General features: G+C 35.2%; 1 long non-coding RNA gene across 1 annotated transcript; it reads left to right on the forward strand.

Annotated features, from left to right (window-relative positions):
• The first annotated feature begins 22,181 nt into the window (after positions 1-22,181).
• On the forward strand, positions 22,182-51,071 carry LOC117090996. The gene is made up of 4 exons (XR_004440199.1): positions 22,182-22,238; positions 32,879-33,005; positions 50,304-50,378; positions 50,713-51,071. It is a non-coding gene; the product is annotated as an uncharacterized LOC117090996 (long non-coding RNA).
• The last annotated feature ends 21,018 nt before the right edge of the window (positions 51,072-72,089 follow it).

Below are 72,089 nucleotides of genomic sequence, written 5' to 3' on the forward strand. Positions count from 1 at the left end.
AGTAAAATCACAGGTAATTAACTAAATTGTTAAAAATTGAAATACTGTGCTCATTATTGATTTGTCTCCAATATTTATCTCTGATAGTCAATAAATCAAAATATATCAAAGGTTAAATTGTCAGAATAAAACCCATGTTTATATAATCGCAGAAAAATTATTGAAAAGCAAAACTTGTCAGGGAATCCACATGCTATCATTGTACATCTCATATGTATCTGAAAAGTCACAGATAAATCTGCTACATGGAGTTCATTGGTTTTTTCTTTTTTTTTTGCTTTACTTTCATTTTTCTTTAACACATGTACCTTCTTTCTGGTTTTTGATTTATTATGGAAACAATACACTCTTTTTTCCCTAATATTTATGCTTCTGCATCCTTGTTTATGAGTTTCTTCTTAGATGAGTGCTATCGTCCCCCTTCCTCCCAGATTATCCCTGTCCCTTTTGTTTCCAGTTTAGCTCAAGTAAGAAATTTTTCTTGACCAGCTCAATGTAGACTGACCTATGTTTTGTCTGAATGTAAATAGCAGCACCAACTTGCCAAGTAGAAAATGTGTTTTTGGATGTGCTAGCTCTTCAACTAAATTTTAAGCCTTTGGGGATTAGGCAAGATTGATTCTCTTTCTTGTTTTATATACTGACCGACAAAAAAAAAAAATTCATTATTGTAATCAATTATCACTTACTGAACACTCACTACATGCCAGTTTTTAGATGCTTAGGTTGAAGGGGATAAGGTAATAATGGAAGAAATAATGTGGGCCTTCTCTCAGATATCTCATCATTTGTGGAAAGGGTGTATCAGTCAGAATATGCTAAGTTTTGCTTCCTGATATGGATTAGCTGTGTCCCCACCCAAATCTCATTTTGAATTGTAGCTCCCATAATCCCCACATGTCATGGGAGGGACTCAATGGGAAGCAATTGAATCATGAGTCTGCTTTTTTCCATGCTGTTCTAATGATAGCAAATAAGTCTGATGAGATCTGGTTTTAAAGAGGGCAGTTGCACAAGCTCTCTTGCCTGCCACCATGTAAGATGTGCCTTTGCTCCTCCTTCACCTTTCACCATGATTGTGAGGCCTTTACAGCCATGTGGAACTGTGAGTTCATTAAGTCTCTTTTTCTTCATAAATTACGCCGTCTAAGGTATGTCTTTATTAGCAGTGTGAGAACTAACTAATACACTGCCATAACAAATGACTATCAAATCCTAATCACTTATAAACAAAAAACGGTTTTATATATCTCACAGTCCATGTCCATTTATAGGGAGCTAGACTCTGTTCCATATGCACTCCAAAACCCAAGCTGACAAAACAGGCTGTCTGATCATATGGCAAGGGTAAAGGAAATAGCAAATCATGTGCTAACTCTCAAACTTCTCTCTCAGATTGTACACAGCACTCCCTTCCACAACTTTCAGCAAAAGCAAGTTGCATTTGTACTCTTCAGTTCTCTAAGGCTGAGCTATGATTCTGCAGAGGTGTGGTGTAACTTGAAGAGGCAATGTTTCATGAATTGTATTGCAATTTACCTCAGGGAGAAAGACATGTAATAAGTTAATAATAATTGCTCTCAGAGAGGTGTATACAGCATCCTCTGTGAAGCCACCCACAGTGAAGACTGTCAAATTATCTAAATTATCTACTATCAGTGTCAGAAAGAATATTAAAGGTCATCTAACGCAATAATGTATTCAATGCAATCAATAGATGCCTGTTGGTAGAGATTAAAAGAAGTGTTAAAGGCAAAAAGTGTGCAGTGATGTCATGGAATTACTTTCTCTAGATAAGACAATTTTTTTTTAACATGTCAAAGAATAATTTATTCCAGATTCTTTTTGTAATTCTATAAACATAATGTGTAAATTGTATACTATGGCATTTTTTTAACCCCAAAGCATCTTCTTGGACAAATGCTAACTTGTGAAATTACCTTTAGAAAGCACTAATGATAATTTTACAATTGTGCCAACAACTAAAATCTCATACAAATGAATATTTAAGGAATAATTAGTGCCTTACGCGTGCTACAGTTTTATATGTACACTCTTAAAGAACATAGTGAAATCTGAGAATGGATTTTCATTATTATTCTTTTGCATGCAAATATTACCTTCATTCTCTATATAATAAGACAAGGTATGCTCTTTGTACTCATTTTAATGAGTTACTCATTTTAATTGACTCATATTAATTTAGTGAGTATTTCTATTCAATTGCTTTTTGTTCATGTAATATCACAAATTTATGAGTGACGCTATTTCTTTTTTATAATATTGCTTTTTATATAGAAAAATTCAAGCAGAGCACAAGCTTGATATGGTAATAAGAGCCCTAGTGATATATATTTCAATTAAGTTTCCTTATGTAATTATTGCAATTAAGCTAAAAATTATGACCTTCCAGTGTTAAAAATTATGGAATATAAATAGAAAGTGCAATATGTTAGACAATAGCCTTTTTATGGACTCTTCCCTTAGAATGCTTTCCAGGGAATAAATTGGAATGTTTCTTAAAGCCCTGTGGTGGAAAATAGCTACTATTTTGTTGTTTATGCTTATTCCTTGTAATAACAGGTTTTATTTTGTTCATCTTTGAGATCTCATTAGAAGATTAATAATGATTGAATAATTCTACTTTTAATGATTACCTAGAAAAACTAATTCAAATTCTGAGATATGTATGATACATTTTCCCAAATTGTATACAATCTTACTTAAATTTTCAAACTGATTAATAAATTTGATGAAGGGAAAGTATGTGCATTTATCAGTCACCTAAATGGTGCCACTATGCTTTTTCATCTATTAATATATTGCATCTTCAAAATATACTATGTTAATATGTTGCTTTTTGCATGGAAAAAATTGGGTTGTAGTTTGGTACACAGTTTTAGGTCATATACTTAGCAAATGGTGAAGCTGGAATTAGAACCCATGTGTCTCTGACTTCAAACTCTTTACCTTTATACCATATCGTAATAACCATGTATTTGACCAAAGTCAAAACTCCACACTTATATAAGTGAATAATGTATAAAATGAGCACAGATTCCAATGATTATCTTAAATTAAATTTTAAGATATTTAAAGTTTTATGATATCTTAAAGTAATATCTTAACATTTAAAGAGCTAAAAAAGAAATTACTATAGTCATGAGAGCAATATAAGCTATTAATATTCAAGGATAAATATGTATTTTTTCCATCTTAAAATCAAAACATATTACACTGAAAAAAATGTATGTACTTCTTTGGGCTAATGTGCTTGCATTTTATACTTGAACTGTGAATTTATAATTTTATTAGAAGGCAAAAAAGAAAAATATATCAATTTGTATTTCTCATCAAGAATTCAAATGCAATACATTAAACTATAATCTCATTGCCAATTTTTTCTCACCCTTGCTTCACCTTTACCTCCTGATCATCTACACAGAACAAATATTTATTATATACTTGAACCATGATAGAGCCAAGAATGTTACCACTGCTTTTTTACACCATCTTCTTACTTAAGCCTGTCATTCACTGATGGCTTTCCATTGACTATAGGACAAAATCCAGCTGTAGCATACAAAATTGGCAATGACCTTACTTTTGATTATTTATCCAGCAGATTTTTGCCCTCTCCCATTGGCACTTTATACTCTAATAAGATTAAAATACCTGGATTTTTCTGAGCAGTTTATCTCTATTCCAGACTAAATGTAGAGCAGATGTCTAATATAATCCTAGGGTTGACTTCTTTCTTTTTCTATCTGTTAAATTCATAATTATCGAGTGAGTAGTAGCTCAATCACTACTTCCTTTTGAAGCATTCCTTGACTTTTAAAGCAGAATTAAAACTGTCCTTATCCTTAGCTCTTTTGATAGGTATTAATGCTACCTTTCAATATTCCCAGGTCTTCTCCTTCTGAGTCATAGTAAGTTTGCACTTTAATAACTACATTGCATTATGTATGACCATATTATTATTGTTAAGACAATGTGACCCTAGACTTATCTAAGCAGAAGATTTTAAGAGCCAGTTATATCCCATTTTTCCCTTTTTAGCGAGCCACTCACTCTGGCATACTAGTTTATACTTCCTTGTATTTGAGATTGACAGTTATTTATGTTTTCTTTTTTCTTAGCAGTTTAAAGATGTTATTCATTTATCTTTTGAGTTTTATTGTGTCCTAAAGGCTAAGTGCTCTAAGTAAAAAGTAAAATTATCCAGCATGTATTTAAAAATGAATAAGCAAATAAATAACTGTATGTTGTATACAAGAGACACATCTATAACATAAAGCAATTGGTAAGATAATATAAAAAATTCAAGTTTTAGCTTAAAAGAAAGCTGATGTGATTGTTTTATCAAATAAAGTAAATGTTTAAGTCCAAATCATTATAAAAGAATAAAATGAACACTTGAAAATTATGATCTTAATTCACCAAAAGAAAAATGTGATTCTAAATTTTGATATGCAATTTTATTTATCTATAAAATATTATACATTTTATATATTTAATTTATTTATACATAAATATTATATATGTAACAGAAATTGATAGAACTACTAGAAGAATAGACATATTCAAAGTTAAAGTTGAATGCTTTAACATGTTTCACAAGCACACTAAAACATGAAGAATATAAAATATTTGAGTGATAAATTTAACACACTGTACCTAATTAACATGTATAAAACACTGAACACAATATTTGCAGAATATGCACTTTTTAAGTATGTATTTAACATACACAAAAATGACTCTGATAGGTCATAGAGCAAGCCTCAAGAAATATAAAGAATTGAAATCATATATAATATTTTTTACCACCATAAAACAAGATGTGAATCTATGAGAAAAATGAACACTAGAGAATCTCTGTAAGTTTGAGAATTGTTTGTAAATGACCCATGAATCTAAAAAGATACAATAGTTGATACATCACTGCATCAATTCAATGAAAATGAATAGTAAAAGAAAAATTAATGCATGATACAATCAAATTATAGAGCAAAAAATTGATTTTACCAGGTAAATGCAATGAATACCCCTTGATAATACTTTTCAAGAAAGAAAAGAAAGAAGCAGTCAATCATTATCAAAAGTGAAAGAGAAAATAGCACCACTACAGATCCGAGTTAGACATTACAAAAATAAATTTATAATGAAAAATTTGTTAATACATTTCAGATTTTCAATGATAGGGATAAATTTCTAGAAAAATGAAAGTTACCAAAACTGACACAAGAAGAAATTTAAAAATATGAAAAATTGCATAATTATTAAATAAGAAGGATCTATAATAGGTAATTATAAACTTTTCCATAAAGAAAAGTTTTAGGCTCAAGTGGCTTGAGGAAAATTATCGCAAATGTTCAGGGAATAAAACTGATCTTCTATAAATATTTCCTCACAATAGAAAAAGAAAGATATTCTCTAATCAGTTACATAAAGCTAGCATAACCTTGAATAGCAAAACTTGACATAGATATTAAAATACAATTACAGGCTAATTTTACTTAAAAATATTGACATTTAAGGATTTACTTCTCCAAAAATGATTCTTTTCAGGCTGACCTCCCAGAAGAAGGAAGGAAACTACTACTGTCAAATGGTTCAGAGAGAAGTTCTAAGTTACAAAATTGGTGGTTCAGGACACAAATTGTGTGACTATATATAACTGCAACCACAGGACTTCAATCCCAGCACCCAAACAATTCCACATATGTGATAAGATAGGTGAGTGCTTCTCCAATCATGAAAAATAAGATGGCAGAAATGGACTCACAAACAAGGTTTTGATATACTATACGGGTATACACTTAAGGTTTGGACTCAGCTGTATTATTACCCATGAGAAAGGACTGATGTTCTCCCATTCAATGAGGACTAAATTAAGATAGTGAAGGAGTCCAAGATTCTTCTTGGCCAACACCTGTGACCAAAAAAAGAGAAAGAGAGAGAAAAAAAAAAAGAAAAGAAAACAAACAAACAAACAACAAAAAAAAAACGTGGCTACCAGCCATCATTGTGCAGCTTAACAGTGTCAGAATTAGGAAGACTGTTGCACTTGAGAAAAGCTGGTTACCCGGCTCTACTTGTGACCTGTAAACAGTCACAAATTTGACAGATACCGGGAATTACATAATTCCTTCTGATCTTCTTTCTTCAAATTTCTTAAAAATAAGTTATCTTTCTATTCACCATGGGTTGAGCCATAGTTCTATGGCTCAAAGACAACCAATTAACACCTAACATTGCATAATATTTTTAATATACATTATGTACACATGTAATTTATAATATTTGTAACCTTAGTATTTCATTTAACACTTTATCACCAATGTTTTACATATCATTTTAAGCAGAAAATATATCTCATCTTCAATTTTTCAAAATAATTTTATTTTAGGGGGGCCTAAAACATATGTGCTGAAAATAAAGTTTTCTCTAATTTGAACTGTTTAAGTGCAATTGCAGACTTAAAATAAGAAGTTATTGTGACATTTTATTTACTAAATGTTCAAGTGCTTTTGATTAAGAAATTAATCTGAAACTCTTTGAGTCTTGATTAGAAAATTGATGCTTCTTCTCCATAGGAAGATTATACGTTATGTAGGTTTTGTCAGTTGGATGTTTTGCCTATAATGTCAAATCTAAGGCAGGTATCACAAAAGCAAGGAAAGTGTAACACTTATTCTAATAGAGAAATCTAGTATATATGGTCAAGTAGTGATGGTGGCAGTGAAACTGAGAAGTCTGGACACAAAAACAAAAGCGTCCAATGGATGTGAGACTGGCACAGATATTCTTACTAGCACTGACATTCTTCTGGGGTGATAGGCCTGTGTTCTTGGCTGTCTGAGTTCATTCTTCCGCCCAATCCACTTTCTAAGTTCTATTATGCAGTTACGTTTTGTTGAATCTGTGAGATACCCAATAATATATCTTTCTTATCCCGAAGTTGATCAGTTTTAGTTTCTGTTTTCAAAACCAAGAATGCTGACTGGTAAAGAACTGAAACACTAAAGTTAGATCCATCACTGTCAAGTCAACCTCAGACTGACAGAATAAACGAACCATCTTTAACCTGAAATCATTATTCTTAGGCAACTCAATGTCTTATTTCCTTTCAAAAAAGAGAAGATCATCTCTAGAATCACTTTAATCTGTGTTTTTAAAAATGTTTAAATGATGCAATGGGAGTAGGAAAATAATTAGATTTGTTACACTGTAAAAGATGAGCTTTATTCTTCCTTCATACCTCCTGCTACTAATAACTACAATTATATTTGGAGTTTCCAAAACAACCATTTTAACTGTACTAATGATCAAACTGTATGTCTACTTATTAATTTTTATACATCTATAATTAACCATTTTTTCTGCAAGGTAAGAGTCCCATTTTTTTTTTTTTTTGAATTTTGGGATTATGTTTCTAGTTCCTTATTTGTAGACTATAGAGTTTTAAGGTCATTGCTAGTATTTTATTGGTTTTTGAGGTTGAGAATATTATTTCACTTCTCTGTGTTTATCACAGTAAAATTATGTGGACGTTTTCAATCTAATTCATTAGGAATTTGTCTGCTTAGATCTATAATAATCACCTCATATCCCATGAATCAAATATACCCACTCTTGAGACTTTAGTTGTTAAAATTCTTCTATATATCTCACAGAGTATCCCTATACATGTGATATACACATGCTATTTTACACAACTGGAATCACATAATTCCTTGTTTTTACTAATCTGTTCTTTTGGCTTAACGATGTCTCATGGATTTTTATAATGTCAGTACATATAAATCTGTTATCAAAACTTTAAGGACTGCATAGTTTTCAGTTGAAGCATGGATGATAATATTTTCACCCATCCTGTGCTTTGTTTTATGTCAAATTTATCAATATTTTATTAATATCAATATCAATATTTCCATTTATCAATACCAATACTGCAATGATAAAATCATAGTGTATATTTTTTATTTTTCTACATATTAACTCCTAAGTTTACTTAGCATTTGGAATCCTGTTATACAGAATCATATTTTGTTTTGTATTACCACTTACCTTTCAACAGGGGTTTTAAAACGTTTAAAATTTCATCACAAATGAATGAAAGTTTTTCTTTAATAGGAATTGATATGTGGAAGCTATGACCTGAGGACAGATTGTTGCTGCTATGTGGTGCAGGGTAACCAATGTTTTGAAGAAACGGTGTCATCTCTTTGGCTTGAGAAACCAGATAACAGGGTGCCTATAGAGGCTAACTGCTAAAACTCAAATATATGAAGAAAATGTATATAGGACTATATTATGATAACTACAGCAGAAAGGACAGAAGAAAGCATAAATAGCTAACATAGTTGCAAAATGCCTACTTTTTCATAATGCAGTCTAAAATTAGCTCTATGTTGATTATAAAAATTTTAAGATATATATATTGTAATCTCCAAAGCAGGCATTACAAGAATAATATGAAAAATATGTAAAAAGCCAGTAGATTAAATATAATAAAATACTAAAAGTGAGTTAACTAAACTGTGCTGCACAGTGGGGAAAGTATAATGAGTTAAATATATACAACAATAACAGTAAATAACAAATCTTATTTATATATATAGGAATAATGGGTGATAAAGTCATATAAAAATAATTCTAAATCCTGCCATTTTCATAAACCAATGAACACCGACACGTTTTTGTTTTTTGCTTTTTACGTAATTCCAGGTATACAAGCGCATGGATATATTGTTCAGTGGTGAAGTCTCGACTTTTAGTGTACTAGTCACCCAAATAGTGTACATTGTGCTAAATAGCTGGTAATTTATTCCTTATCCCTCTCCCATCCTTCCACCCTTTGGAGTCTCCAATGTCTATTATTTCATTTTGTATATCCATGTGTATTTACTGTTTAGCTCCCACTCATAAATGAGAACATGTGGCTTTTGAGTTTTTGTTTCTGAGCCATTAAGGTAGTGGACTCTAGTTCCATCCATGTTGCCACAAAATACATGATTTTATTTTATTTTTATGTCGAGTAGTATTTGATGGTATATTTATGCCACTTTTAAAAATCTAATCATTCATTGATGGGTCCCTAGGTTGATTTCATTTTTTTTTTTGGACAGAGTTTTCACTCTGTCACCCAGACTGGAGTGCAGTGGTGTGATCTCAGCTCTCTGCAACCGTCGCCTCCTGGATTCAAGTGATTTTCCTGCCTCAGCCTCCCCTGTAGTTGGGATTACAGGTGTGCACCATTCACAACTTTTTTTTTTTTTTTAAGAGAAGGAGTTTCACCATGTTGGCCAGGCTGGTCTCGAACTCCTGACCTCAGGTGATTCGTCTGCCCAGCCTCCCGAAGTGCTGGGATTACAGATGTGAGCCATTGCACCAGGCCTAATTCTGTGACTTTTTTATTGTGAATAATGCTGCAATATACATACAAATGCAGTTATCTTTTTGATATAATGGTTTTTGTTCCTTTGTAGAAAACCAGTAATAAAATTGCTGGACTGGAAGGCAGTTCTAATGTTACTTCTATGAGAAATTTCCATACTGTTCTCCACATCCTCACCAACATCTGCTGGTTTTTGACATTAATAATAGCCATTGTAATTGATGTGAGATGGTGTCTCATTGTGGTTTTGATTTGCATTTCTCTGATGATCAGTGATGTTGAGCATTTTTCATATTTGTTGGTTACTCGTATATCTTCTTTTGAGAAGTGTCTGTTCATGTATTTTGCTCACTTTTTATGAGGATTTGGGGGGACCTTTTCAGTTTTATTGAGTTGTGTGAGTTTCTTGTAGATTTTGGGTATTAGCTTTTTGTCAGATGTTTGTTTATAAATATTTTCTTCCATTCTGTAGGTTGTCTGATTACTCTGTTGATCATTTTGCTGTGCTAAGCTCTTTAGTTTAATTAAGTCCCATTTGTCTACTTTTGTTTTTTTTGCATTTTCTCTTGAGGATTTAGTCATACATTATTTGTCTAGGCCAATGTCAAGAAGAATTTTTCCTAGGTTTTCTTCTGGGATTTTTACAGTTTTAGGTCTTACATTTAAACATTTATCTTAACTTAAGGTTTGTATATGCTGAGAGACAGGGATCCAGTTTCTTTCTTCTATAGATGACCTTCCAATTTTTCTAGCACCATTTAATGAATAGGGTGTCCTTTCCCCAGAGTTTATTTTTGTTAGCTTTGCCAAAGATCAACTGGTTGTAGTTGTGTGGCTTTATTTCTGGTTCTCTTTTCTGTTCCAGTGGTCTATATGTCTATTTTTATACTAGCACTATGCTTTTTTGTTTACTATAGCCTTGTAGTATAGTTTAGTGTAGTATAATCTGGTAATGTAATTGTGAAACCTCATGTTTTATTCTTTTTGTATAGGATTGCTTTGGCTATGTTAGATTTATTCTGATTCTACATGAATTTTAGAAATTTTTTTCCTTATTCTGTGGGGAATGATATTGGTAATTTCACAGAAATTATGCTGAATCTGTAGATTGCTTCGAGCAGTAGATCATTACAATAATATTGATTCTTCCAATTATGCACATAGGGTGCTTTTTCCTTTGTTTGCATCATCTATAATTTATTTCATCAATGTTTTATAGTTCTCTTTGTGGAGACTTTTATACCTTTGTGACTATCTGTATTCCTAGGTATTTTATTTTTCATAGCTATTGTAAATAGGATTGGGTTCTTGATTGAGTTCTCAGCTTGTAAGTGGTATATTAAAATGCTGCTGATTTGTGTAAAACGATTTTATATTCTGAAATTTTATTGACATAATTTATCACATTTAGGAGCCTTTTGGAGAAGTATTTAGGGTTTTACAGATGTAAGATAATATCATCAGCAAACAGAAATTTTTTAACTTTCTCCTTTCCAATCTGGATGCATTTTATTTTTGTTCTTGCCTGACTGCTTTAGGTAGGACTTACAGCACTGTGTTAAGTAAGACTAGTGAAAGTGGGCATCTTTGTCTTGTTCCAGTATGTAGGGTGAATTATTTCAACTTTTCCTTGCTGAATATGATGTTGGCTATGGGTGTGACATATATAGCTTTTATTATGTGGGGGTATGTTTCTCATTTGTCTAATTTGTTAAGGGTTTTTATCATGAAGGGATGCTTGAATTTTTTCAAATGCTTTTTCTGACATATGTTGAGACAGCTCAGAGAAATAAGATTCAGAGAGTTAAAAAAATAAAACATATGTCACCATGATGTTAGGAGTGGTAAGGAAAATTACTTTTCACATTTTTTTCATTCTCTTTGCAGATACATATGTTTAAGTCTATAACAATATCCATCTCTATATATCCTCTCAAAAATTAAAATAGTGAATAAATGTAACACAAAATATCATAATTACACACTTAAATATTAAGTAACACTTAGAATGCTGACCAACTGCTGAGCATTTTGCTGAGTATGCATTCAAAAAATAGGAAAAATTATTGCTGAGTCATGCATTCAAAAATAGGAAGAATACTAGCAATCAACAGAAATATGAGCAAAGATTTAAAAAATATTTCATAAAAGAAAATATTCAAGTAGTCAATAAATGCGTGCAAACATTCACAATTTCCTTTTCTTCAAATATATTAAACTAAGATGACATTTTAATATCACATTATGCAGAGAATGAAGCAAGATGGCTGAATGGAAGACTCCACCAATTGTTCCCTCGACAAGGGCACCAATTTAACAACTATCCACACACACACACACACACACACACACACAAAATCTTCTTAAGGAAGAAAAAAAAATCAGGTGAGCACTTACAGTACCTGATTTTAACTTCCTACACTGAAAGAAGCATTGAAGAGGACAGGGAAGAGTCTTGAATCACCAATGACATCTCTTCTCCATCCCCCAGCAGCAGCCCTGTGGCACAGAAAGAGAATCTGAGCACTTCGGAGAGAGTAAGCACAGCAATTGTGAGACATTGCATTGAACTCAGTGCTGACCTGTCACAGTGGCAAACAAAACAAGGCTTAACTCACCTATCTCCCCACACCCCAATGAAGGGAGTGTTTAGATTAGCCCTAACTAGAGGGGAATCACCCATGTCAGCTGTTAGAACTTGAGTTCTGGCAAGCCTTTTCACCCACGGGCTAAAGTGTTCTGGTGCTCTAAATAAACTTGAAAGACAGTCTATGACACAAGGCTTGCAAATCCTAGGTGAGTGCTAGGGCTTTGCTGGGCTCAGAGCCAGTGGAATTGAGACCATGTGACCTTCTGAGATACCAGCTGGGGCAGCCAAGGGAGTGCTTGTACACCCTTCCCACAACCTCAGAGTGAACAGTTTGCAGCTCCAGAAGAGACTCCTGACTTCTGCTTGAAGACTGGAGAAGGAAGAATAAAGAAGACTTTGTCTTGCATCTTGGATATCAGCTCAGCCACAGTAAGATAAGGTGGTAGTCAGAGTCATAAGGTCCCTTTGGCAGGCCCTGGAAAATAATCCTAGACACACCTGGGATAGAAGGGAACCTGCTTCCTTGAAGGGAAGGACCCATTCCTGGCAGGACACATCACCTGCTGAGTAAACACCTTTTGGGAGCTAAATAACCAGCAGCAATACCTAGGTAGTATGCTGTGGGCCTTGGTTGAGACTCAGCACATTCCCAGATGTGGTGGCTATGGGGAGAAACTCTCTCTACTTGAGAAGAGTGAAGGAAAATTTAAAGTGGACTTTGTCCTATACCTTAGGTACCAGTAGCTCAGTCACAAGGGGTAGAGCACCAACCAGGTTCTTGGGGTCTCCAATTCCACGCATTGGCTCTTGGATAGCATTTCCAGACCTGACCTAGGCCAGAGGGAAGCCCACTCCCCTGAAGGGTGAGTCCCATGCCAGGCAGCACTCACCACAAGCTGACTGAAGAGCCCTTGGGCCTTAAGGTAACACTGGCAATAGTCCAGCAGTACTTCCTGTGGGTCTGTGGAAGTGGTGAAAACAAGGTGAGGTTCCTCTGTGCTGGAAAGGGGAGGGAAGACATTTTGATGGCCAGCACAACCACAGTACAACAGACCACCAGGTAGACTTCTAAGGTTTTTGACTACAATTCCTGGCCCCTGGACAGCACCTCTGGACCTACCAAAGATCCGGGGAAACTTGCTGCTCTGAAGGGAAAGGCACAAGACTGGATAGTTTCACCACCTGCTATGTAGAGCCCCAGGGCCTTGAGCAAACATAGGCAGCCAGGTAGTAGTTACAGTGAGCCTTAGGAAAGACTCAGTGCTGTGCTAGCTTCAGGTCTGATCCAGCACAATCCCAGTGGTAGTAGCCACAGGGGTACCTGTGTCATCATACTTCCAGCTCTAGGTGGCTCAGAATAGAGAGCGAGATTCCGTTTGTTAGGAATAAAGTAAGGGAAGAGAACAAGAGACTCTGCCTGATAATCCAGACAATTCTTCTGTAACTTATCCAGGACACCCAAGGTGGCATTTCTATGAGTCTGCACAAACCACAGTGTTACTGTGCTTGGTGTGGCCCCTAATGTAAATACAGCTTAGATCACAACACCTAAGTCTTTTTGAATACCTGGAAAGCCTTCCCAAGAAAGACAGGTACAAACAAGCCCAGACTACAAAGACTACATTAAAGAGTTAACTCTTCAATATGCAGACAGAGACAAACATCCAAAAGGATCGAGAACATACAGGAAAACATGACTTCATCAAATCAACTAAATGAGTTACCAGGGACCATTACTTGAGAAACAGAGATATGTACACTTTCAGACAGAGAATTCAAAATAGCTTTTTGGAGGAAACTAAAAAAAAGTCAGGATAACATAAAGGAATTCAGAATTCTTTCAGATAAATCTACAAGGAGATTGAAATAATTTTTAAAAGTTATGCAGAAATTATGAAGTTGAAAATGCAATTGGCAGAATTAATCAAGCAGAAGAAAGAATTAGTGAGCTTGAAGAAAGGCTATTTAAAAATGCATAGAGAAGACAAAAGAAGAAATGAATAAAAAAGAATGAAGTACACCTACAAGATCTAAAATGCTCTCAAAAAGGCAAATCTCAGTGTTATTGGCCTTAAAGAGGAGGTGGAGAAAGAGATAAGATTAGAAAATCTACTCAAAGAGATACTAACAGGGTACTTCCCAAACCAAGAGAAAGATATGAATATCTAAGTACAAAAAAGTTATACAACACCAAGCATGTTTAATCCAAAGAAGGCTACCTGAAGACATTTAGTAATCACATTCCCAAAGGTGTTAAGGATAAAGGATCCTAAAAGCAGCAAGAGAAAAGAAACAAATAACATACAATGGATATTGAGTATGTTTGGCAGCATGCTTTTCAGCGGAAACCTTACAAACCAGGAGAATGACATGACATATTTAAAGTGTTGAAAGAAAAAAATTACCCTAGAGCAGTGTATCTTGTTAAAATATCCTTCTAACATGAAGGAGAAATAAGGACGTACTGAGACAAACAAGAGCTGGGGAATTTCATCAACACCAGACCTGTCCTACAAGAAATGCTAAAGAAAGTACTTTAATCAGAAAGAAAAGGACATTAATAATAATAAAACATCTGAAAGTACAAAACTCACTCACTACTACTAGTAAATACATAGAAAAAAGCACAGTATTATAACACTGTTACCGTGGTGTGTAAGCAATTCTTAAGCAGAAAAACTAAACAATGTACCAATTAAACAAAATAACTACATTAACTTTTTAAGACATAGACAGTAAAATAGTAGAAATTTTAAAGGTAAAAAGTGGGGAATTAAGTTGTAGAATTTTTATTAGTTTTCCTTTTTCTTGTTCTCTTGTTTATGCAAACAGTGTTATGTTGTTATTGGCTTAAAATAATGGGTTATAAGGTAGTATTTGCAAACTTCATGGTAACCTCAAATAAAAAAAAATGATGGATACACAAAAAATGAAAAGGCATAGATTAAATCATACCATCAAAGAAAATCACCTTAACTAAAAGGAAGACAGGAAGGCTGGCAAGAAGGAGGATAAGACCACAAAACAATGAGAAAACAAATAATAAAATGGCAGGAGTAAGTCCTTACTTATCAATAATAATACTGAATATTCATGGACAAAACTCTCCTATCAAAAGTACAGCATGGCTGAATGAATAAATAAAAAACAAGATCAAATGATCTGTTGCCTATAACAAATACACTTCACCTATAAGGAGATGCATACACTGAAAATAAAGTGATGAAAAATGATATTCTATTCCAATGGAAACCAAAAACGAGCAGGAGAAGCTGCACTTATATCAAACAGAATAGATTTCAAGACAAAAACTATAAGAGGAAAAGAAGGTTAGTATATAATGAGAGAGGGAGGGGTCAATTCAGCAAGAGGATATAACAGTCATAAATATATATGTATTCAACACTGGAGCACTCAAGCACATAAAGCAAATATTGATAATAAAGAGAGAGATAGAAACCCCAATAGAATAATACCTAGAGAACAACACTGCACTTTCAGCACTGGGCAGATTTTCTCAGACAAAAAAACACTGAAGAAACAGGGTTTCTAATAGATATTTACAGAACATTTCATTCAGTGGCTACAGAACGTACATTCTTTTCCTCAGCACATGGACTATTCTCAAGGACAGACCATATGTTAGCTCACAAAATAAGTTTTAAAAAGGTTTTAAAATTGAAATATCAATCACCTTCTCTGACCACAACAAAATAAAGCTAGAAATCAACAACAAGACAAATTTTAGAATGTATAAAATACATAAAAATTAAACAATATGCTCCCGCATGACTAGTGGGTCTATAAAGAAATTAAGCAGTAAATTTAAAAATTTATTGGAACAAATGATAATGGAAACACAATATACCAGAACCTATGGGATACAGTGAAAGCAGTACTAAGAAGGAATTTTATGGCTATAAGTGCCTACATCAGAAAATAAGAAAAACTTCAAAAAAACAACTGAATGGTGCATCTTATGGGAATAAAAAAAGCAAGAGCAAACTAAGCACAGTATTATTTGAGGAAAAGGAATAATAAAAATCAGAGCAGAAATCAATGAAACTGAAATGACAAAAACAATACAAAAAACAAAAAGTTGATTTTTGAAAAAATTAAAAAATTAACAAACTTTTAGCCGGACTAGGAAAAAAGAAGGAAGACTCAAATAAATAAAATCAGATATAAAGTGGCATTACAACTGACAAAACAGGAACTGAAAGGACCATTAGTGGCTACTATGAGCAAATATATGCCAATGAATTGGAAAATCTAGAAGAGTTGAATAAATTCCTAAACACATCAACCCACCAAAATTGAAGCTTGAAAAAATCCAAAACGTAAACAGATAAATAATAAGTAAAGAGGTTGTAGCCATAAAAAATAAAAAGTGTCTCAGTAAATTAAAGCCCTTAATCCAGTGGTTTCACTGCTGAATTGTGTGAAACATTTAATGACAAACCAATCCCAATCCTACTCAAACTAATCCAAAAAATAGAGGAGGGGGAAATACTTCCGAACTCATTCTATAAGGCCAGTATTACCCTGACACCCAAACCAAAGACACATAAATAAAGAAAACTATAGGCCAATATAACGGATGAATATTGATGCAAAAATCCTCAACAAACTACTAGGAAACTGAATTCAACAATATATCAAAAAGATAATTCATCATGACCAAGTGGCATTTATCTCAGGGATACAAAGATGGTTCAACATATGCAAATCAATCAATGTGATTCATCATATCAACAGAAGGAAGGTCAAAAACCATGTGATTATTTCAATTGCTGCTGGAAAAGCATTTGGTAAAATTCAAAACCCCTTCATAATCAAAACCCTCAAAAAACTAGGAATAGAAAAAACATACTTCAACATAAAAAAGTCACATATGCCAGATTCATAGCTAATATCATACTGAATGAAAACAAAAATGGAAAGCCTTTCTTTCAAGGTTGGGAACACAACAAAGATGCCACTTTTACCACTGTTATTTAACATAGCACTGGAAGTCCTAGCTAGAGCAATGAAACAAAAGGAAAATGTAAAAGGTATCCAAATTGAAATGAAAGAAATCAAATTATAGTTGTTTCCAGATGATATAATTTTATATTTGAAAACACTTGAAGATTTCACCAATAAAAACTGTTAGAACTGATGAACAAATTCAGTGAAGTGTCAGGATACAAAATCAGCATAAAAATTGGTAGCATTTCTATACGCCAAAAGCAAACAATCTGAAAAATTAATCAGTAAGGTAATCCCATTTACAATAGCTGTAAATAAAATAAAATGCCTAGGAATTAACCAAAGAAGTGATTTATCTCTACAATAAAAGCTATAAAACATTGATTCAAAAAATTCAAGCAGGCACCAAAAATGGATTGATATTCCAGGTACATGGACTGGAAGAATCAATATAGTTAAAATGTCAATACTATCCAAAGAAATACACAAGTTTAATGCAATCTCTATCAAAATACCAATGGCATTAACCACAGAAATAGAAACAACTATCATAGAATTTCTATGAAACCACAAAATACTCAGAATAACCCAATATATCCTAAGCAAACTCACAAAACTGGAGGAATCACCATTACCTCATTTTAAATTATGCTACAGAGCTGTAGTAACCAAAACAACATGGTACTGGCATAAAAACAGACACATACATCCGTGGAACAGAATTTATAAATCTGAATACAAATCCATACATTAGCAGTAAACTCATTTTTTAAAAAAAATTGCCAAGAACATACATTGGGGAAAGGAGAGTTCTTTCAATAAATGGTAGTGGGAAAATTGAATACCCACATGCAGAGAACAAAACTAGGTCCCTATCTCTGGCTATATAAAAAAATCAAATAGAAAATGGATTAAAAGTCAAGTGCAGTGGCTTACGCCTGTAATCCCAGCACTTTGGGAGACTAAGGTGGGTGGATCATGAGATCAGGGGGTCAAGACTAGCCTGGTAAAGATGGTGAAACCAAGTCTCTACTAAAACTACAAAATACAAAAATTAGCCAGGCATGGTGATGGGTGCCTGTAATCCCAGCTACTTGGGAGGCTAAGGCAGGAGAACTGTTTAAACCTGGGAGGTGGAGGTTGCAGTGAGCTGAGATGCTGCCACTGCACTCCAGCCTGAGGCAACAGAGCAAGATTCCATCTAAAAAAATAAAAGCTTCTGCACAACAAAGGAAATAAAACAACAAAATGAGGAGACAACCCACAAAATGGGAGAAAATAATTGCAAACTACCCCTCTGACAAAGAATTAATAACTAGAATACACAAGGAGCTCAAACAACTCCATAGGAAAAAAATCTAATAATTCAATTTAAAAATGGGCAAAAGATTTGAATAGACATTTTTCAAAAGAAGATATACAAAAGGCAAACAAGCATATAAACATGTGCTCAACACCATTAATCATCAGAGAAATGCTAATTAAATCTATGATGAGATATCATCTCACCCCAGTTAAAATGGCTTTTATCCAAAAAACAGGCAATAACCAATACTGGCAGGGATGCGGAGAAAATGGAAGGAACCCTCATATACTGTTTGTGGGAATGTAAATTAGTACAACAACTATGGAGAACAGTGTGGAGGTTTCTCAAAAAATTGAAAACAGAGCTACCTTATAATCCAGCAATTTCCTTCCTAGGTACATACCCAAAATAAAAAGGAATAGTATATCAAAGAGATATCTGCACTCCCATGTTTATTCACAATAGCCAAAATTTGGGAGCAACCTAAGTGTTGGTCAACAGATGAATAGATAAAGAAAATGTGATACTTATACACAGCAGAATTCTATTCAGTCATAAGAATGAGATGACTGGGTGCAGTAGCTCACACCTGTAATACCAGCACATTGGGAGGCCAAGGTGAGCGGATCACATAAGCCCAAGAGTTTGAGACCAGCCTGGACAACATGGTGAAACCCGTTTGCTACAAAAAATACAAAAATTATCTGGGCATAGTGGTGTGTGTTTGTATTCCCAGCTACTCGAGAGGCTGAGGTGACGGGATCACTTAAGGCTGGGAGGCACAGAGAGATGTCCTTCACATGTCCTCACATATTTATATGAGCTAAAAACGAGAGCAATTAAATCATGGAGATAAGAGGGTAGAAGGATAGTAACCAGAGGCTGGGAAGGGTAGTTGGTAGGAGGATGTGTAGAAGGGAGTAGGAAGGGCTATGGGTATGAAAAAATAGTTATGAATGAACCAGACATAATATTTGCTAGCACAACTGGGTGACTATAGTCAAAAATAATTTCATCGTAAATTAAAAAAAAAAAGTATAATCCCATTGTTGGTAACACAAATGATAAATGCTTGAGGTGCCCCATCTATCCTGATGTAATTATTACACATTGCCTGCCTGTAAAAAATATTTCATGTAATCTGTAAATACATACACCTTCTATGTACCTAGAAAAATTAAAATTAAAAATTAAAAAAATTCTACTTTACACCCACAGAAGGATTAAAATGAAAAGTATTGTTAATGAATTAGAGAAATTGTACTCCTATAATTTCCACATTTAAAAACTGTTATTTTTTACTACAACCAGATATATGCATGATATGTACAATCTATGGCCCTATAATTTCACTCAGAGAAATATATACATATATATCATAAATTTATACATATATTCACTAATTAACATATACTCATATGTTCATACCAACACTATGAAGATTTAAAGCCATGAACAACCAAATGCCCTCAACAATAAAATGAATAAATAACATTTTCATTAAAAGATTCCTTTAAGTTAAAAACATATAAAATTCTTTTAAGTTGCCTTAAAATAGGAGAACATAAAAACAGAGGAAATAGTCAATAAATAAATTCTTTATAAATTAACAAAATCATTTGAGTAATACTAAAATCAAATTAAGGAAAAAATAACATGGAAAATAATTATATAGTCATCAGGTTAAATACCAGATATGAGTATGCTTTAAATGTTAAAAATGATGGGAAAATTATTATAATGGTTTTACTTTTAAATTAAACATAACTTTATTGAAGAAGGAACTCAGCAATATAGAATGTATAGAAAATATTGGCAATGGGATCATTGTATATAGAAATTAAAAGAAAGGGAATAAGGTCATATATTTGAAATTAAGGCCATAACTTTAAAATTTGTGACTATTTAACAAGAGTAAAGATAAATAAGCCAAGTGTGTCGTATATGAGAATTATCTATGGAGTTTAATCAAATAAAATGCAAAATCCACAAAAGTCCTAGTCCCTTACATTTGTATTGGGTCATAGGGATCTATCTCAAAAACTCTTCTGAATTTATAATGCAGGTAACCTTTGAATCACTCTTTGAGAAATAGAAACACAACACTCAACTCAAAACTCTGTTTACCAAATGTTAAGCAGAAGTTCTGGCTTCAGGCAGTACTTTCCAGTGAATTGGTACAAGAATTCCACACAATTAAACCTTGCTTGTATTACTAAAAGGTGAAGCAACAATAACAAACCTCTAGAAGAGGAAGAACAAATATTTTGCTTTACTTCTTATAAATCATTTGATCTTACACTCTTCCTTGGAATTCAATTCACAAACATGAAATCAAAAACAAACGTACATGTTACTGTCAATGTTTCTGTTGTTTTTTTTAAACTAAGACTCATAGAAGTCACATGCATCAGTAGGGTTGTGATATGGTTTGACTGTGTGTCCCAATCCAAATCTCACCTTGAACTGTAATAATCTGCACATTTCAAGGGCAGGACCAGATGGAGATAAATGGATCATGGGAGCAATTTCCCCATGCTGTTCTCATGATACTAAGCGAGTTCTAACAAGATCTGATGGGTTTTATAAGGGGCTTTCCCCTTCAATCAGCACTCATTCTCTCTCTTGCAACCCTGCCAACCTCCTTTCTAGTGGAGCTGCCTTCCCCATGACTGTAAGTTTCCTGAGGCCTCCTCAGCCATGTGGAACTATGTGTCAATTAAACTAATTTTCTTTATAAATTATCCAGTCTCAAGTATTTCTTCATAGTGGTATGAGAACATACTAATACAGTAAATTGGTACAAGGAGGAGGGTGCTGCTATAAAGATAAGCAAAAATGTGGAAGTGACTTTGAAACTGGGTAACAGGCAGAGGTTGGAACACTTTGGAGGGCTCAGAAGAAGACAGGAAGGTGTGGGAATGTTTGGGACTTCCTAGAGATTTATTGAATAGCTTTGACCAAAATGTTAATAGTGATATGAACAATGCAGTCCAGGCTGAGGTGGTCTCAGATAGAGATGAGAGACTTGTTGAAAATTGGAATAAAAGTTACACTTGCTATACTTCAGCAAAGAAACTGTTGGCATTTTTGCCCCTGCCCTAGAAATCTATGGAACTTTGAACTTTAGATGATTTAGGGTATGTGGCAGAAGAAATTTCTAAGAGGCAAAGTATTCAAGAGGAAGCAGAGCATAAAAGTTTGAAAAATTTGCAGTCTAAGGATTCAATGGAAAAGAAAAATCCATTTTTTGGAGAAACATTCGAGCCAGCTGCAGAAATTTGCATAAGTAATGAGGGGCCAAATGTTAATCCCCAAGACAATAGGGAAAATGTCACCAGGGCATGTCAGAGAGGTTCACAGCAGCCCCTCACATTACAGGCCCAGAGACCTAGGAGGAAAAAATGATTTAGTTGGCCAGGCCCAGATCCCTCCTCTGCCGTGCAGCATAGGGACATGGTGCTCTGTGTCCCAGCTGCTTCAACTTCTGTCATTGCTAAAAGGGGTCAAGGTACAGCTTGGGCCATTCCTTCACAGAGTGCAAGTCTCAAGCCTTGGTGGCTTACACATAGTATTGGGCCTGTGGTTACACAGAAGTCAAGAATTTAGGTTGGGAAACCTTCACCTACATTTCAAAGTATATATGAAAATGCCTGAATTTCTAGGGAGAAGTTTGCTGCAGGGGTGGAGCCTGCAGGAGTGTAAAAGAGAAATGTGGTGTCAGAGCTCCCACACAGAGTCCCCACAGGGGCACTGCCTACTAAAGCAGTAAGGAGATGGCCACCATCCACTAGACCCCAGAATGGTAGATCCACCAACAGCTTGCACTGTATGCCGGGAAAAGTCATAGACACTCAATGCCAACTCATAAAGTACTTATGAGGGGATCCCTACACTGCAAACCCACAGGAGTAGCACTGACCAAGGCCATGGGAGCCCATATTTTGCATCAGCATACCCTGGAGGTGAGACATGGAGTCAAAGGAGATCATTTTGAAACTTTAAGGTTTATTGACTGCCCTATTGTATTTTGAACTTACATGAGGCCTGTAGCCTCTTTGTTTTGGCCAATTTGTCCCATTTGGAAGGGGTGTATTTACCCAATTCCTGTATGCCTATTGTATCCAGGAAGTAACTAACTTGCTTTTGATTTTACAGGCTCATAGGTGGGAGGAACTGGACTTGTCTCAGTTGACACTTTGGACTTGGACTTTTGGGTTAACGCTGGAATGAGTTAAGACTTTGGGGATCTGTTGGAAGGGCATAATTTGTTTTGAAATGTGAGGGCAAGAGATTTGGGAGGGATGTGGGGTGAAATAAAATGGTCTGGCTCTGTATCCCCACCCAAATCTCACCATGAATTGTCATAATCCTCGTGTGTTAAGGGTGGTACCAGGTGGAGATAACTGAATTATGGGGGCACTTTCCCCCATGCTGTTCTTGTCATAGTGAGTGAGTTCTCATAAAATCTGATGGTTTTATAAGTGGCTTCTCCTTTCACTCAGCACTAATTCTCTCTCCTGCCATTCTGTAAGGGGGTGCCTTCTACTATGATTATAAGTTTCCTGAGGCTTCTCCAACTATGTAGAACTGAGTCAATTAAACCTCCTTTCTTTATAAGTTACCCAATCTCAGTATATCCTCGTAGCAGCATGAGAACAAACTAATACAGTCTGCAAAACAGAACCTCAGTAATGAGAAGGTTGATACTGGATTTTTCTATAGCAGAAATGCCCACAGGTAGCTAAGAAGATGAGCATCTTAAATTTAACTTCAAGTTATTTCACACTTCATAACTGTTATACGCCCCACAAATTGCCACTGGCAGGAGAGAGAAGAGCTTACTCTCATGGGTTTTTTGTTTTTTTTTTTTTCCACAAGAGAACCAGGAGATGGGAATAAATGAATTAAGCCAAGTTTGTTTTATTTGAGAGTTATGTTATCTGTGGAGTTTGTTGTATGTGAGAATTATCTGTGAAGAATTTTATGTCAATTATGTCACAACAAAGCTACTGAGTAAAAAAGAGAGAGAGAGGACCAAGGTAGCTGGAGCCCCACCCAGAACCCATCACAAGACAGTCTGAGACAAGTAAGGACTAAGGAGCAACACAAAGGTTAACCTACAAGAACATGCAAGTATTTCCTCAGGATCCATAGAAATACTGAGAAGGATGTCGGACTTCCTATAATTTGAAGTGGAAGATTTAAGAAGTTATTTTATATAAATAAAAAAGAAAGATGGTTTTAGAATGCTAGGAGACTTGAAGATATAGCAGTTATGCTTGGATGAGCATACCAAGCCAATCTGGGGAGAAATACTTAAATTTTATAATATCACTTAATTGATACACTTTATTTGTAATTTGACACATATTTTGGCTCATGGGTTTCTAGGGGGAAAACAGCTTATATAAAAAGGATAATTGTTTTACATTGCTATTGAGAAAATAAATATGCAAAAACTAATTAAATTCTTGCTTTAACTTTTGACATATTCAACTAAATATGTTAGTAGAATATAAACTGACCACAATTGTCCAGTGACTGATTTTTAGGTTTAAATCTTTCTTGAGTTTGAATAAAAACTACCGTAGGAATCAAGATATTTGTAAACATAGTGAAACAGTGGAGACAGACCAGCAGGCCTATGAATTAATAATGAAAGAAAAATATTAAATCTTAAATATGTATTTTTTTTCTTTTGTGAAATGTCTGTTCCACTTTATTAGTTGCAGTTTAGGATAGAACACATTCAGGATTTATGTATGACTGAAATCGGAGGAGATATTCAGAAGTCACTCTTTCAAAAGAGAAAAAAAGCCACGTAAGTTCTGTTTCCTAGAGTAAAAAATTGTGAGAATTTTGTTTGAGAAACAAATATCTTTAGTGGTCATACCATCATTTCAGTATCATTTTTCCTAGGCCTGTTTTTATCTTCTGCTAGAAAGAACAGGTTTTCTTCATATTATCCCTCTTTTATTTAATTGCTTCTGCTATCACCTCTTACTAAAGATGTTCATAGAAAAAATTGTCTTTAGCATATTTATTTTTTATCCAATAGTTTCAGCTTTATAAATTCTGTCTTTGAATAGAGATTACTAAAATAGGTCTAAAAAAATGACAGAATTAAAAGGGAAATGTATATGTAATGTTGAACTAAATTGACTGCATATTATATTTGTCCAAAAAAACTATTACTCTGAATTGTCTTAGATTAAGGCCTTGTTGTTAAATTAATCTTTTCTAAAATATAAGCAGATTTTGTGGTCCAAAGAGCATAACTGCACTTAAGACCTACTAAAATTTAAAGATTATAGTGGCAAGATTTAAATTAGGACCAATATTTTATATATATATATAATATATATATATATTTTTTTTTTTTTTTTTTTTTTTTTTTTTGAGACGGAGTCTTGCTCTGTCGCCCAGGCTGGAGTGCAGTGGCCGGATCTCAGCTCACTGCAAGCTCCGCCTCCGGGTTTACGCCATTCTCCTGCCTCAGCCTCCCGAGTAGCTGGGACTACAGGCGCCTGCCACCTCGCCCGGCTAGTTTTTTGTATTTTTAGTAGAGACGGAGTTTCACCATGTTAGCCAGGATGGTCTCAATCTCCTGACCTCGTGATCCGCCCGTCTCGGCCTCCCAAAGTGCTGGGATTACAGGCTTGAGCCACCGCACCCGGCCTTATTTTATATTTTTAAGATACCAAAAATACATGTCTGATTTTTGAAAACTGTTTTATCTTAAAGTAGAGCTTTTTCTATTTTTCACTAAATGATAATGAGATGCTGGCAAATACATACTATTTTTAACTTAATTAATGATAGATTTTTTTTGATCTTTCAAGCTATTTTGCAATGTGCCTTTTGTTTTTTAATCATCTTAAAATTTGACACAACAGAATACTTTAAAAATATAAATAAGAATAAACATTGTTAAATTTTTATTTATTTATGGAATGTGCTGAAATCCAATGCCTTAATAGTCCTAGTAAATTTTGTAGGTCATGAATATACCATAATAAAAATAAAGTTATTTGATTGAAAAACTTAACTAAGCCATCTGAAGGTAATGATTTTAATTGATTTAAGTTAGGGAGTATAAAAACAATCTAAAAATTATATCTGGATCAAACTATTAAATCACTAATTTAAAATCTTTGGCTTTAGAGGTCATTTAATCATGTAATTTAGTAAAGGATGGAAAGACCACTGAACCAGAGGTTGGAAGCCCTGGACTCTTGGTTTATTGTGACTTCAGTTTCCACATCTATAAAAAGAGGGAGGGTATTGGACAAAGTGACTTCAATGAGCCTTTTCTCCCAAATTCTATGACTCACTAGTATTCCAAATTATACATTTTCTCTAGTGATTTTCACTTACCGACATCGCTGAAATGATTTAGCTCTTGGATACTCATATTACTGGAATCACGGCATTTGTTCTGGCTTACTTTTCACTTCTAAACTTCTGGAGAATACTGGAAATGCATAGCAGTTGTCTTCCAATCCAAACTGATAAATGTTTATCAAATATTTGTACACTGAAAAGGGATTCCAATGGTACAAGTATGCAAAAGTAACATTTCTGGCCTATGCTGGGAGATAAATTATTACATGAATCAAGTATCATCCAAGTCAGTGTTGCCATATGTCGCATTGGCTACAAAAGAAATGAAAATGGGGAGCTTTTTTTTTTCTTCTTCTTTTTTTTTTTCCCCTTAGGGAGAGTTATAGGAAGGCACTGTAGTAGAAATGGCTTTGCAACAGGCTTTACATTGTTTGAATTTCAAAATGAAAGATTTTGAGAGGTATAAATTGGAATGGAGTGGAAGAAGCAATAGACTTACAAAGAAATACTTGTAAAATCACAGGATAAGTTCAGATTATGGAGAATTGTAAGTCATATTGATTATATTATAAACCATTTGCTAGTTTTCCAAATCTAAGAATCTCACTTTCAATAGAATGTATTCTCTTGTTTTCCTTTATGATCAGTGGTCACTGATCCACCCTCATTCTTCCCAGTCCCCATTGTAACCAACAAAATTTTTCCAAAGAGAAAAAAAGGATGGTTCGTTTTTCTCATGTGGCATTCTAGTAAAACTGCTTGGATTTCTCCAAGAGATCTAAACTATTTGCACCTTTGGTCTTTTGGGTCTTTTATGTGTTTATTCATTTGATAAATAGTCAGAGTACCAACTACATGTCTGACTTGTTTTAAGCAATAGACACGATGATCATAAAAAGACGGGCACTAGCTTATACTCCAGTTGAGTAAAAGGTGGGTAAACTAATAATAATAAGCTAGTTTCGGAGAAGTATAAGTGCTCTAAAATATTAATAAATAAGACAGGGTACTAAGTTGGAGAAAAAAGTAGAATGAGATTGAAAAGGACATATCTGGATAGAGTTGTCAGGAAACCCTCCCTGAAGGCTTAGACTTAAATGATGAGAAGGAATAAACCATAGGCATACTTGAAGCAAGGTCCTTCTAGCCCTGACCTCTACCTGCATGATGTGTCTCACTCCCTCTTTACTAGGCTAAAAGCTGCATTATTTAAGGATCAGTTCAGATGTCATTTCTCTGGGAACACTTTCCTGACAAACAAGAACAGATTAAGTGTTAAGCCTCTGTTTACCCCATGTTTAACACTTAATCCCTGTGAATTTCAATTCTCTATTTACTTGTTTATGACCCCATGGGATATTTGAAAGGTAGGTAGAGACTCTGTGTTGATCACAGTCATATTCGCTATACTTAGGAAGTAAATATTGATGAATGAATTACTAAGGCCAAAATAACAAACTATTGGCAGTCTATAAAGTTTGCATCTTCGCTCATCTTTTGAGACACTGGTAAATGTTTACTATTGTAGCTCAAATTCTTGTAGTAGTTATTGCTCTCAGTTTATTTACACCTATATTCGAATGAAATGGTAAGTATCTACAATTAATCTATGGATTTCTCAACCCTCATAACACTTGAAGTTAATATAGCCTCAATATCTACTTATTTCAAAGATCTATTTATTTATTTATTTAATTGTTTATTTATTTATTTATTTTTGAGACAGAGTCTCACCCTCTACCCAGGCTGGGGTGCAGTGGCACGATCTCAGCTTACTGCAACCTCCGCCTCCCGGGTTCAAGTGATTCTCCTGCCTTAGCCTCCTGAGTAGCTGGGACTGCAGGCACGTACCACCTTGCCAAGCTAATTTTTGTATTTTTAGCAGAGATGGAGTTTCACCATGTTGGCCAGGATGATCTCCATCTCTTGACCTCATGATCCGCCTGCCTTGGCCTCCTAAAGTGCTGGGATTACAGGCGAGAGCCACCGTGCTGGCCCTCAAAGACATATTTTATAAATTATTTGGGATTATCCATTCCAAACCTGAGATTCTTTAAATGCATTCTAATTGTTGTTAATAGGTGACTATATTATTACCTTCTAAATGACAATTTGTATACATTGTCAACTTCCCTGTTTGAAAGGGGTAGGAATTCTTGCTGCTCGCTAGCTCCTTAGCAAAGTCTTTCCTTGGATAAGAAAAAGAAATAGTTTAAACTTCACATATCTAAAATTCAGAACTTTGATTTTTCTTCAAAAATAATTTCTTCTTAGAGCCCCCATTTATTTTTCTAGTTGCTACTTTCAAAAATCCCTGGACTCACCCTTGCCTCTTTCTCTTGCCCATATTCCACATTCAATCCACTCATAAATGTTTATGGCTACAACTTTAAAATATGTCCAAAATCTTTACTATTCTAACTGTCTGACAAAGCTCTCACTATTGCAGTCTGCCTAGACTGATCTACCTTTTTTCAACTGTATCCTCCCACCTTTTAGACTGCAGAAAGCAGTGGGAGGCAGTATCTAAAATCATGAGTCACATCGTGTCACTCAAAACTTTCCAAGGTTTTGCCATTTCACTCAGATGTAAATTAAAAAAAAAAAATCTGTGGTATGTAAAACCCTAAGAAAGCTGCCCCAGTATACATCTCTTGCCTCCTTTCTTCTTCTTTCTCTCTCCTTTACCCAATTCCTCTTGGCCAAATTGGTCCTATTACTAGTTCTTCGGCATGACAAGTAGACCCTTGCCTTCAAACTTTGCATACATTATTTCTTCATGGAATAGTTTTGTTTCAGATATTTACATAGTCTTCTCTGTAATTATTTCAGTTTTTATTCCAAGGCATCATACTCAGAGAGAATTTTTCTGCTTGCTTCTCCTAACGTAGCTATTTCCTATCTTCGTCCAGTCTATTGCCCACTGTTTATTTATTACCTGATTTTATAACATATATTTGATTGCTTTTAGTGCTAGTCTTATCTACTAGAATATAAGCTCTGTGAGATAAATTTATTTTACTCACTGCTGTCAGCTATACCCATTAATCCAGGCAAGAGATGCCTTTGCATTATTTCTTGCACCTTATAATACCCTGAATGCCATAAACATATATGAAATCATTTATTTAAAATTACATGTTGGGAGGGAATTCTCCATGGTCTCTTACATTGTTGCATGTTTTTAAAAGAGGCATTACAGTTTTTTTTTTTTTTCCTCTGGACTACTTTTTCAAGGATGTTTTTATAGTGAACAGATAGAGATCGTCAGAAGCAATTACAACAAAAACAAAAATTGACAAGTGGGAGCTAATTAAAGGGCTGCCACACAGCAAATGAAATTATCAACAGGGTAAACAGACAACCTACAGAATGGGAGAAAATACTCACAAACTACGCATCTGACAAAACTTAATATCCCGAATATATAAGAAACCTAAACAAGTCAACAAACAAAAATACAAACAAACAAAAAATTAAAAATGGGTAAAAGACATGAACAGATACCTCTCAATAATAGACACACATGTAACCAACAAACATTTGAAAAAAAATGCTATCACTAACCATCAGAGAAATGCAAATCAAAACCACAAGGAGATGTCACCTTATAGCAGTCAGAATGGCTATTATTAAAACATCACAAAACAATAGATGCTGGTGAGGCTGAGGAGAAAAGGGAATGCTTATACATTGTTGGTGGGAATGCAAATTATTTCAATCACTGTGGAAAACTGGAGATTTCCTCAAACAACTTAAAATAGAACGACCATTCTATCCTGTAATCCCATTATTGGGTATAGATACAAAAGAAAATAAATCGTTCTAGTAAAAAGACACATGCAGTCATATACTCATCACAGCACTATTCACAATAGCAGAGACATGAAATCAACCTAATTACCCATCAATGATGGATTGGATAAAAAGAATGTGGTTCATATACATCATGGAAAACTGTGCAGCCATAAAATTAATGAAATCCTGTCTTTTGAAGAAACATGGATGCAGCTGGAGACCATTATCCTAAGTGAGTTTAAGCAAGAACAGAAAACCAAAAACCGCATATTCTCACTTATAAGTGGGAGCTAAACAATGAAGGCTTATAAACATAAAGATGGCAACAATCGACACTGGGGACTGCTAGAGGAGTGATGGAGGAAGGAGGGCAAGGGTTGAAAAATGTTGACTACTATGCTCACTACCTGGGTGATGAGATCACTTGTACCCTTAACCTCAGCACCATGCAATATACCCATGTAATAAACCTTCACATATACCCTTGAATTTAAAATAACTGGTGAAAATAAATATTCAAAAATAGACAGTGTCTCCCTCTGGATATTTATTTCCCAATCAGGACAATAAAGGTAATAGTAAAAAATAATAATAGATAGTAAAAAAAAAAAAAAAAAAAAAAGTCAAAAAAATCATTGTAAAAAAAAATAGAGATAGTGTTCCCCTCCAGGGAAAATGTTAGGCAGGTTGGTAGCATCCCTCTTGTAAGAATGGGAGTTTCTTAAACTTGACATTCCTTAGCTGTGATCCACTGTGTGCACAGCATTCACCTGAGCTGATCCTTATCACCCTCATGGAATGAGGGAATACCAAAGATGCTAGGTCTGAATGTTTATGTCTTCCACAAATTCATATGTTACAATTATAACCCCCAAGGTGATTGTTTTAGGAGGTAGGGGCTTTGAGAAGTGATTAGATCATAAGGGTGGAGGGTGTGGGAGGTCATTAGATCATGGTGATCTGGGATTAGTTCCTCTATAAAAGAGTCCCAAGAGAAACCCCTCTCACCTTTCACAATGTGAAGACATAGTGAGAAGGTTCCACCTATGAACCAAGAATCAAGACTTCCCTAGACACCAAATCTGCTAACACTTACATCTTGGACTTTCATCCTCCATAACTATGATAAATTAATTTCTGTTGTTCATAAGTCAGTCTATGTCATTTTGTAACAGGAGCCTGAACTGACTAAGACAGGAGTTCATTCTGCTTGCTTTGCCATGAATAATATAATCTTCTATCTCTGACCCAGGTATCTCATGTTTTCAGCAGCAACTGTAGAAGGCTAACTTATTCATTAAAAATAGAACAAAATCTCAGACATTTCATAGGTCTGGATGACACACGGGTTCCAGCACTCAGTACTGACACTGTACAATCCATAATCCTCAAGTTACATTTCCATAACTGTATGGTTCAGGACAAAAAAAATTGCTTCTCCATATCTTTTTTTCTATGTCCTTGAGAAAAAGGCAATTGCCTCCAGTTCTGTAAAGGTAGGTAGGTTGCACTACTCCCTTCATCAGAGATAAACATTGCTTTGAAATGTAAGAAAAATTTGAGTGATGAAAATTATTAGGCAGAAAAGGTCAAGTTAAGTCATGAAATTGTTCCCTTCAGAAAACATAAATGCAATACATTTTTACATGAAATTAAGTGTAATTTTATAGCCTTGCTGGCTATTAGAGCTTCTTTTTCTTCTAAATAGTTGTAGATGTACTGAAGAATTAATGCAATATTCTCAGAAGTTGCATATGGTGTCTCAGGAATATTTTACAATATTGAATAATTTATATTACTCTTAAAATGGAATATAGGTAGTTCCCAATGAAACAATTAGGAAACATACTAGTTACAGTTTGCATTGGTTTTATATGTACATCTTGCTTTACAAGGTAGTAAAATTGTTATATAGTAGTTTATATAATAAATTTAACATTTTTGTAGTACATGCTATGATAAAATTATTTATTTTATCTAACCCCATTTCAAATGCTCACAAACAACAAATAAAATCTATTTACAGGTTTTCTTTAATAATTTTATTCATAATTTTAGTTTGCTAGGCTTTTGCAGTCCAAAGTTTCTCTATATTAAAACTAGTTAAAAATCATCAAAGAACTATAAATGTTTCTAAAAAGTTGTTTCATTTGACATTATTATCAATAGAACACAATAATGTTCTTGATAATAAGAATGTAATTACCGATTTTGTGACAATAAAGGTGAAAAAAAGCTATAGAGTAAAAACACAATAATTAACGAATTATGTGTTCATAAATCAAACATCACTGGCTCAACCATTCAACACCAAAATATACGTAATAATAATTAAATTCAATCATCTTTTATATTTTGCTGATTCTTAGTCATACACAATATTTTTTATCTATTTTAACTATTATGAAAATATGTGATTATTAATATTCTGTGCCAACTTGATTGGATTGAAGGTTGCAAAGTATTATCTCTGGGTGTGTCTGTGAGGATGTTGCCAAAAGAGATTAACATTTGAGTCAGGGGACTGAGAGAGGCAGACCCACCCTCAGTCTGGGTGGGTATCATGTAATCAGTGGCCAGCATGGCTAGAATAAAGCAGGCAGAGCAACGTGGAAATACTAGACATTTTTTTCTATCCTGATACCTTTTCCCCTAAATATTCTGACGTGATAAAGTTCAACATAAGGATCTCTTGCTGCTTGAAAACTTCTCTCATTGCTGAACTTGTAAAGGTAATTTCTTCTTAAGGCTTCTTTAAAACAGAATGTTTCAACAGGCACAAATATATATAAATTGCCATATAAGTAATAACTATGTGGATTCATATAAGATGTTTTTCTATAATTAGCATAGACATGAATAAGCAGGTAGAATTATTAACTTTGCACATAATCAATATCATGATGAACCTTATTAGTACCATGGTTCCATCCTGACTTGACCTCCACTGCTTTTAAACTCATCTTCCTAATATGCTGTAAATTCAGTATCATCAACCATGCAAATACTTCATGGGTATAAGGAATGCTGCAGCCTATGCTTTGATTTCTGTCATACTCTCCTTTATTTATGCCCCAGTTACTATCCGCTACTTTCAAACTTTCCCACTGCATTCCATAAATGCCACTGAACAGTAGCTTTGCACTTGGTTCAGCAATTTTTAATCACTCATTGCTGTTCAACACAATGCCATATTTTCACAGACCTGGGGGTTACATCATCACAGACACTGGCTGTAGCTGTGTGTTTAGGGACTTCTTATCCTCAATTCTGTGCACAACCCTAGGTGACAGTACATTTCATTTTCCTAAATGAAAGAAATTGCTCTCCCCAACAACCAAACCCAAGTCCTAACTCCATCTTCACTTCTCTCTCCTTTATTCCCACATCTTCAAGTTTTTGTTTGTTTTATCAGAGCATAGACCCTAACATATGATTTTCTTTCCCATCTGCTCCTCAGGAGAAGGTTGATCTGCAAATTCCACTCACACTCAGTACTATCTTCTTGGAGGTACCTTATCATACTGTGCTTCTTAAAATCTGAAATCTTCCTCAACCTTGGAAAAGTAAAGTTGAACGTCATGGAGGTTTGTGAAGCTTGGATTAAGGGTATACTACAGGGCCCCAATTTTTTGAAGTCCTCTGGTTTAGCCTAAAAATGCATCTACATTTGAATTTTATTTTACAATAGAATCTGGTTTACTTCTTGGAATTTATTATCAGTCTTTAAAACTGTGACAGGAAGAAACAGAAAAAACAATAAAGAAGCATGCTAAGGTCATATTAAAAGTATTGGTACCAACAGAGAAAAATATATGAAGTCAGCTGTAGAAAAGACTTCTTTCTGTGTTGTTAAAATGTAGCTTTAATTATAAAACTCAAAGCATTCTTTTGAAATGGCAGTGCCTGTGAATTTATAGCCCTACGAAGCCGGTCAATTCTCAGCAACATAAAAAGAGAAGCAATTCTCTCTGTACTTACTGTTGTATCTTAGCAGATTATTTTCCTATGTAAAAAACGTTTTAAAAAATTACATATTATATTTTACTTTGAAAAGTATGCATTTACATGTGTAGGGTTGTGTGTGTAGTTGTGTGAGCTGTTGTTTTAGTAGTTGCTATATCATGAGGTGAAATTGTAAAGATTTTAGAAAGGATGTTAGGCATGATACCCACTGATACAGTTTGGCAATGTGTCCCCACACAAATCTCATCTTGTAGTTCCCATAATTCCCACATATTGTGACATATTATGGGAGGGACCTGCTGGGGGATAACTGAATCATCGGGGTTGGTCTTTCCTATGCTGTTCTCATGATGGTGAATAAGTCTCATGAGATTTGATGGTTTTAAAAAACAGGAGTTTCCCTGAACAAGCTCTCTCTCTCCTTGCCTGCTGCCATCCATGTAAGGCATGACTGACTCCATCTTGCCTTCTCCCATGTTTGTGAGCCTTCCCCAGTCACCTGGAACTGTAAGTCCATTAAACCTCTTTCTTCTGTAAATAGCCCAGTGATATGGTTTTGCTGTGTCCCCACCCAAATTCATCTTGAATTGAATCTGCCAGAATTCCCAGATGTTGAGGAAGGGACTCAGAAGGAGATAATTGAATCATGGGGAATCATGGAGACCAGTCTTTCCCATGCTACTCTAGTGATAGTGGAAAAGTCTCATGAGATCTGATGGTTTATCAGGGGTTTCTGCTTTTCCTTCTTCCTCATTTTCTCTTGCTGTCCCCATGTAAGAAATGTCTTTTGCCTCCCGCCATGATCCTGAGGCCTCTCCAGCCATGTGAAACTCCATGTCCAATTAAAACACTTTCTCTTCCCAGTCTCATGTATGTCTTTAGCAGCAGTGTGAAAACAAACTAATACAGTAAATTGGTACCAGGAGTGAAGTGCTACTGAAAAGATACCCCAAAATGTGGAAGTGACTTTGGAACTGGGTGATAGACAGACATTGGAACAGTTTGGAGAGCTCAGAAGAAGATAAATAAACATTGGAAAGTTTGGAACTCTCTAGAGAATTGTTGAATAGCTTCAACCAAAATGCTGATAATGATATAGACAATGAAATCCAGGCAGAGATGGTGTCAGATGGAGACGAAGAATTTGTTTGGAACTGGAGCAAAGATGACTCCTATTATGTTTTAGCAAAGATATTGGCTGCATTTTGACCCTGCTCTAGGGACTTGTGGAACTTCGAACTTTGGAGAGATTATTTAGGGTATCTGGCAGAATAAATTTCTAAGAAGCAAAACATTCAAGAGGTGACTTGGGTGCTATTAAAAGCATTCAGTTTTATAAGGGAAGCAGAGCATAAACTTTCAGAAAATTAGCCACCTGACAATTTGATAGAAAAGAAAATCCCATTTTCTGAGGAGAAATTCAAGCCAGCTGCAGAAATTTGCATAAGTACGAAGGAGCAGAATGTTAATCCCCAAGACAATGGGAAAAATGTCATCTTCAGGGCATGTCTGATGTCTTTATGACAGCCCCTCCCATCACTGGCCTGGAGGCCTAGGAGGAAAAAGTGTTTTTTTGTGCTATGCCCAGTGTCCCTGTGCTGTGTGCAGCCTAGGGACTTGGTGCCCTGTGTCGCAGCCACTCCAACTGTAACTAAAAGGGGCCAAGGTACAGCTTGACCTGTTGCTTCAGAGGCTGCTAGCCACAAGCCTTGGCAGCTTTCACATACTGTTGATCTTGTGAGTGCACAGAAGTTGAGAACTGGGGTTCAGGAACCTCTGCCTAGATTTCAGAGGATGTATGACAATGACTGGATGCCAAGGCAGAGTTTGCTGCAAGGGTGGCACCCTCATAGAGAATCTCTACTAGGGCAGTGTGTAAGGGAAATGTGGGGTTGGAGCCACCACACAGAATCCCTACTGGGGCACTGCTTAGTGGAACTATGAGAAGAGGGCCACCATCCTCCAGACCCCAGAATGTTAGATCCACTGACAGCTTGCACCGTGCACCTGGAAAAGACACAGACTCTCAATGCCAACCCATGAAAGCAGCTTGGAAGCAGGTTGTATCCTGAAAAGCCACAAGTGTGGAGTTTCCCAAAACTATGGGAACCCACCTTTTGCATCAGCAGGAATTGAATGTGAGACATGGAGTCAAAGGGATCATTTTGGAGCTTTCAGATTTGACTGCTCCACTGGATTTCAAACTTGCATGGGACTTTAGCCATTTTTGTTTTGGCCAATTTCCTCTTATTTGGAATGGATTGTACCCCCATTTGCCCAATGCCTGTACCTCCATTGTACCTAGAAAGTAACTAACTTGCTTTTGATTTTACAGGATTGTAGGCAGAAGGGACTTGCCTTTGCTCAGATGAGATGTTGGACTGTGGACTTTTGAGTAAATGCTGAAATGAGTTAGGACTTTGGGGAACTGTTGGGAAGGCATGATTAGTTTTAAATGAGAAAAAGGCATGGAATTTGGGAGGGGCCAGGGGTTCAATGATATGGTTTCACTCTGTGTCCCCACCTAAATCTCAATTTGTGGCTCCCATAATTTCCACATATGATGAGAGGGACTCAGTGGGATATAATTGAACCATGGGTAGTTCTTTCCTGTGCTGTTCTCATGATAGGGAATAAGTCTCATGAGATCTGATGGTTTTAAAAATGGGAGTTTTCCTGCACAAGTTCTCTTTGTCTGCTGCCACCCAAGTAAGACATGACTTGCTCCTCCTTGCCTTCCACCATGATTGTGACGCCTCCCCAGCCACGTGGAACTATAAGTCCATTAAACCTCTTTCTTTTGTAAATAGCCTAATCTCAGTTATGTTTATATCAGCAGCATGAAAAGGGACTAATACACTCAACATGCCCTTACCTTGTCAGAAGGGCAGTAAATGAGACCAGATTACTGGATTTGGCAGAGCACGGCCTGGACTTGAATGAATTGCCATGTTCTGTACATCTTATTTTTTGCACACACTGTTATCTAACTCAGCACTCACCCTAGCTCACAAATTTATCTTGATTGCACTTTTCTATTCTTCTCAACTAGGAGTGGCCATTGTGTATTGTCTTGGGCAATAGGACATAAGCTAAATGTACTTGGTGGATCTCTGGGCATGTGTTTTTTCTTCCATTGGAAGAGATAGAGGTTTTCCATTTCCAGCATCTTCCTGCCCTAAATGTATGTATGATCCTAGATTGAGGACAATCATTAGCCACCATGAACAGGCAGCTCAAAGAATGAATCACGAGACCTATGTACTTGACATTTTTGAGCCATTGACACATTAACACTATCCTTCTAGCTCTTGACACTGTGTTATGTAAGAAACATAAAACTTCCCTCCCCATGAATGGACAAAGTGACTTTCCTGCATGGTAATGATTATTCATACTTCTGTCAAATAATTTAAGAAGCTGTTTTACCTTACACACAAGTTAAAACAGTGGTGTTAGCTTTCAGCCTGGAGAAAGAGAGAATATTTCACTTCTCAGGGCCTTGTGGTCCTTAAGTGTAAGGATGAAATACTTAATATCTTCAGAGAATTCTCAGTGGCAAAGGAGCTGTTTCCCAGTACACAGGAGTGAAAGAGAGACTCAGTGGAGTGTTAACTAGTAGATGATGCTGAGAATGAGGCTGAAGTATTGAGCATAGCCCCATATGGCAATGGAGAATTTTTTTCATTGTTCTCTTTCTCTTTTCTTATCCACTTTTTCTGAACCTTAAGTAAAATATTGTTGAATGTTGAGGATGGAGTTAGTTAGACTATGAAGGGATAAGAAAACCAGATCCATGCGTGATTTGGAATGACAGAGGAGGATGTGGCTGCTTCCTTTTAGTACATACTGTTCACAAAGGATGATGGTGATGTCTCCATGGTGGCAGTCTTACTGTTATTGAAAGCAATAGTATTTAGGCTTAAAGGAGAGTGCACAGGAAAATCATATATCTAACATACTCCTTAATGTTTGTGACATAACACTTTGAGGAAATCTCATAAGCAACTGGAGACACTGAGATGTTCTAAGCATGAGAAAGAACCCTACATTGTCATCATTGAATGTTTATGGAAATATAACTTAACCATAACATCAAGGACTAATCAGCCCAGAAAATAATTGAGTTGCATACATTTATATTTATAGGAAATATTTTACTTGTAAAAATGAAATATAGTCTATTCTTCTTTTTTAATCTTTAGATGTAATGCTATAGTTTTCAGTGTATCAATTCTAGAGAAAAAAAAAAAAACTTAATGGAAGAGTGCTGACGTGGTCTATCAAATCTAACGTTTTTTCATTTGTCAGAGTACTTACCAAGAAAAGATGTCCAGAATGATGTTCATAGGGTGGTTTGACACAATACTGCTTGTGCAGTGTAATAAACTCGTAATGTCCCTGATCCATTGGCCAATTTCTTTCCTCTATTAGGATGCTTTTCATGATAAAAGCTGATGAATAGTTTTTACTATATTATTGGTGTTTCAACTTTCATTACACATAATGAGTTTCAGGTAGCTTACTGTAAAGATGATATCAGTGTATCCAACTATCCAACTTTACTTAATTTGTCAAACACAATAGAAAAATCTTCACATTGTGCCTTACAGTTGTTGAAAATAGACAGAAATGAAAGAAAATCTACTAAATTAATGTCTCATATCATTAAACAATGAATTAATTCACATATCAGTTAATATTTGATAAAGAATTTTATCTTCATTAAAGAAAACTGATATGGAATGCTGAATTTGAAAACTGTAACCAGGACATTTTTTAACAAGGCAAGCTTATATCTGTGTGTTGTGAAGTATATCAAGTTTTGAAGTTCTTGCTCCATTTCCTAACATATTTTCCCAGAAAAACACACATTCATACCACTGCTTTTATGAAATTTATCACTTTATCATCTCATTGGCACCCTGAGAAAATCAAGAGACAAACCTTTAATTTCAGACTTCAAATCAAGGAAAGTTGTCATGGATAAAGAGAGGCACAATAATAAAGGACTCAATTGCCCAAGACAACATAACAATCCTTATTGTGTATGCACCTAACAATAGATTGGCAAAATACATAAGATAGAAACTGATAAAACTTCAAGTAAAAATAGATAAACCAACTAGTATAAATGGAAACTTAAAATGTACAGATTCAGGAAACAGAAAATCAGTAAGGACATATATTATTGGTCTCTATAGACTTCGCATAATCTAGCAACAGAATACATATTCTTCTCAAGTTCACATGAAACATTCACCAAGATGGAATATATCTAAGCTAAAAAACTCTGCCTTCACAAATTAAAACAAAGCAAAACAACAGAAGTTATACAACGTCTTTTCTAAAATCACAATGGAATAAAGCTAGAAATTAATAACATAAAGGCAACTGGAAATAAAATATTTGGAGATTAAACAAAGTACTTGTAGAGAGGAAGAGAGATGAAAGGTAGTTAAGGGATACAAAAATACCATTAGATAAACGGAAACAAGTTCTAGTATTCAACAATGCAATAGGGAAATTATAGTTAAAAATAACTCACATGTTTTTAAATAGCTAGAAAAGAAGAATTGTACTGTTTTCAACACAAAATATATAAATATTTAAAGTGATGATATCTCAATTACTCTGAAATGGTAATTATACATTGTATATAGGTATCAAATTATCACATGTGCTCCAAAAATAAGTGCAATTATTATATATAAAATAAAAAGATATGATTTAAAAAACACATTTCTAAATAATGTATGGGTCCAAAAATCTCAAGATAAATTTTAAATATTTTGAACTAAATTAAAATACAACTTATAAAAATTTGTGCAATGCAGCAGAAACAGCAAAATTTTTAGCACTGAATATGTGTTAGAAAATAAGAAAGATTAAAAAACAATTACCTAAACTTCTATCTTAGGGAACTAGAAAGAGTAAATATAATTCAGTATCAGTAAAAGAAAACAAATAATAAAAATTAAACCAGAAATTAATAAAATCAAAAATAGGAAATCAATACCAAGAATTAGTAGAACTAAAAGCTGTTTCTTTGAAAATATAATAAAATTGATAAACTTCTAGCCAGAAAAATTGAGAAAAAAGAAGAAACCATTATTAATATCAGAAATGAAAGAGGGAATACCATTACAGATCCCATGGATATTAAAAAGATAATATGAGAATACTCTGAACAATGTTTAGCCCACCAAATTGATAACCCAGATGAAATGAAACTGGTTACTTGAAAGATATCTGCTAAAACGCAAACAACCAAAAATAACCTTAATAGTACTGTATCTGTTAAAGAAACAGATAAAAATAGTAACTTTTCAAAACAGAAAGTGGGTTTACTGGCAAATCCTATGAAATATTCAGGAAAAATTTATATTAATTCTCTATAATCTCCTCCACAAGAGAGAGGCAGGAAAATTATTTCCTAACTCATTCTATGAGGACATAATTACCCTAATACCAAAACCAGAAAGACTCAATACAAATGCAAATGGCAGAACACTATTTCACATAAACATAGATGCAAAAATCCTCAAGAAATATTAGCGAATCAAAATTAAAAATTTATTAAAATATTATACACTATGACCATTTGGGGTTTAGCCTATGCTAAACCAAGGCTGGTTCAACATTTGACAATTAACTACTGTGTTCTGTCACATCAACAAATAAAAGAAAAAAATGTAATGATTATATCTACAGATGCAAAAAAGAAATCATTTGAGAAAACCCAACACTGATTCAAGATTAAAATTTCTGAGCAACCTAGAATAAAGGAGAACTTCCTCAAATGCACAAAAATTACAGCTAACTTCATCTTTAATGGTAAGAAAGTTGAAGCTTTCTTGTTGAAATCAAGAACAATTTTAGGTTGCAGAGGCATGAAGCAACACCCAGAGAATCACCACAGTCATGTGCTTTCACTGTTTATTACTGGAAACCTGAAATCCTAAACATACTTCTTTCCATTTGTACACTGCAAAGGGACATATAAAAGAATTATACATGTTCCATAAAATCACTTTGCAACAGCATATATATGAAAGAAGAATTATCCAAGATAAGAAGGGTTAACGAAGAATATTAGGTAGAGATGCCATTTGCTTTTCTACATATGTTTAAATATCAATGTTGAGGTGTCATGGAACCCCTAGCAACCAAGAGTCTGTTTCACCTTGAATAATATTATTCAGGCAGGACTCTAGTCCAGTTTTAATATTTTTCTTTTTTTTGACAATATTATTTTTTATCATATATACAAACTTTTTTTTTTTTTTTTTTTTTTTTTGAGATAGAATCTTACTCTGTCACCCAGACTGGAGTGCAGTAATGTGATCACGGCTCATGGCAGCCTCGACCTCCTAGGCTCATGCGATCCTCCCACCTGTGCCACTCGATTAGACACACACCACCATACCCAGTTAATTGTTGTATTTTTTTTTTTTTAGAGATGCGGTCTCACTATGTTGCCCAGGCTGGTATCAAGTGATACCTGGGCTCAAGCGATCTGCCCACTTCAGCCTCTTAAATTGCTAGGATCACAGGTGTGAGCCACCCTACTCGGCTAAGTTTCAACATTTTTCACATGGTAGTTTTATAATAATCCAATTGGCATTCTTAAATATGAACAATTATATGTGTAGGAACATCTACTATGTGCAAAGAACTCCTGAAAATATTTTAAGTAGATTATCTGTAATCCTTTAAAACCTGACACAGAGAGAGCACTGTTTAGACTAGTGGCAAGTAACAGAAACTGACAGGACACAGGTTAAGTGAAACAGGAGATGTAAAATAAGAACACAGGGATGCATCATCGAGCCCAAGGACAGGCATATATTCAAAACTAGAAAAAACTGACATCAGAACCTTTACATTTGTCAGGAATTTGGTGTTTTTCTTTTTTGTTTGTTTGTTTGTTTTTAATTTTGCTTTCCTCTGTGCACTGCCTGCCTTCTATTCCTAAGTTCAGCCCACACTGAAAAACCAGGGATGCTGGCTCTGGTTAGTTCAGGAATTCTCCAGCATAAGACGACCATGGCATATATGGGAATAATGTATTGTAATTGACCCTAAAGTTTTATGGGGCTTCATATTCAAACAAAAGCCAGATAAAATAATTGATGTCATAGAAATATCAACAGAGGAGCTCATCTGTTGATGATTTAACAGATGTGTTGTAATTTAGAGCACTCTTCAATAATGAGCACAACTTCAGTTCAGACACAGAAACATTTGTTGTTATTAATCTTGTACTCAACACGACTGTAGATGTTTAGCTAAATTCCATCATGTGTTTTCCCCCCATCAGTTAAAATAATAGATTATGGCTATTGTAAAATTAGTCTAGTTCTTGCATTTAATTTGTCCCCTGAAGTCATAAATGGAAAATAAATAGCCACTTTCAAGGTTATTTCTTGACGTTTGTAATATTTTTGCTCTAATTTGGGGAACAATTATAGTTATTGCCACTTTTATAATTTACTTATGTTGGAGCACAGAGAACTCTCTGGGCACTATGTTTATAATTTAAAAGGTATATTACATTTTGTTAGGGACTATTTAATCTATTAACTATAAATTCAAGCAATGCACCATTTCATAAAATCCAATAAAAGTATTTTGAAATATCAATTGGAATTTTTTCCAAAAGAAATATATGAATGAATTTAAAAGTATATTTTAATGGTTTTGCAAGATTTTTTTTATTATACTTCAAGTTCTAGGGTACATATGCACAATGTGCAGATTTCTTACATATGTATACATGTGCCATATTGGAGTGCTGCACCCATTAACTCATCGTTTACATTAGGTATATCTCCTAATGCTATCCCTCCCCACTCCCCCGACCCCACGACAGGCCGCGGTCTGTGATGTTCCCCTTCCTGTATCCAAGTGTTCTCATTGTTCAATTCCCACCTCTGAGTGAGAACATGCAGTATTTAGTTTTCTGTTCTTGTGATAGTTTGCTGAGAATGATGGTTTCCAGCTGCATCCATGTCCTTACAAAGGACATGAACTCATCCTTTTTTATGGCTGCATGGTATTCCATGGTGCATATGTGCCACATTTCCTTAATCCAGTCTGTCACTGATGGACATTTGGGTTGGTTCCAAGTGTTTGCTATTGTGAATAGTGCCACAATAAACATATGTGTGCATGTGTCTTTATAGCAGCATGATATATAATCCTTTGGATATATACCCAGTAATGGGATGACTGGGTCAAATGGCATTTTTAGTTCTAGATCCTTGAGGAATTGCCACACTATCTTCCACAATGGTTGAACTAGTTTACAGTCCCACCAACAGTGTAAAAGTGTTCCTATTTCTCCACATCCTCTCCAGCACCTGTTGTTTCCTGACTTTTTAATGATTGCCATTCTAACTGGTGTGAGATGGTATCTCATTGTGGTTTTGATTTGCATTTCTCTGATGGCCAGTGATGATGAACATTTTTTCATGTGTCTGTTGGCTGCATAAATGTCTTCTTTTGAGAAGTGTCTGTTCATATCCTTCACCCACTTTTTGATGGGGTTGTTTTTTCTTGTAAATTTGTTTGAGTTCTTTGTAGGTTCTGGATATTAGCCCTTTATCAGATGAGTAGATTGCAAAAATTTTCTCCCATTCTGCAGGTTGCCTGTTCACTCTGATGGTAGTTTCTTTTGCTGTGCAGAAGCTCTTTAGTTTAATTAGATCCCATTTGTCAATTTTGGCTTTTATTGCCATTGTTTTTGGTGTTTTAGACATGAAGTCCTTGCCCATGCCTATGATGTGAATGGTATTGCCTCGGTTTTCTTCTAGGGTTTTTACGGTTTTAGGTCTAACATTTAAGACTCTAATCCAACTTGAATTATTTTTTGTATGAGGAGTAAGGAAGGGATCCAGTTTCAGTTTTCTACATGTGGCTGGTCAGTTTTCCCAGCACCATTTATTAAATAGGGAATCCTTTCCCCATTCTTGTTTTTGTCATGTTTGTCAAAGATCAGATGGTTGTAAATGTGTGATATTATTTCTGAGGGTTCTGTTCTCTTCCATTGGTCTATATCTCTGTTTTGGTACCAGTATCATGCTGTTTTGGTTACTGTAGCCTTGTGGTATAGTTTGAAGTCAGGTAGCGTGATGCCTCCAGCTTTGTTCTTTTGGCTTAGATTGTCTTAGCAATGCAGGCTCTTTTTTCATTCCATATGAACTTTAAAGTAATTTTTTCCAATTCTTTGAAGAAAGTCATTGGTAGCTTAATGGGGATGGCATTGAATCTATAAATTACCTTGGGCAGTATGGCCATTTTCATGATATTGATTCTTCCTATCCATGAGCATTCAATGTTCTTCCATTTGTTTGTGTCCTCTTTTATTTTGCTGAGCAGTGGTTTGTAGTTCTCCTTGAAGAGGTCCTTTACATCCCTTGTAAGTTGGATTCCTAGGTATTTTATCCTCTTTGAAGCAATTGTGAATGGAAGTTCATTCATGATTTGGCTCTCTGCTTGTCTGTTACTGGTGTGTAAGAATGCTTGTGATTTTTGCACATTAATTTTGTATCCTGAGACTTTGCTGAAGTTGCTTATCAGCTTAAGGAGATTTTGGGCTGAGACAAGGGAGTTTTCTAAATATACAATCATGTCATCTGCAAACAGGGACAATTTGACTTCTTCTTTTCCTAACTGAATATCCTTTATTTCTTTCTCCTGCCTGATTGCCCTGGCCAGAACTTCCAACACTATGTTGAATAAGAGTGGTGAGAGACAGGGCATCCCTGTCTTGTGTCAGTTTTCAAATGGAATGCTTCCAGTTTTTGCCCATTCAGTATGATATTGGCCATGGGTTTGTCATAAATAGCTCTTATTACTTTGAGATTCATTCCATCAATACCGAATTTATTGAGAGTTTTTACCATGAAGGGCTGTTGAATTTTGTCAAAGGCCTTTTCTGCATCTATTGAGATAATCATGTGGTTTTTGTCTTTGGTTCTGTTTATATGCTGTATTATATTTATTGATTTGCACATGTTGAACCAGCCTTGCATCCCAGGGATGAAGCCCACTTGATCATGGTGGATAAGCTTTTTGATGTGCTGCTGAATCCGGTTTGCCAGCATTTTATTGAGGATTTTTGCATCGATGTTCATCAGGGATATTGGTCTAAAATTGTCTTTTTTATTGTTGTTGTGTCTCTGCCATGCTTTGGTATCAGGATGATGTTGGCCTCATAAAATGAGTTAGAGACGATTCCCTATTTTTCTATTGATTGGAATAGTTTCAGAAGGAATGATACCAGCTCCTCCTTGTGCCTCTGATAGAATTCAGTTGTGAATTCATCTGGTCCTGGACTTTTTTTGGTTGGTAGGCTATTAACTATTGCCTCAATTTCAGAGACTGTTATTGGTCTATTCAGGAATTCAACTTCTTCCTGGTTTAGTCTTAGGAGAGTGTATGTGTCCAGGAATTCCTCCATTTCTTCTATTTGATTCTTCTCTTTTCTTCTTTATTAGTCTTGCTAGAAGTCTATCAATTTTGTTGATCTTTTCAAAAAACCAGCTCCTGGATTCATTGATTTTTTCAAAGGGTTTTTTGTGTCTCTATCTCCTTCAGTTCTGCTCTGATCTTAGTTATTTCTTGCCTTCTGCTGGCTTTTGAATGTGTTTGCTCTTGCTTCTCTAGTTCTTTTAATTGTGATGTTAGAGTGTCAATTTTAGATCTTTCCTGCTTTCTCTTGTGGGCATTTAGCGCTCTAAATTTCCCTCTACACACTGCTTTAAATATGTCCCAGAGATTCTGGTATTTTGTATCTTTGTTCTCATTGGTTTCAAAGAACATCTTTATTTCTGCCTTCATTTTGTTATGTACCCATTAGTCATTCAGGAGCAGGTTGTTCAGTTTCCATGTAGCTGAGCAGTTTTGATTGAGTTTCTTAGTCCTGAGTTCTAGTTTGATTGCACTGTGGTCTGAGAGACAGTTTGTTATAATTTCTGTTCTTTTGCATTTACTGAGGAGTGCTTTACTTCCAACTATGTGATCAATTTGGAATAAGTGTGGTGTGGTGCTGAGAAGAATGTATATTCTGTTGATTTGGGGTGGAGAGTTCTGTAGATGTCTATTAGGTCCACTTGGTGCAGAGCTGAGTTCAACTCCTGGATATCCTTGTTAACTTTCTGGCTTGTTCATCTGTCTAATGTTGACAGTGGGGTGTTAAAGTCTCCCATTATTATTGTGCAGGAGTCTAAGTCTCTTTGTAAGTCTCTAAAGACTTGCTTTACAAATCTTGGTGCTCCTGTATTGGGTGCATATATATTTAAGATAGTTAGCTCTTCTTGTTGAATTGATCGCTTTACCATTGTGTAATAGCTTTCTTTGTCTCTTTTGATCTTTGTTGGTTTAAAGTCTGTTTTATCAGAGACTAGGATTGCAACCCCTGCCTTTTTTTGCTTTCCATTTGCTTGGTAGATCTTCCTCTATCCCTTTATTTTGAGCCTATGTGTGTATCTCTGCACGTGAGATGGGTGTCCTGGATACAGCAAACTGATAGGTCTTAACTCTTTATCCAGTTTGCCAGTCTGTGTCTTTTAATTGAAGCATTTAGCCCATTTACATTTAAGGTTAATATTGTTATGTGTGAATTTGATCCTGTCATTATGATGTTAGTTGGTTACTTTGCTTGTTAGTTGATGCAGTGTCTTCCTAGCATTGATGGTCTTCACATTGTGGCATGTTTTTCCAGTGGCTGGTACCTGTTGTTCCTTTCCATATTTAGTGCTTCCTTCAGGATCTCTTTTAGGGCAGACCTGGTGGTGACTAAATCTCTTAGCATTTGCTTGTCTGTAAAGGATTTTATTTCTCCTTCACTTATGAAACAGTCTGACTGGATACGAAATTCCGGATTGAAAATTCTTTTCTTTAAGAATGTTGAATATTGGCCCCAACTCTCTTCTGGCTTGGAGAGTTTCTGCCTAGAGATCCGCTGTTAGTCTGATGGGTTCCCCTTTGTGGGTAACCCGACCTTTCTCTCTGGCTGCCCTTAACATTTTTTCCTTCATTTCAACTTTGGTGAATCTGACAGTTATGTGTCTTGGAGTTGCTCTTCTCAAGGAGTATCTTTGTGGCATTCTCTGCATTTCCTAAATTTGAATGTGGGCTTGCCTTGCTAGGTTGGGGAAGTTCTCCTGGATAATATCCTGCAGAGTGTTTTCCAACTTGATTCCATTCTCTCCATGACTTTCAGGTACACCAGTCAGATGTAGATTTGGACTTTTCACATGGTCCCATATTTCTTGGAGGCTTTGTTCATTTCTTTTTACTCTTTTTTCTCTAAACTTCTCGCTTCATTTCATTCATTTGATCTTCAATCACTGATACCCTTTCTCCCAGTAGATTGAATCAGCTACTGAAGCTTGTGCATTTGCCACGTAGTTCTCGTGCCATAGTTTTCAGCTCTATTAGGTCATTTAAGGACTTTTCTATATTGGTTATTCTAGTTAGCCATTTGTCTAATTTTTTTTCAAGGTTTTTAGCTTCTTTGCAATGGGTTTGAACTTCCTCCTTTAGCTCGGAGAAGTTTGATTGTCGGAAGCCTTCTTCTCTCAACTCATCAAAGTCATTCTCCATACAGCTTTGTTCCATTGCTGGCGAGGAGGTGCATTCCTTTGGAGGGAGAGAGGTGCTCTGATTTTTAGAATTTTCAGCTTTTCTGCTGTTTTCTCCCCATCTTTGTGGTTTTATCTACCTTTGGTCTTTGATGATGGTGACATACAGATGGGGTTTTTGTGTGGATGTCCTTTCTGTTTGTTAGTTTTCCTTCTAACAGTCAGGACCCTCAGTTGCAGGGCTGTTGAAGTTTGCTGGAGGTTCACTTCAGACCCCATTTGCCTGGGTATCAGCAGCGGAGGCTGCAGAAGAGTGAATATTGCTGAACAGCAAATGTTGCTGTGTGATCTTTCCTCTGGAAGCTTCATCTCAGAGGGATACAAGGCCATGTGAGGTGTCAGTCTGCCACTACTGGGGGATGCCTCCTGGTTAGGCTACCTGGGGGTCAGGGACCCACTTGAGGAGGCAGTCTGTCCGTTCTGAGATCTCAAACTCTGTGCTGGGAGAACCACTACTCTCTTCAAAGCTGTCAGACAGGGACATTTACATCTGCAGAGGTTTCTGCTGCCTTTTGTTTGGTTATGCCCTGTTCCCAGAGGTGCAGTCTACAGAGGCAGGCAGGCCTCCTTGAGTTGTGGTGGGCTCCACCCAGTTCGAGATTCCCTGGCTGCTTTGATTACGTACTCAAGCCTCAGCAATGGTGGGTGCCCTTCCCTCAGCCTTGCTGCTGCCTTGCAGTTAGATCTCAGACTGCTATGCTAGCAATGAGGGAGGGCCCATGGGTGTGGGACCCTCTGAGCCAGGTGCAGGATATAATCTCCTGTTGTGCCATTTGCTAAGACCCTTGGAAAAGCACAGTATTAGGGTGGAAGTGACCCGATTTTCCAGGTACTGTGTGTCTCAGTTCCCCTTAGCTAGAAAAGGGAATTCCCTTACTCTTGCACTTCCTGGGTGAGGCGATACCTTGCCCTGCTTCGGCTCTCACTCACTGGGCTGCACCTACTGTCCTGCACCCACTGTCCAACATGTCTCAGTGAGATGGACCCGGTACCTCAGTTGGAAATGCAACTTCTGTCTTCTGTGTTGCTCACTCTGGGAGCTGTAGCCTGGAGCTGTTCCTATTTGGCCATCTTCCTGCCTGTCTCTTGAAAGATTTAAGAGTTGAGATTTAGAGAACAGATGATGTTGAAGCCATATTTTGTGCCCTAAATATGTGCAAGTTATAAAAAATGTTTTTAATTTATAAAAATGTACATTCTAAAGTGACACTAATATAAATGAATTTAGTATTTACCAATAAAATATTTTGACCACTTTTACTTTTGCATTTATCAGTATGTACTGATGTTTTGATTAAATTATTAGATATTATTCGTTTTTAATTGAACTATAATTTATTAAATATCTGCTAAGTGTCTCACATATTGAAAAGTTAAACAGGTCTGATATAAATATTTCTTCACAATATATCCAGTGAAATCAGAAAAATAAATAACTGGCTGTAAACTACATATGCAACAAAAATCTAAGGAGAGATGTTGAATAAAAAGCCTTAAAAAGAAAAAAGGGAATGCCCTATTATCATTGGAGTATATCAGAGAAGGAAAGCAAAATTAACATGTATTTAGTATTCCAATGCTTTTCCTTTTAAAGTCTATTTTATACATTAAGAAACTTAGTTTCAGAAAGCAGCAAGAATCTTCCAAGATTTAATCACATAGGTAAAATCTTAGAAATCAAAACCTGTGTCATTTTATTCTTGCTCTTTTGTTTATATCATTTGCTGTTCTGAAGAATGGAATGAGGAGTTTGTAAGGTGAATAGGTCGAGGAGGCAAAGAACAATTAGAGCAGAGGGAAGAGCATGTGAAAACAATAAAGCATTGAACATGGCTAACATGTAGGATATACAATTTGTAGGAGACAAAAGGAGAGCGAAAAAATGTGTAAATTATAATAAGTTTTTAAACCATTCCAAGTATCACCTCATGCTGAATTTCAGTTAAAATAAAAGAAAGTACTAAACACCTGTATGCATAAGGAAAATAACTCCAGCATCATTTAGGAGGAACAAATGCATCAAGAAGAAGCCTGAGACAGAGGCCAGATAATCTGTTCTTGTTTTGAGTCTAAGTAGCCAATGCGACATATGGCAACACTGACTTGGATGATACTTGATTCATGTAATAATTTATCTCCCAGCATAGGCCAGAAAAACTGGTTTTGTAAGACATTTTGTTACTTATCTGATCAAATAAGAATAAATCTTCAGAAATAGACTCATAATGAAAAATCTGAAGATAAGGATTTACTTGGGTAAAGCAAAAGGAGAAGGTAATCCCAGACAAAATACCCAAGTTCTCTATACTTCCAATGTTTTTACAACACCATTGCAGGGGTCAACTGAAAATACCATTGCTTACTAGCTACCCTGTTTGCTTAGATTCTCTTGGCATGTCTCTGAAAATATTTTAGTCATTTTGACTTGAATTTATCATATATTAAGAGTGAAAAATGAAAGAAAGAGTAAGTAAAATTAAAGCATTTACAAAAGTTCTGGTAAAGGTATATATGTGCATGTGCATAAATATACCAGCATGTGCGCACACACATGCACACATACATAAACCATCCTAGAATAATGAGGGTACAAATATGGATAGTAATTTTCACTTAATACACCTTGTTTTTGTTTTTGAGATGGAGCCTTGCTCTGTTGCCCAGTTTGGAGTGCAGTGGTGAGATCCTGGCTCACTGCAAGCTCCACCTCCCCGGTTCACGCCATTCTCCTGCCTCAGCCTTCCGAGTAGCTGGAACTACAGGCACCTGCCACCATACCCAGCTAATCTTTTGTACTTTTAGTGGAGACGGGGTTTCACCGTGTTAGCCAGGATGGTCTAGATCTCCGATCTTCCTACCTAGTGATCTGCCTGCCTCGGCCTCCCAAAGTGCTGGGATTACAGGAGTAAGCCACTGCTCGCGGCCACCTTGTGTTTTTAATTTCAAATTGCACCTGAGGTTAATCATGTGTTAATGTACTTTTACTATATATTATTATAATTATGATTTATCTGGTATAATTCATTATCATTTATACTTGGATCTTTTGGAAACTGGGGCAATATTATGAATTTGAGAAAAGCAGATATTTTTTCACATTTCTTGTGGTAAAATTTAATTCACTGAAACCAACTGGGCTAAAATCCATTTTCTTTTAATGTAAAGCATGAATCATCTATTCAAATTCTAAAATTGGATTGAAAGTTTTCCTAGATAGAACAAAAGTGAGAGAAGTGAAACATAATATTCTTTCCTGCTTTTAAACAGATCTACTTGAATGGACTCATTAATTTTTACACCTGAAAGAGATCAGTGATCATTTGATGAAATCTCCATGTTACAGTGAGTAGCCATTCTATTTCTCAAGATCTGTGTTTTATTTTTCCATTCTTTTATGGAGTGTAGTTTCCATCAAAAGACTAGTGAGTGGTATGGAAGAAATTCATATTTATCTTTTACTTTAAAGAAACATGCTTTCATTTCTATATTATTCAAAATATTCTAAAAAATGTATTAAAGTATTTTATTAAAGGACAGAATGAATCCACATTCCAACATAACTGTTAACCACTCTCCATTTTGTACTTTCAATTTACCTTTCAGCCACGCAAGGGGGAGAAGGGAAAATGAAATCAAGGAGGTCATTGTCCAAGTATTCTCACTTGTTTCTTATCAGGGGATGAAAATCCACGATTGAAGTTGAAGATAGACTAAGCTGAGTGAAGTAAACACGGTCAGTGCCACTTTGTGGAAGAGCAGCAAGAATCATCTCACTCAGGCATTTATTCCAGATAACTCTCCATTTCACAACTCTATACTGACTCCAAATCATGTTTAATAATGGTTCTTCAATGAAGTCTAAACTTCAAACCACGGACTTCAAGTGCCTCCATCAATCTATTTCTCAACTTACTAATTGTTCTCATTTTTTACTTGTAACTAATCACTGACAGTGCAGAAAAGCTGGCTTGAGCGTGAAGAAAGAAATATATATGGAGATAATAATTTCCTCAATTTAGTGAAACTTAGTCTTTTTTTTAACCAAAAAATGGTCCTTTTGTAATTAATATTAATTACCTGAAACTGTAATGACCCCCATCAACTTCATGAATCAGCTATGAGCTTTAGAAGAAGTCTATTTCATCTGCAACCAAAGTATAAGCCTTATTGGTCAAAAGGCAATCTCATATTCCTTGTCAGCTCTTGGTTCTAAAAGAACATACAACCCAACTTCCACCAATAAGACTTGATGACAAGTTTGCTGGGATGGAGAGCATCTTTAGAAAAATTTTCCTCCTCACTGAGAGTGGAGCATGAAAAGTGATAATGTCTCTTCTTTTTCTAGACACAGTCACATAAGAAATCACTGCAACCACACTGTTACTATCCTGAGGAAGAAAGATGGTAGACTTGAGGGATGGAAAGAAAACACATTTCACATCAAATTTCTTAAACAACTTAGAAACCAATTTTTCTCTAAATTTCTGTCTATATGAGATAATACCTTTCTCCATTAAGCAAGTCTCTAAAGTTTTTCTTTTCTTTGAAGCAGAGATTATCCTAATACAAATGGGTAAGTATTATTTCAGTTGAAAGTACAAAATTGTTTAGTGTTTTTCCACATACATTGGCACTCTCAAAAATTATTTTTATATGAAAATACATTTTGTTAATATCACTTATATACTACATAATTTCAAGGAACATATAGTATATGTCTGTATACATTTCACTGTACTGAGTCATCTGCTTGGGAACCTGGTGTTTGGCAAAAACCCTAACATAAAATATAGGCTATTGAAAGCCTCACTATATTACTGGGAAAGGAAACAGCTGTTTGTAAAGTTCTTTTGCAACTACATTTTTGTGATATATGAAATAAAAACATATGGATTGAATTTTTCATAAATTAGTGTTTAAAGTAATGAAAATAATTAGAGAAAATTATTTTTTATCAACAAAGATATGTTTTTAAGCATCACTGTAGCCATATCCAGCTTCTCTTTTCTAATCCCAATAAATTCACTACTAAAAATTAAGAAAGGGTTATATGTAGCTAAAGCCAAGGTTAGAAATCTGTGTGAAAAATATTTTCAAGTCATATTAAAATATAGAATGAGCACCATGGCCTGGGTGAAGAGCAATACTTATCATTCCCCTAATTAAACATAAGCAAACCTCTGATTTCTATCTGACTCATCAATTTGGAATGTAGCTTTTTTGAAATATTTGTATCAAAAGAAAGACTAATTGTTTTAACTTTTAAATGATAAAGTAACAGGCCTTATTTCTCTCCAGACCTATTCTATTGGAACAATAGCTAATCTGTTACTCTCAGGATATCCTCTCAGTGTAAATTGGGATTTTGCAGTTCATAACCCATAACCAATAGTATAAACAAGATGAAATGCAGCTATTTGTAGACAGAGTTGCCAAAAAGATGTGCTTTCTCTTTTCGTATGACCATTTAGAGTTTTTTCATTAAAACTTTCTTGTACTTATTTCTTTTCCTGAAGATACATTTGAAATCACTCATTTGTAGGATTCTTAGGATTCAAACATCAGCAAAAACAAACACAACAACTTTATTTTTTAGTTTCATTAATTCAAATAGGTTAGATTTCACTTATCAAATCATTCAACTTTAATTTGTAAGCACTTAACATAAGACAAGTACTATATTCAATGCAGAAAGCATGATAGTAAGATAGACACTACGCCTGTATCTCTGTACTTTTCAGTCTTTAAAAAGACAGAAAAGTAAACAAACCGTAACACCAAATGTGTTTAGGGCTACAATACAGGAAGTGCAAAGTCTAGTAAAATCACAGAGCAGGAGCAATGAGCTAGTTTATGAGGTCAAGGAAGATTCCTAAAGGAAATGATTATTTAATTCATGTTTTCAAATTTGAGGTTGATCAATTTAGTAAATCAAATAGAGTAGAAAAGAACAGAAACTATGAGTTTGCATTGCACATAAAATGTGTAAGTATTGTTTCAAGAAGTACTTTTTCCAGTTATATTTGTGTGTATCTTAGAGAGATCTGAGTTTTGATGTAAAATATATTTTCCAAGATGAGTCATGACCAATAGTGTTTTGAAATTCACTAGCCTAAAGGATAAGTGAAAATTAGATAGTCAAAGATAAGAAATAAGAATTTTTCTGGAAAGACAAGTAATTTTTCTTGCAGACAAAAGTATGTGCAAATATCTAGTGATATGAAAATTTGTGTGAATCTTGAAGTTGAATGTTCAGAATAGGTGGAAGAGTTGGGTGAGCCCAGGTGCTTGTGTAGAAAGTGACATCAGCAGGTGGTGGCCATGTGAAATTCAGCGATGAGGCTGCATTCAGGATAGAAAGTGATTATAAAGCATTTTATGATCCATGTGAAGAAGTTCGAATATTATTTTCATAGCTACAATTAACTGCTAAAAGGTTGCAAGCAGGAAGATATGATCATGTTTTCAAGGTAAAGGAATAGCTCTGATTGTATTTTGTAAATAGGAGAGAGGAAAGTCAATATTGGAGCCAGGAGGCTGGCAGTAATTCAGATGTCCTGATCAAGAAGAATGATTTGGAGGATAAAGAGTAGTAGATGGATGTGAATGCTTTGTGGAAAGGAAAAATAGGAAGAATGGCATTTAGCTGTGGAAAGGAGAAATAGAGGTGCCTGGAATATCCGTCAAATTGCAGACAAGAGCAGTCAGGTGTAGAGTGCTAACTCTGAGAGTGGGAACAGTGGAGAAGAAGCCAACTTAGTGGAAAAGGAGCACTAACTTTCAGTTTAGGACATATTCATTGTCAAATCTGCTCAACTTCACACCACTCACAGTGAATAAACTCCAAGTATTTTTTAAGGGTTAATTAATGATAAAAACAGAAGCAGCTCTCTGGAACACTTTCTAAGTGAGGAGCTAAATTCTCTAACTTCTATATATTTCACATAAGCCCTGTCATCCTGGGTTTCTTACCATTGTTGAAATAATAATGATCGGTAAGTGATATTTCAACAAACTAGTCTCTTAAACTTTAGATTTTAATGTATTTTTGCATGAAAATTTATTTTCTATTAAAAAATTGAAGTTAGTAATCACCATGCTAAAAACAGTTTACCAAAAACAATTAATTTTTTAGAATGACATATATCCAATTCCCCAATATTTAGCATTTAGGCTTCTTTAAAATATTTATGTAGGTTAAATAAAGAATATTTAATGTTTAAACAAATTTGCATGACTTAAATGAATGAAACTTCATTGTATAGAGATATATAAAACATTCCATTTTGAAAAAATAGAATTATATTTAGATTCATGAGAAGTTTTGTGGTTATAAACATTTTTTAAAAAACCCAAGCCACTTACACTTACATCACATAATTGTAATGAAGAGGATTTTCATCCTGACAATTATAATTTTCTGCTGGTTGAACACTCACAATGTAGCAGAATTGTAAAGCACAAATAGAAATGCTGTCCCCATCTTTAGCAATTCAGGAGGAAATGTTCATGGAAATTTTTTTTTTAAATGAATTCTTGTTTTTGCAATTTTGGGGTGCATCTACTTGCTGTCTTGATACTAGTTATTCATTTCAAAGAATGCTATTAAAGTCAATAATAAGTCCTGATTAATTACCAGATGATTACTATGATAAACTGTTTTATATCACATGTTTTTTACTCTGAAATTGTTTCTATTACTCTTGGAATGATGGAGCTCTCTCTAAGACTATCCCTCACAAATAAAATATCTTCCTGTGAGCACCTCTCATTCTTTTCTGGAGTAAAACTAACATTAAATTAAGATTAATACTAAAATTTAAATTGTATTGAAACATATAGAACATAAAAATAATAATTAGTAAAGGACATAGAACACAAGGGACAGAGGTGTGTGTGCGAGAGAGAGAGAGAGAGGGAGATGGCATGTATCCTAGGCTATATATATGCCCATGCAGCTGATGCACTGTACGTGTAAACTACATATTGTTGTAGTGTTTGAGTTTTTATTTTGTTTTAGATTATTTTCTTCTCTGAAAAAGCCTGAGTCTTGGAAAGTTAAAATTTTGGCTTCCAATACTGTGATTACTGTTATTTTTTCCCATTAGTTTGAAAGATCAAAGCATCAACCCTCCTATTACTCTATTTCGTAATGGAGTCTTCTGAGTATGCATGAGAGTGGGCATCAGGGCTAAACTGGAAAACTGTTCTATGCTTGTTACATGAACAAGACCATGGTGGATTCAAGACCATGGTTCATTACCATTGCTGTAGCAAATATAATGAATTCAATGGTCACTTTTTTTTATCAAGGACCTTAACGATGCCCTCTTGCCAGTAATTTTATCTCTTATGCTTTATGTTTTAACTAATAGATAAGTTTATTGTAGGAATACTTATAATTTTAAGACATACTTAAAAATAACTAAATTTCCCCATATGAGGACTTAATAAATTACAGTAGAACCTCTTGATAGAAACTACAATGTCATTGAAATGTTTTGTATATTTATAAAAAGGAGTTTACAAAAAGTTATATTGAATGTGGTTATCATAAAATAAAGCAAAATAAACCAGATGTATCATTACACACAGCTTGTTCTGACTATGGAATATCAAGAAACTCTGTGTTAAAAACTGACTTAAAAGAATTTTATCATAATGCATACAACATTTCTGAAAGGCAGTATCATACATTTAGTTTTATTTCCCTTGTAGCTTAACAATATTTAAAAATGAGTATGAATTAGTTAATAAAATATAAACTATTAAATATTATTTCCTTTTGCAAACACACATTCCGCACTATTCAAAGTCCACCTATAAAAAGCATTTAAGCAAGTAATCTGGCTAGATTCTGACAAATGTGAAACTATTTAACCATAGACTTATTTTTGCAAGCTACGAAAACTCAAGCTTTATCTATTTATTTGCCAGAATTCTATTTTTATCAATATCAAGATGCCCATCCTTTAGATTGTCTTTAAGAATAGTGGTTGAAATAGAAAAGTACCAAGCGATGTTGACAATTCATCCACATGTTTTACATCCTAGATGTTACCTTTTCCCCACATTGGAGGAGTATATAATCTCTCTTGCTTGCTTGCTTTTTTTTTTTTATTATTATTAATACCATGAAACCTGCTTTGTGGTCTCTCAAAGCTTCAATTCAATCAGACATGTAGAGTAATTCCCCGTTTCAATGGTTCTTCCCTTAGTGTAGTTTAGAATACAAATGCAGACAATATTGCTTTCCCAGAGGCAAGCTAAGAAAATCTTTTTCTTTCTAGAATAGAGGCAGAGAATAAACATTTCAAGATTGAAACCTACTCGTCTGTAAACAGAAGTGACATGGTTGGCATTTACTGGAAAAAAATAAGCAGGGATTATCATTTCATAGCCTACAGTGGATTGAAACTAGTTGAAAAGCAAAAGTCTTTGAGCACACCATTTCCTCTGACTGATAATGGCTGTTGATCTTTGTGTCTCAGTCCTTACAATTGCTTTGCTTTTATTTTTTAATCAACCCCCTTTTCAGTTACTCATCAGCCACGTGTGGGTGAAAATGGATGGTGATGCACAGTCATTTACAGGTGCACTTTCATTAAAGATAAAAAGCTTCTGGGACTGTGTTCTTAAGAGTCATTTAAATGGATTCGTTCTTTCTTGCAACTTCTTTCAGCTGTATCTTTCAAGATCCATAAACCTGCACAGAAAAGGAATCTACAACATGCATAAAATAAGCCCAAGTTATACTTATCTAATTTGTGTGTATACTCCTGAGAATTGAGCAAATTGATTTATGTCTGTGTCCCCACCCCCTAAAAATTGAGGAGTGGAATCCAAAGAGTAACTTGGAGTTTTTGATACATTGCCAAGTGTGTGAGTTATCTGAGATCAAAATTTATCTGAGATTAGTTACTTTCAGCAAGGGAAGTAGAACTGCTCTGTCTATATCTTGAAGCTGTTTAAAAGTCACATTGAATCAAGAGTTGAGAGAAACAAACTGGGGGTGACTCTGGAGTTAAAGAAACTGGCATCAGATTTTTAAGCCCAAAGCCTGGAGTTTTAATGCTTGCTCAATTTCTTGAGAGCTTCCTCATCTTGAGTAAAAATTCCATGTCTCAGTTTCTTCACACAAAAAAAGGGAGGAACTAATACTACCTACTGAGCTTACTTCACAGACCACGCTAGAATAAACTGAGAGAACATAAATAAAAACCTTCAAAAAATATGGCTGTGTCTATTATGATAGTGCATAAAGGGGACATTTCACATTAGTGGAAAAAGGATGAATTATTCAATTTCTTTCATTTTTTTTTTTTTTTTTGAGACAAAATCTCAGAGTCTCACTGGAGTGCAGTGGCATGATCTCAGCTCACTGCAATATCTGCCTCCCAGGTTCAAGCAATTCTCCTGTCTCAGCTTCCCAAGTAGCTGGGACTATAGGTGCCCGCCACCACACCCAGCTAATTTTTGTATTCTTAGTAGAGACAGAGTTTCACTATGTTGGTCAGGCTGGTCTCGAACTCCTGACCTCAAGTGATCTGCCCACCTCGGCCTCAATTAATTTCATTGAGTCAATTGCCTATACATTGAAACAAATATAGAATCCTAGCTCACACCTTTCACAAAAATAAATTATGGTGTATCCAAAATTTAAACATATAATTTTAAGCACAAATAATTCAAGAAGAAAATATCTTAATATATATGTTTATGAACTCAAGTGAGAAAAATCTTCTTGTATCAGACACAAAAAGTGAAACCCTGAATGAAAATACTTGTAGCATTTAATAATCTTCACACACATTTTTAGCAATATAGAGATATTACATAATTTAAAATTATTTTATATCTTTATGCTTCTGTATATATCTGTATATGCATATACAGTGTGTGCATATTTGTGTGTGTATATATATATGTGTGTGTCTGTGTGTGTATATATATATGCCCATACACATATATGTGTGTGTGTATATATATGTGTGTGTATGTGTGTGTGTATATATATGGGCACACACATATATATGTGTGTATGGATATATATATGTGTATGTATATAACCTTTTGTAAATAATGAGGAAACAAACATCTCAATTGAAAATGAGCAAATGTATAAACAGATGTTCTCTTGCAGAGAAAAAGAGGAAAGACAAATTTTTTTGCCTAAGTTTAACTGAAGTTTTAATCCTTTTTTTTTTATGAAGCTTAAATATGTTGTTGTTTTTTTTTTTTTTTTTTTTTTTTTTTTGAGACGGAGTCTTGCTCTGCCGCCCAGGCTGGAGTGCAGTGGCCGGCTCTCAGCTCACTGCAAGCTCCGCCTCCCGGGTTCACGCCATTCTCCTGTCTCAGCCTCCCGAGTAGCTGGGACTACAGGCGCCCGCCTCGTCGCCCGGCTAGTTTTTTGTATTTTTTAGTAGAGACGGGGTTTCACCATATTAGCCAGGATGGTCTCGATCTCCTGACCTCGTGATCCGCCCGTCTCGGCCTCCCAAAGTGCTGGGATTACAGGCTTGAGCCACCGCGCCCGGCCTAATCCTTTTTTATATCAGTTGGGGATGAATCTGTGAGGTAATGGTGCTTCTATATTTTTCTGGGATAGTGTAGTTGACACAACCACCATGAAGGATGATTCAACTGTATAAAATTTGAATGTCACTCATTATTATCTATCCTAGAGAAATAATTGGATACACACATATACATTCACATACACACAGATGTAAAGGTAACATGTATGAGTATTCACCATATCGAATTTACAATAGTAAAATATTGGGGAAAATCAGAGTGTTTATCAAAAAAATAGAAAAATTAACTATATTATATTCAAATTATGCAGAAGTATGCAGGGACTTAAAAATGAGCTAGTTCCACATATACCAACATGGAAAGAACTAAAAGGTATATTATTGAATAAAAAATAAAAGTATGGCATATTAGATGACACCACTACATCAGAACATCACAAGACAGGATAATTGAAGGGAGCCCTACAGTTGCCCCAGATTACTGCTGTGAAGAATTTCTAAGGAATGGCTCATGGAGAGGGAACCCAGACAGCACTAAGCAGACTTGTTGAAGAGACAAGCTAAGAGACAGGGGATACAAGCTGCAGTTGACAGGACTGAAAAGAAGTAAACATAACAGAGAAACAATTCTATAGACCTATAGGGAGTCCAGTCCAAAAAATCAGCAAAATATAATCAGTATATGCATTTGAGGATGCTATGCTATCCCAAGTAGCGGAAGACACCATCAAATGAATTAGAGAAAATAGTACCCAGGGAGCATACAGATCTGGGAACAGTGGTTGGTCCAAAGAGGCATCATGGAAAATGTCATAATTTACAGCTATTGGTTAGAACACTAAGAAGTGGTTAACCTCAGGAATGAGGAATAATTATGCCTCAGTTAAATGCTCCTCTCATCTCAACAAAGATTAAAAAACCCAAAGGATCAAACTCTTACCATGTAACTCAACTGCATCCCAGGATGAAGCACAAGAGTACATATATAGAAATGAAGAACTATTCAGCATCCAACAAGGTAACTTCACAATGCCTGGCATCTAATCAAGGTTTATCACATAATGCAAAAGGAGCAGGTAATATGACCCATAATGAGGAGAAAAAAAAAATCAAAACTGTCCCCAAACTGACATTGATGAAATAACTAACAAAAAGTATATTAGAATAGTTCTTGTATTTGCATTTAATATTTTCAAAATGTGTCTATTAAATTCTTCAGAGTACTAAGAGGATGAGCACAAAAACAATATTAATTTAAAAATTAAAATACTGTCTTTTCATTCATTCTTTTATTACTTTATCCCTGAAATATTGAGCACTTTTTTCATATAAAGCTGTTTACAGAGGGCTTGTTGCTTAAACAAAAACAATAACAGTCTAGTATAGTATTTATATTGTAAATAGAAGTAAAACTTATGAAAGGAAAAATATGAAAGCACATACTATTTTAAGATTCCTCTATTCTATAATACATCAAATATTATAATATCACTGAATGCAGACTGTGATAAGTTAAAGATATAAAATGCTTAAACAACCACTGTAGTAACAAAACAAAAAGTTAAAAAGCCATCAAAGGGCAGGGTGTGGTGGCTCATGCCTTTAATCCCAGCACTTTGGAAGGCAGAGGTGGGTGCATCACCTGGGGTCGGGAGTTTGAGACCAGCCTGGCCAATACAGAGAAACCCCACCTCTCTTAAAAAAAAAAAAAAAAAAAAAAATTGCCGGACGTTTTGGCGCATGCCTGTAATCCCAGGTGTTCGGGAGGATGAGGCAGGAGAATCGCTCGAACCTGGGAGGTAGAAGCTGCAGTGAGCCAAGATCATGCCATTGCGCTTCAGCCTGGGCAACAAGAGTGAACCTCCATCTCAAAGAAAAAGCCATTAAAGGAGATAAAGTAAATTATAAAATGTATTTAATCCAAAAAGTAGCAGAAAAATCAATAGCAAAAAATAGACAAGACATATAGAAACAAATAGCAAGATGATAGAATTATACCTAATCATATTAATAATCACAACAATGCTGGGTGCAGTGGCTTATGCCTGTTAATACCAGCACTTTGAGAAGCCAAGGTGGAAGAATCACTTGAGGCCAGAGGCTCAAGACCAGCCTAGGAAACATAACAAGACCCCATCTCTACAAAAATATTAAAAAAAAAAAAAAAAAACCAAGCATGGTGGCATGCACCTGTAGTCCCAGCAGCTTGGGAGGTAGACATAGGAGGATCCCTTGTGCCCAGGAGTTTGAGGTTGAGGTTAGCTATAATCATGTTATTGAAAACCATCAACTGAAAGACATAACTGTTTTCTTTTTGCAGTACCAAATAGTAGTGATAACAAGAACTATTTTTGTTAGTTTAAATTTTATGACTTATGATGTTGCTAAAGTCCTGTTTGGATTATATTAACTAGTTTATCCTTAGACAATATATTAGATCTCTCTCTCTCTCTCTCTCTCTCTCTCTCTCTCTCCCCCCCCCTCACTCTCTCTGTCCTTTTTCTCTCCGTCTTTCCTTCTTAATGTTTATCTTTGTTTCTTTCTCTCTTGTTTTCAACGGCTTAGCATTAATAATTTTCCAGAAGAATTTCTTGGCCCCAATCTGCTTATGATATACCAAGCTCCCTTTCTTCATCCCTCTCAGAGCTCTGTGCCTAGTGTCACTCTGCAGTTATCTGGTTTCACTGAAAAACAAGCCTCTTTGTGTATTTAACTCTCCTAATAGTCCATGAGCTCCTCAGTGATAACGCCTTTTGCATGCTTATATCGCTTGTAACCAATAGAATGATTCGTTCTTAATAGGTATCCAATTAATATTTACTGAGTAGATATACTTTAATAATTTCAATTAATACTGCATTTGTTACTTGATGCAGAATAAGACACTATGAATTTATATTTGTAGGATGTGTCATGAGAGTAAAAATAGATGAAAAGAGTTTGTACAATTAAAGGAAAAACTCCCTCAAGAACCAATTATTCTTCAAGGGAAACATGCTCCTGGCAGAGAATTTTAGTAAAGACAACTCAGCGGTGGTAAATGAAGTGCTGATAATTCTAGGTCAAGCTAAGTCATAGAAGGATTTTTGTTAAACCTGTTGGGATAACACAATATAAAAATCTTCTTCAATTTTCTGCTTAAATTTTGTCTCCCTTGTTGTAGTAACGATTTGCCCCACAACTTAAAGAGTATTTGACAGCATGTTAGGAGGTGATATTAATTTTAGATTAAAAGTTAGTTATGCAAATTTAAAAATTAAAGCGGATATGCATCTGTCCATTATTTTTCTACAGAAATAAAAGTAGAAGTTATTAACTATGGCTAGTAAGAGTTAAACATTAATTTTGAGTCTGTACTCCTTGTGAATAAGAAGCACTAATAGGGTAGACCCCAATTTATTTGTTCTATGGAGAGGAGGGGGAAGAGGTAGGAGGAAAAGAATAAAAGTAGAATTTCCTGAAGTTTGGTGATCAAGAATAAGCTAAGGGGCTTAAAGAGAAATGTAAAATCAAAATAAAACATTAGCCCTGGGAACACTTACTTCTTTGATTATATAAAAAATTATTTTATTTCCCAAATGAGATAAAGTGAAATTTACAGAGATATTACACCCTCTTTATACACTCTCACCATAAATGAGAACCTACGTCTTAGACTACTCTTTTGTCCTCTACACCATTCTGTCCAAGAAGCAGACTGTTGATTGTTTGATTTGTGGAGAGATAGAAACCTATGATCCTGCTTTTTGGACATGCCATAAGCTGAGATTAGTTGTAGAGAAAGAACCACTCAGAAAAATCAAAGTGAGAAAAATCAAGTGTGGGCCACTGAAAGACAGTATCATTCTTCATTGTGAATCCACTGAGGATCCAGGATGAAAGGAAACTACATTACAAGTAAGCAAGCAACGTATTTTTCCAAGCATCTGTATGCTATAAGCTGTATGATCTTAGAAATCTCTAATTACTTAACCCAAAATGGGAAACTGAGATGATCTATTCAATAACTTTGTTGTAAAAAGTGAATAAATTAAAACATGCAAATGGTTTAATATCTGGCATTATTAAACATACAAATCTCTAACTAAGGTCTGGTATATAGTAAGTACTCTCTAAATGTTAGCAATAGCAATTATACTGATAATGAAAATAATATCTACTATTATTGATGATTTTGATTAGCAAAATTTTCAGAAGGTAAAAGTAAGACCCACTCACTCAGTAAGAACTCCTTGAAGGTGTGGACTGCAGGAAGTCTCCGTGGAAAGACTCATTTAAAATAATAGTAATAGCACTTAATATGTGTCAGTCACTGTATTAGACTCAGACTTATTTAAAAAGCTTTTACTCTATTTTATGTTGAGAAAAATGAAGACCAGGGCAGTTAAATGGTTTGCCCACCCTTATGTAATGCAGTTGTTGCATGGCAGAGCCAGGATTTCCACTATTTTTTTCTAATGCTAAGTCACAGACATTTTCCAGTGCTGCTTTTATTGTTTAGCCATTGCATGTTATAGAACAAACATTTATTCTCTTAAATTTGGCAGTGTGTGATAGAAAATAGAACAAGGGAAGAAGGGAGAGGACTATCAGCAATTAAATGAAATCTTATGTTAAATAAATGTATGACATAAGTATAATGATAGTATATAACACATTTGCCACTGGTGGTGTCTGCTCCTCAGAGATGGCTGAATTTGGCCTGAACTTATTTGCAGAGCCTAGACTATCCAGAATACTCTTTAAGATTTCAACTATAGAAATAATACTTACATAGTACTTACTAAATGTAAGGCCACACTAAGCACTTTTACAGGTATTAACTAATTTAAGCTTCATAGCCGGGCGTGGTGGCTCAAGCCTGTAGTCCCAGCACTTTGGGAGGCCGAGACGGGCGGATCACGAGGTCAGGAGATCGAGACCATCCTGGCTAACATGGTGAAACCCCGTCTCTACTAAAAAATACAAAAAACTAGCCGGGCGAGGTGGCGGGCGCCTGTAGTCCCAGCTATTCGGGAGGCTGAGGCAGGAGAATGGCGTGAACCCGGGAGGCGGAGCTTGCAGTGAGCTGAGATCCCGCCACTGCACTCCAGCCTGGGCTACACAGCGAGACTCCATCTCAAAAAAAAAAAAAACAAAAAAAAACAACAACATAATTTAAGCTTCATAGCAACCTTATGAAGAAAATACTATCATTGTTCCCAATTTCTATATAAGAAAGTCCAGGCAGAGGGAGGTAAAGTAATTTTTCCAACTTCACACAGTCTGTGGTTGATAAAGTTTGACTTCAGAAAAAAAAGGGCTCTAAACAAAGACATATTTCCATATATTATTTCCCTGTGCTTTTCTCTTCCTACGTGATCCTATTTCATCAGTTCTGCATACAAATGAGCCCAGTATCATGAGAATGAAGAAGACTCCCTTTCCTTGTACTGGTTTCCATGGGAAAACCAATCACATCAAATCTGCCTTAGGTTGGTTCTGTGGGAAATGGGCTCTGATGGAGTTTGCATGGGGGAGGTTTATTGGGCAATGCTTTCTAGAACAACTCACGTAGACAAGGGAAGGAAGTAAGAGGGCATGGGGAGAAGTTGAGCTGCAATACAGCAGCCACAAAATCCTCAGCTAGTCATTCATGGGGAAGCCACGGAGCTAGGAGGATGCTTTAAGGATGCGCCCAAGTGAAGTCGTTACCGTGGTACATCATAGAGAAAAATATTCAGAGGTTTGAGAAGTGCTGTCTCCAACTTTCTTGTTGGAAAAGGCAGTCACATGTCTGCAATCTTTCAATTCTGCTCTGCAACATAAGAATGGGCTTTGGGCCTGGAATGCTTCCTAACCAAGAGATAGGGAGACCTCAAAGCCTTTGCTGGGATTATAATTTCATGTGGGAATATATTTCCCTGTTTCAGACCCATTGATAACTTCATCTTTCTACTTAAGTATTTCCTTCATGTGATACCCAGGCCAACTCCACCACAATACCCATTCTTAGCAGTGGGAAGAAATAAGTATCTTCACTTGCAGAACAAGAGGAGTGCATGTAAATGATCAGTGTGCATTGGTTGCAATACAACCCCTGGGCCACAAGGATTGACACCCACTATTGAAGCTAACCTTGCTCTGTCTCTTCTCTATGTGGGTAAAGTGATGTTCCATCCAGTGCTGTGAGTTCTATCTTTCTTGTTGACCCTGAACCATGCAATGGATTGACATCCTGGGTCTGCTGCTTCTGTGGAATGGAAATCCTCCCCTGGAGGTTATAACAGGAATTCCTTGATCAACACCTCTAATTAAATGCCAGGCATTGCCATTTCTACACAACTTTAGCCATCTGCTCAACACATCTAGAGTTATTTTCTCTTCCTGGGAGTGACTCAAGGAATAGGGGTGCAGGTTGTCTTCTAAGGGACCTGAGCAGCGTATTTACCTCCAGATCTTCCTTCAGAGAGAAAGGTCGCTCCCTGGGGATCTTGTTTTCCAGATACTACAAGAAGAAAATGTTTTAAGAAGGTAAGTATGGTCACCCCTGTTAAATGTTGCTGCAATATCAAGTATAAATGAGAAGAAACCTTTAGATTTGGCAACCTAACCATCATTAGTGGTATTAAAATGCATGGACATGGTAGAGTGGCAGAGAAGAAGGTCTGAGTAATTTTAAAAATTGCACATTTTTGCTTTTCCATATATCTGTATAGACTCTCCTTCTTAAACTCCTTTTCTGGCTCCTTTTCTTTTGTTGAAGCTTTAAATCTGGAATTACTCCATCCTGAACATCTTCTCTGTAGATACACTTTTGCTGGGTAAGCTTAGCTAACTCTGTGACTTTGAATACCATATGCGATGGGCTGAATGTTTGTGTTCAACCAAAATGCATATATTGAAATCTTAACCTCCAATGTGATGATAATGGGAGGTAAGGCCTTTTGCAGGCAATGGAGTTATAAGGATAGAGCCCTCATGAAAGGGGGTGTGCCCTGATAGAAGAGAACCCAGAGAACTCTCTAGCCCTCTTTCCCCATTTGAGGACACAACAAAAAGTCAGCAGTCCGCAACCCAGAAGAGAACACTCTCCAGAACCCTTGATCTTGAACTTCTAGCCTCCAGAACTGTGAGAAATAGATTTGTGATATTTATAAGTTCTCCAGACTATAGTATCTTAGTATATTAGTTCAAAATGTCTAAGGTGTCGTATATTTGTTAATAATTTCCAAATTTATATTTAAATCACTGGCTTATCCTCAGAAATTCAGACTTACATTTTACAATTCCTATTTTACATCTCTGCTTAGATATCTAGTAGAATCTCAAAATTAACATGGATAAAGTTATCCAAATTCTCTCCCACTCCCTGAACCTACTTTTTTTTAACATCTTCACATCTAAATATATAATACCACAATTAACCATCATAACAACAAACTATGTCTTATCTTTAATTTCTCTTGTTTTCCTCCCTTCCTGTCCATATTCAAGCTATGAACTTCTTTTCACTTTTAATATTTTTGAGGTTTTTGTTTTAGATATCTTCATACTGAGACAATATATCCTTAGGTTTTGCTTTCTGACTCCACATGAGACTACTTTTAGGAGGTGGGTTTATTCTATTTGTGTGTCTTGTTACAAGAGATGTGTCTTGACTTTTAATTTTAGCATTTTGTTTTATATTCTCTGATTCTAAAACTTTATTTTATTTCCATATTTGGTAACTGTATTAATCCTGTTTTTTTCTTGTTTATACATTCATTACATATTTAAGTGACTACAGTTTATGGATGGCACTATTCTACGAGCTGAGATCATAGGAGTGAACTCAATAGACAAAATTCCTTTTATCCTGGAGCTGGGTGGTTTTTCTAATGACAACTCAGATCATCATATTATTTATTTTGATTTCATTTTATAGTAGTTACCTTTAAATTTTTATGTGACATATATAAAACTCTGTTTCTTTTCTTAAAAATAATATGGCTCCTCATTCTAATGAAAGAGACTTTTCCTTCTCTTTTTTTGTGGATGACTTCAAATAGTATAACTAACCTATATTTCTTGACTTTTTTACTTTAGGTGATATCTATATTCTACTAAACCAGATGAGAAAATTCTGTCTTTACCCTACTCCTCTCTTCCAGTTTTTCATATACAGAGCTTTAATTTTATTTTAGTATTTTTAAATTGTCCAGATTTATAGTATGTATTTTTGTAATAATATTTACCTGTGTTTAGACTGAGTGCTCCATTTAAGCAGATCCAAAGATCACCATTGTTCCATTAGACCATGATTATGGTCAATTTGTAGTTTGTTGGTTTTGCTTCTTTTGTTTATACATGTTGACCAGAATAGTTCCAGGGTTTATTAGGCTATGGGTTCTTGAATATTTGAAAATGTGTATCCATTGTCTTTATATTTTAATAATCACTTGCACTCAGAATAATTCCTCAGAGAAGATCATCTAAAACTAAGACTGTAGTTTCTCTTCTCTTCTTACTTTCCCTTCCTCAGAGGCTCTGCCTTTCCTGCTAGAAATTACTTCTGCATCTTTACTATTTTTCACCCTTCCTCCAGTTTACATTGAAAACAAGAAAGTCCAAATTATTGAGTCCAATTTGTCTTATTTCAGGTGAGATATTGGTATTTATTTAATATATTTTCCTCTGAATTCTTCTATATTCCCTTCATCCATTCTTTCCAAATTGGGAATATCCCTCATCTTTTGGGCACATGAATTTATTGGTGATGCTTTGCATGAAGGCAAAAGACAGACACGATCAGCTGTCTCTTAAAAATCTTCACAGAGTGGCATTTAACAAAGTTCTGCTCTTATCCTCAACATTGCAATTTCATCTGTCTCACTGACCTATAGAAACTTATAAATAAAACAAAAGTCACATTTAAAAAATTAACGTGTAAAGCACATAACTTTAACTAGAAACATAGTACTCTTATTGATATGACAGTTTTTCATTAGAAGCACATTTACACTGAAAAACAATGATGATCAAACTATGATCACTGAGTATCTTGTCAAACCAAAGAAGTAAGTTGAATGATCTTAGAAGATGCTTTTTATCCAAAATAGTTTGAGTCCCTCTTCCCCACTTGCAAAACAGGTTTATCAATTATACCATTAATGCTCATGGTCTATTACTGACCAACACATCTAGCTTGTTATGTTCTCAATTCAGATATGCTAAAACTTTAGAGACTAGTTTTTATTCAATACAAGTTACATTCCTTTTGGGTAACTATATATGTCTGAACTTTAGTGATGCTTTTATAATTGGCAAGTTAAGATTATCTCAATTTTTAGAGGTAAGAAAATTGAAATTTAGAGAAGTCAAGTCACCTGACCCAGCTCATAAAATTAGAATGACATAGACCTAGTCTCTCTGCAGACCCTAAATTTTTGTTCTGCTCTGTCATCTAGGCAAGAATGCTGACAGGTTTCCAAGATCTTCATATCACTTCCTGTGGTGTCCCAATTACGAAATCCTTAGAAACATTTCATTCATTTATTCATTCAATCATACTTTTTCTATATGGAACACCATATCCGATACTGTCAATGCCCCACCCATTTCCCCTTGGGACCCAACTGCTGAAGGCCGCTTAGTGAAAACACCTGAACCCTCTGATGGAAGGTTTTTGTTTTTCGTTTGTTTGGTTGGTTTTTGTTTGTTTGTTTTTACTGTTTTTTGTTTAGTTTTGCATGAGAAACATATTCAGCCTTCACTCAGGAAAAACTAGACATAAAATAAAGGTAACATTTCTAGGAGCAGGCCTCAATGGATTATAGTCAAAGATTTGGTAAATATACACCCTAGGTCCTTCATTCTCTAACTGGAATAACTCAGAGCCATTTTCTGCACTAACTCACACATTACTCCAGGGAACTAAACCCCCATCTTCTGGATTGATAACCTGCCTATTGTTTCACTCATTTTGGCTTCCTTCTCTTCCCTATCTCATTTCCTCACTTCCCTACTACTTTTTCTGGATGGCTTCTCAAACTTTAGGAAATCAAATTCTTCCTTTAAGTCTATGTCGGGGAGATAACTTAAACTAAGACAAAAACATACTAAGTGTTCATTGCTGTTGAAAGATATGGGGATTTAGCAGTGAAAAAGCAAACTCCCAGATGTTAGAGTGAGAAAAATTATTTACAACTTGGAAATAGGCAAAGAGATTAGTGAGTGTCCTTTCAGTGCAGTTTTGGGCTTGACTTACCATCAATAAGGTTATTTTACAACTCTGTTGGGCAGAGGTTAACCCATAAACTTTTGTCCAATAAAGATGTAAGTGATTTCCATCCAATGGAATAGATAGTGCCAAAGGCTGCATTTTATTTTTCTGCTACACATTAATAATCTTGTATAACCCAACTATCTTATCGTGACATTTCTTTATTAAAGTGCCTATTTCTACCCAATGCTTTTATACAAGTTTTAACATTATATTGGTCATCTTACTAATCAATGAATAAAATAACATTTTAACATGGATCCTTTTTACGTATGTCTGAGAGTAATGTTTTATAGTCTTTGGAAAATGAAACTTTAACATAAAAAAGAAAAACAACAAACAACTATACATGCACACACACAAGTCACGTCTTGACAAGTGTTATAAAGAAAAATAAAGCAGGGAAGAGGCTAGATACTGATGGTTTGGGGAGAGATGCTGTTTTATACAAAGTGGCTAAGAAGACATTTGAGTGGAGACTGGAAGGAAGGGAGACTGGAGGTCATGTGGTTATCTAAAGCACAAGTATTCCAGGCAAGGGGAAAAAACAGCAAGCATAAAACCCTTCAATAAGACTAGGGCTGACAAATTCAAGTAACAGTAAGCAGACTGTCAAGGTAAAAATAGAATGAGTTGTGGTGCATGTATGTGGAGAAGGAGGATAGTAAAAGATGAAGATATCAAGTGATGTGGGGCAGATCACATATAGTCTTCTAGACTGTTTCAAGGATGCTGACTTATATGTAAGTGAGACAGAAAGAAACCACTGAGGGATTTTGAGCAAGAGTAATATGATCCACTTTGAACAAAGGATCATGCTGGTTACAGTACTGCTGGACTATAGTGGAGTTACAACAAATGCACAGAGACTAGTTAGAATGCTATTATTTTTTTCAATTTTAGCAAAAGATATTGGTGGCTTGGCTCAGGGTGATAGTGATACTGAACAATGAGATCACTTGGACTCGGGAAGGGGAACATCACACACCGGGGCCTATCATGGGGAGGGGTGAGGGGAGAGGGATTGTATTGGGAGTTATACCTGATGTAAATGACGAGTTGATGGGTGCTGACGAGTTGATAGGTGCAACACACTAGCATGGCACAAGTATACATATGTAACAAACCTGCACGTTATGCACATGTACCCTAGAACTTAAAGTATAATAAAAAAAAAAAAGACTTTATCAAGTTGGTTCTGAGTTAGAGAACAGAGAGACAATTATTGGTCTTATTTATGGTTTACATTAAATTTGTTATAACTGAGCAATACAACATTAAAGTTGTTTCATAATAATATGCAGATTATATGCTACAACCCTAGCATATAGGAAAATAGACCTCACATTCACGGCTTGTGCCTTCTGGTTGTTTACAAACTGATAGTACTCATTTGAGTTAAAGTTATGTGAGGGATAGCTTACAGAAAATATAGTATTTGGAAGCCAAAATATACATACATAGATGTACACACACACACACACACACACACGGTCTATTAAAGTTATCATTTTATTTGACCTAAACCTTCAACTATGGCTTCAGTAAAGAAGACATAACTAAAAATAAGCTGATTCTGAAATTATGAACTTAGAAGCAAGGTAGTATTCTACAGCTGGTATTGTACCTGATAGCATACATCTTTTTTAATTTCACTCCTTTTTCCATGGTAAGCTTCTTGAGGGAGTGACCCATATAGGATTGATATCGTTACTCTCTACGTAGTATTTGCATAATGCCTTACATGTAAAGTCCATTAAACAAATATTTCATAAATAATTTTATACTAAAAATAGAAAATATGCTTCCAGAGAAATATAAAGCAGAAAAGATCATCTTATTGTTTAATTTGCTCGAATAATGCAATAAAAATATGTGAAACCAAAAAAAAAAAGAAAAATGTTAGACCTATGATAAATTTTGAGATAGAACTACCATAATTTTCCAAGATAATTGGATGTAATGTATGAGAATGTACGTCAGTCTTTACTCATTCTTTAATTTTTTCAAACATTTAATGCAAGATATACACCAAGTGTACAATAAAATAGCACCTGAGATTCACGAAGACTTTTGTTGCAGGTCCAACAAGGAGATTAATATAGTTATGTCACTTTAGAGACATTTTAATACTTAAAACTGCTACTTCCAAAAAATGGTGATAAATGTACCAGAAAAAATTTAAAAAGAACTTCTGACAGTAACTTAAACATAGAGGATTCTGACATAGTCAATACTGAGTCTCTAGTTTTCAAGGAATATATTCATACAAAGAAAAGCCAAGTTTATTTTCCACTAATGGAACCAAAATGCACAAAAATAGATCTATTTGCATGGACATTATTAGAATTTTGAAATTAGGATTGTAGAATTTTAGCAATCTTTTACAAAGATGATATTGGTTTTAGAAAACAACAGCCCAGATAACCTGAATCACTAACTTCTGTAGGACTTTTGTTAAGTATTGATTACGATAATGTTGTTGCTAAACTGAATAAGTATCATGTGTTTCATGATAAGAGTAGGTCTGTACATTTTTCTGTCAACTATTCCTTTTATCTTTAAATAAAGAGATGTTTGTTATATCTTCAACAGTTTATTTCTTAATAAATTGATCTTCAAAGCAATGTGTGCAAACCAGAGATCTTGTGAAAGGTGTCTCATTGAATACTAGAAAAAATATGTTGATGATCCAGAAATAAATGATTAGTACCCAACAAATGATTGTTTAGGAGCTGAACTGCAAAGTGACTAGAAGCAACTCTTAGGCTCTGGTTCAAGTGTGTCACAGGACAGGAAATGAAGCTACTGAAGAGGTAACTGTGTCTGCAATGAGGAGCTCTTACTCAGTTACACTCACAAGAGATGCCACACTCAGGAAAATTATACCTGGGCCAATTATCCAAATGATGAAGAAAGATGTAATGGTAATAGATTATATTGAAGGGAGGCCATGCAGAGGTTAAATGTGAAAGAGAATAGGGCACTTGCTGTTGATATGAGCAGACTCTTGAGTACTGAATTTTGTGACAGCTCCCAAGTTAAATGAAAACTAATAATTCCAGTGCTAAGCTTATCTGCAATAAAATAAAAATTTCCTCTAGAAAATTTTTTCTTCTAAAAAAAATCTTAATTGGACTCAAAAAGAGTGTCTTAAATGGCCTCTTTAGAAAGCAGAGACAAAGGTGAAGTTGATGATATATTTGGGAAGTACTAGTCCAGACAGGTGAAAGTAAGGGAAAACAAGGGAATATTCAAAGCAAAGCAATGCGA

This window comes from Trachypithecus francoisi, unplaced genomic scaffold (assembly GCF_009764315.1).
Source record: "Trachypithecus francoisi isolate TF-2019V2 unplaced genomic scaffold, Tfra_2.0 Lachesis_group11, whole genome shotgun sequence".
Classification (NCBI taxonomy): domain Eukaryota; kingdom Metazoa; phylum Chordata; class Mammalia; order Primates; family Cercopithecidae; genus Trachypithecus; species Trachypithecus francoisi.